This window comes from Gossypium hirsutum, chromosome A03, assembly GCF_007990345.1.
Source record: "Gossypium hirsutum isolate 1008001.06 chromosome A03, Gossypium_hirsutum_v2.1, whole genome shotgun sequence".
Classification (NCBI taxonomy): Eukaryota; Viridiplantae; Streptophyta; class Magnoliopsida; order Malvales; family Malvaceae; genus Gossypium; species Gossypium hirsutum.
The window spans coordinates 82,982,142-83,054,230 of NC_053426.1; the positions used below are offsets into that span (position 1 = coordinate 82,982,142).

General features: G+C 34.5%; 1 protein-coding gene across 2 annotated transcripts; it reads right to left on the bottom strand.

The window, feature by feature from the left end:
* Positions 1-27,126: 27,126 nt before the first annotated feature.
* On the bottom strand, positions 27,127-31,058 carry LOC107886329 (protein indeterminate-domain 5, chloroplastic). Of its 2 annotated transcripts, none has more exons than XM_016810229.2 (4): positions 30,803-31,058; positions 30,243-30,495; positions 29,480-29,876; positions 27,127-28,493 (listed from the first exon to the last, which is right to left on the bottom strand). In XM_016810229.2, exons 2-4 carry the CDS (start codon positions 30,397-30,399, stop codon positions 27,308-27,310), a joined length of 1,740 nt encoding a protein of 579 aa, XP_016665718.2. In that variant the 5' UTR covers positions 30,400-30,495; positions 30,803-31,058; the 3' UTR covers positions 27,127-27,307. The 2 variants fall into 2 exon arrangements, with proteins under 2 accessions (XP_016665718.2, XP_016665719.2); XM_016810230.2 differs by having other exon boundaries at positions 30,631-30,975.
* Positions 31,059-72,089: the final 41,031 nt, after the last annotated feature.

A 72,089-nucleotide genomic window follows, 5' to 3' on the forward strand; every position in this document is an offset into this window, starting at 1 on the left:
TGTGCGAACTACTATATCCAGGCTAAGTCCCGAAGGCATTTGAGCGAGTAGCTATATTCGGTTAAATCCCGAAGGTACTTGGTTTGGGAATGAGCGATCTTCCTGTAATAATTTCAATTAATATGCTCGTAAAATCCCAACGATGAGGTATGTTTCGTATATGCATTGGATTAGTTGATTCCTTTTAAATAGTATTCGCTCAGTCGATTAATGAGCTTCCGGCTTTTGGTTAAGTTGATCTCTTATGTATGAGTATAAGGGTTGGTAATGTGAAGTAGGTATGATTTTGAGAATGTGTGTATATGAAATTATCCGTTTAGTCATATGAATGCTATAGTTCAATTGTGCCTAATTTCATTGCTCAAAACTCACTAAGTATTAAATGCTTATTCCGTTTCTTTGATTCTCTGTTTTATAGATTTTGGTTCGTCAGCTATCGGACTCGGGATTGTCAAAGTCGAAGTCGTCCATAATATCAAAGCCCTTTTGGTACTCTTTTAGTTGAACTCTGTTAATGGCATGTATAGGACTGCCCTTTTGTTATTAGTCAAGTACTTTGGTGTTGTATATATTTGGATAGCCATGCGAAAATGGCTTATATATTTTGAGGATAGTGATATAATCATTTTGTATGTATATGGTTATTGAGAGGTGTGGATATGCTTGGCAATGATTGGCCATTGGAATGGTTAATCATGATCATTTTTTGTGCTATATATGCTAAAGGGCTAGTTGAATCATGGAAACTATGAAATAGGTAAAGTCTACCTTAAAGGCAGATGCTGATAGTAGCAGTGATGTAAATTTGAAAAATCACTAAAAATAGTATGAATGGAATTAAATAGTTAATAAATTATGTAATATAACCTTGATGAATCTACTTTCATATGGAAGAAACGAAACGATCATATGAGTCGTATTTTAAGAGATATTTAAGTTTTAGTGGCACAGGGCCAGAGTGATTTCTAGATCCCCTGATCTGACTTTGGAAATTCACTATAAATTAACCAGAGATAATTAGAAGTAATTCCATATATGTATAGATTCCTTTTTGAGTCTAGTTTCGTTAGAAACAAACAACATAAGTATTGAAGCCCTGTACAGGGAGATATATAAGTCGTAATGCATGAAGGGCAGAGCAGTCGAACCCTGAAACAGGGGAGAATTTAACTAATAAATTGTACTAATTGGCCCAATCAAAAATTCTAGAAAAAAATTTTTAGATGGATATATGAGTCTAGTTTCAGGGAAATTTTACAGAATCAGTTTTCGAGCTTTAGAACTCAAGATATGATTTTTAAAGTGACTGTGATGCAGTTAGCTAGCTTGTCTGGAAAAAAAATGAACTGTGTAAGTCAATGAAATAAGTCCGTAAATACCTCGTGTTCGACTCCAGCAATGGTCTCGGGTACGGGGTGTTACATAGACCGTGATGTGAAAGTTTTGATGAGGAAGTTGATTTCACTGGTTAAGGTACTATCGTGTAATCAAGCTCTGAGGAAGCCAGGTAGGAACTCGAGGAGGCGGTGCGACAACAATACCCTCATTTGTTTTGACCAGGTAAATTTCGAGGCTAAATTTTTCTTTTAGGGGGTAGAGTTGTAACTCCCCAAAATATAGGTTCTCGATTTCTGTATGTTATGTAACATAAATGCATGCTTGTCTTAATTGTTAGTATCCTGGGAAGTGCCTGAGAAGTCCTGAGTTCAAGCCTGGGCAGTTGCAAAACTTTGGTTTTTTTTTAAGAATGACCCTTGCCTTTAGTTAGTAGTCTTTTAAATTATTGTGGGTAAAATTTATCATAAAGAGCCTGTTAGTCTAGGGGTAAGTGGCGTGTTGGGATACCTAAGGGTCTCGAGTTCTAGCCCTCCTATGCGCAAAAGTGTTCTATTTTGTTGCATAAGTCGTGTGGGTAGCAGAGTTTGGCCAAAACACTGCTAAGTGGAGTGGAGTTTAAATTGGTCATGGAGGGAGTTGAGGAGAGATATGAGGAGAGTTTTTAGAAGAGAATCAAGGGATTTTGAAGTTGTGGGGAGTTGATGCCGAAAGGGGACTCTAGGCACTCAAGAATTCGACCTAGAGGTCATGCTTCTCATTTTGTCGATTTTGTGTACACATTTTGCCCTTTTGCGTTTTGGGGTGCTTTTTACTCACTTGCTTGGTAGTCGATTTCTGCTAGGGGTTTTGGGGGTAGTTTTCTTTGAGACCATTCGAGCATTTTTTTAGGGTCTTCCTATTTTGTTTTTGCTCTCCACAACAGTGCTTTATTGATCGTCTGTCTCCTCTCCCTCTCCTTCATTAATTTCAAGCTATTGGTTCTTGACCTTTGACCAATGGTTTCCTTTTTCTTCTCTCCTCAATAAGCTTTGACTTGGACGAATCTTTGCACCCCACTCCTTCACTCAAGAAGTAGCCGAATACCCTTTTCTTTTCTTCTTTCTTCTTAACATCCCTTCATTTTAATACCTTGACTATTTACTACATCTCTCTCTACCTCAATTGTGTTTCAGTTTTTGAAGTGGTTCTTTGAACAATCAGTTAGAGGTCAAGTGCAAGGTTCCTTCTTCCTTTCCATCACTTTATTTCTTTTCTTCCCTCTTCCCTCTTTTGTATTGGCTGAAATAACCTTTGTTTATGACGTTTTCTACTAGAGAGCAAGATTGTTTAATCTCGTGCCTTGGAACTAAGGGGTGCTTTTTGTGTTGGCCGAGTACTGCTTTCCCTCACTCCTATTCTACACTTTTGGTAAGTTACTATACACTTGGGTTACTGGATTGTGTGTATGGTAAAAGTTTATAAGTGGTGTGCGGGTTGCAGGTAGTCTCTAAAGATTGGAAACGATTGCTTGCAACGGTTCTTGGATCGATTAAGATGAGGGATAGGTAATTAAACAAATGAGTGTTTCTATTCAGATTGCTTTAATTCGATTTTAGGCTATTAACCGAAACTTTTGTTTGAAATAGATTGGAATACTCGTTGGCCAGTAGTGCATTTTCGCAATCAGGTGTGTAACCACTACCTAAGTCATAAATCGGCAAAAGCTGGAAACTATTACCATTGATGCTACACGGGCGTGCGTTTGCTCGTGTGGTCATCCGAATGCATAAGCACGAGCATTTGATCGTAGAGGCCACCACGAGTGATTTCGTGGGCTTAGGTTACTTTGGGCCATGTTGGGCCGAAATGTGCCTCGTGGCCCCAAGGGCTCGTGGGCCCCAAACGGGTAAATCGCACAGACGGGTGGAGATTATTAGGCCAGGCTGTGTAGTTCACACAGCCAAGGTTATTTTTGGGCTTTATGGGCCACACGGACGTGTTGACCCACATGGGCCATATAATGGGCTTGGGCCCATTTTCACTGTTTGGTTGTTAAGGTTGAACGGGTCGCCTAAGACGACAATGGAGCTACTGTTGGGTTAGTAAGTACACTTAGACCCCGTACTGATGAAATGACCATTATACCCTTACGAGATAAAATGACTGAAATACCCCCATATTATGTATGATTGTATTTGAGCATGACATTTCTGCATACACGTATGATATTATGACATGACATGTTGCATTGGGATGGGTTTGATATATTTAGAGGAAGTGTTCTGAATATACTATTTGGTGTCGCAACTGGTACTATATTTTGGAGTGTAGGGATGTGTGGGTTGATTTAATCCCCATATGGAGTGTAGGGTTGGACGGAGTTGAGTGTGAAGGATGGATGGGTAGGACTTCTGATTGCATTTCTGTTTACTGTTACTGTAAAGGACTAAGGCCCACACTGCTACTGTTACTGTATTGGGTTAAGGCCTTCACCGTTACTGAAATGTTACTAAAACGGGCTTAGGCCCAGACTGCTTTTGCCTATGGCGTGACTGACTGTTTTTTAATAAGGGATTACACACTGAGTTTTCATAAACTCACCCTTCTGCTTCCCTGTACAGGTAATCCTTAGGTGGGTCGGTGCTGCGAGGGATTCGATTGAGGCCACACAATTGCTTTTGCTTCTGTTTAAAATTATTAATTTTTATGCTATTTGATTTGGGGTATCTGCTTTGTAATAAGGCCTCTCTAAATTTTTACTTTATTTTGGGTTTTACTTACTTTGATTTATATCTACTAGGTGTAAGTCACGATTTTCAATAAAAACATATGTTTTCAAAACATCACGCAATCGCACCATATTTTAAGAAAAAAACTTTTGCAAACAAACATTGTTTCTAAAAGCGCAATAATAACTTAATATGATTAACCATTTGCTAAACTAACTTGAGTTTTAATAACGTGCAATATGTTTTAAATTTTCATAAAGATAATCTATGAGATTTCAACAAAGAACGGATCCTTCAAACTAGTTTTCATAACTCACTTCAATGTGCATCATAGATTCGGCCATAACGTCTAGGCCGGGATTGTGGTGATACAATCATTCAGGAAAAGCAAATGTTGTTGCTGATGCTTTAAGCTAGAAATCCTTGTTTCTTTGCATGCATTGAATACTCAGTTAGCTTTGTCTGATGATGGCTCAATTATAGCTGAGTTGAAAGCGAGACCGTTGTTTATACAACAGATTTTCGAAGCTCGGAAAGTTGATAATGATTTGTTAGTAAAACGGGCTCAATGTGATTTGAATCTTGATTCAGAATTTTAGATTGATGCTGATGATTGTTTAAGACTTAGAGGCTGAATTTGAGTTCCGAGAAATTCAAAATTGATTTAAATGATTTTGAATGAAGCGCATAGTAGTTGTTTATCTGTGCATCCGGGAGGCACGAAAATGTATAATGATTTGAAATGGCTTTATTGGTGGCATGGCATGAAACTTGATATTTTAGAATTTATTTCGAAATGTTTGATTTTTCAGCAAGTTAAAGCTGAACATTAAGTGTTATCAGGTTTATTACAGCCTATTATGATTCCTAAGTGGAAATGGGATAGAGTGACTATGGATTTTGTATCGGGATTGCCCTTATCTCCGAGTAAGAAAGATGCAATTTGGGTTGTTGTTGATCAACTAACAAAGTCGGCTCATTTCATTGTGAGGTTAAACGAAGTACCTATTTCAATTGTTTAAAAATAGAGATCCGAGATTTACATCGCGGTTTTGGAAGAAACTACAAGATGCATTAGGTACAAAGCTACATTTCAGTACTGTATTTCATCCGCAAACGGATGGTCAATCCAAACGAGTTATTCAAATACTCAAGGATATGTTGAGATGTTGCATACTTTAGTTCGAAAGTACATGGGAAAAGTATTTGCCATTGATTGAATTTGCGTATAATAATAGTTTTCAATCAAGCATTAAAAGGGTACCATATGAAGCTTTATATGGTCGAAAATGTAGTACACCATTGTACTGGACCGAGCTTAGCGAGAATAAGATCCACGGGTTGATCTGATTAGAGAGGCTGAAGAAATTGTGAAAGTGATTCGTGATAGTTTGAAAGCGGCGTCAGATCAACAGAAATCATATACAGATTTAAAATGGAAAGATATTGAGATTCAGATCAGGGATAAAGTGTTTTTGAAAGTATCTCCATGGGAAAAAATACTTCAATTTGGTCGTAAAGGTAAATTGAGTCCGAGGTTTATCAGACCATATGAGGTTATCGAGCAAGTGGGACCAATGGCTTATCGGCTAGCATTTCCGTTTGAGTTAGAAAAGATACATAATGTATTTCACATATCGATGCTCTGACGATGCAGATCCGATCCCTCACATGTGATTTATCTGATTGAGATAGAGATTTAGTCTGATATGACATATGAAGAAGAGCCAATCCGTATTTTAGCTCGCGAGATTAAAGAATTGAGAAAAAGAAAATTGCATTAGTTAAAGTATTGTGGCATCAGCATGGGGTAGAAGAAGCTACGTGGGAACCCGAGGATGCTATGAGAAAGCAATATCCAAACCTATTCACTAGTAAGATTTTCGGGGACGAAAATCCTTAAGGGGGAGAGTTGTAACAGCCCGGTTTAGACCCTAGTTAGAATAGTGGTTTTGGGACCACGAATCTGAGGTTGAAAATTATTTTAATATTATTTTCTGTGTTTACAGCATGGTATGTGATATGTGTGAAAGTTTCATGGGCTAATTTTACCGTTTGTGTGCTTAAATTTGCAAAAAGGACTTAATCGCATAAAATCCGAAAATGGCATTCCATAAGTTAAATGTGTTTATTTGCTCTGGCTTGTTAAATGTGAAGTCATTATGTTGTAATTAGACCATAACTTTAGTAAATGGACGTGGATGGACATATGTTAGTGGATTTTAAATGTATTAATAAAGGTTAAAATGGTAATTAGATTATTAATGATATATTAGATAAAAAATGAAATTATCATCATTTTTAGTTCATCCTAGCCGAAAATAAGAAGAAGAAGATAGCCATTTAGGGCTTTTGATATTCGGCACACACTTGGCTTGATTGAGGTATGTATTTTGCTCGGTTTTTATGATTTCTATGTTTTTGTGATCGTTTATGTGTTCTAGCTAGCCCATGCTTAAATTTATGAAATTGCTGATGATTTGATGAGATTCCATTGATGAATTCATCAGTTTTGTGATGTTAAATCGTGAAATATGAAAGCTTGGTGATAGATATTCATGTTTTATAAAGTGATTTTTGACAAAAATATCAATTAGGGATTAATTTGTGAAAATGTGAAAATCTAGGGTTAAATATGTGAATAAATGAAAAATATAGGCTATTAGGGGCACTATGGTAATTCGGCCAAGCATGGGTTAATTGAATTTGGTGAATTTTGTGTATTTGTGAAATAGGGACAAAATTGAATACATGTGTAACTTTAAGGGCTAAAGTTCAAAAATGCCCAAATATGTGATTGTGGATGAAATTGAATGTGTTGGTGATTAAATGGGTTAATTTTGTATACATATAGATCAAGAAAAGGGGAATTCAGATTTAGATCGAAAAAAATAAAAAATTATTGAGTAATCAATCCCGTTCATCAATTCCAAGTACAAGATAAGTTCGTATGTGTAATTTCATTATAAATGCATGTAAATGCTTTGAAATAGCATAAACTGTGATTATAATATTTCGAATAAAGTTTAAATGATGATTCTGACACTACGGAGGTGTTCGATGATGAAATCAACTAGTGAAACTTATTGGTTGAACATTAGATAGATAATTGAATAGTTGTGAAATGTTAAGTTGATATATCGATTTGGCTTTGGGCCATGCATGTTGAATGAGTTGGCTTCGGGCCATGATATTGGCACTTCGAGTGTGAATGATACCTTGATTTGGCTACGGGCCATGATATAGGTTCTCCGGGATAAGTTACCTTGATTTGGCTACGAGCCATGGTATAGGTACTTATCAATAGAGATCTTGAGTATTCAACTTTTATTTTGAATGGTTCAACAGGTAAAGAATTACGTAATTGAGAAAGAGGTTAGTACGAGGTGGTATAGGTACATACAGAACCTATCCACGTATTACATTGAGAAAGATCATTGAGATGGCATTTAATCATGTTTTGAGACATGATAAAGGTATGTGGTTAATGTGATTTTGATTTGGTAATATGAAATTGGTTGAAATCATGCTTATGTGATGAATTGAGTAATTCACTTACGAACTTACTAAGCTATGAAGCTTACTGTGTGTTATTTGTCTATTTTATAGATCATCGAAGCTAGTTCAGACTCGGGGATCGTCAGGAAGCGTCATCACACTATCGATCAACTTGTTGGTACTTTTAAAGCTTTGTATATATGGTATATGGAATGTATAAGCTAGTGTCATCTTAGTATGTTTTGAATTGTGATTATAGCCATGAGATTTGGCTTGTAAATATTGGTATGTATGGCTTTTTAAGTTGACCTAAATGATATGATTGATAAGTAAGTTATATGATGTATATAATGCTTATGTGATGGTTTGATTATGGAGTGTTGAAATGGTAAGTTTTGTGGTATGAAATAGGTGATAAAATAATGAGTTTATGCATTTGGAACCTATGTAAGTTGTGCTGATTTTGGCATATTATTTGGTATGCTTTGGTTCTGGAATTGAGTAGTGAATTGGATGGAATTTAAATGGCATAGAATATGTATGAATTGGCTGATTTTGGTTGCTTATAAATGTCTTGAAATTGTACCATTAAAGTTGAGTTTTGTGCATGAGAAGAGAGTGGAAAAATGGCTTTGCAAATGGCCTATTTTTGTCTACAGGGTAGAGACACGGGCGTATGTCTCAGCCGTGCACGACATACGACTATGTCACACGACCATGTATCCCCTGGGGTAGTCTTACAAATTTAAGTCAGTTTTGAGCACGGGCTAGACACATGTTCGTGTGGTCGGCCATGTGGCCAAGTCAGTAACCTCCCTAATTTTCACACGGCCTGGCACACGGGCGTGTCTTGTGGCCATGTGAAGAAGTCAGTATGTATGCCCTATTTTTCCATGGCCTAGACACACGGGCGTGTCTGATTCCGTGTTAGGCACACGGTCTGTTCACACGGGTGTGTGACCTTGAAATGTTTGAAAATTTTCTATCTTTCTCAATGTTTATGAATGTTATTGGTTTAGTCCGAACCTCTTTTAAGCTTGTTTTAAGGTCTCATAGACTTATATAAGGGACAATGTGTTTATGAAAGAATCAGATATGATGATATATGTGATAAATGTATGAAAGTTGTATGTACAATTGTGTTGTAAGTCCGGTAATGCCTCGTAACCCTATTTCAGTGTCGGACACGGGTTAGGGGTGTTACACATGCAAACTTAGTCCCTAAACATCATGCTTTATTCACCCAGTCACATAAGCACCAAAATTTCTAAACAATAAATCAAACACCATCTCCAAGTTCTCAAGCTTCCAAACTTACAAAATATGCAAATAATCCCAAATATGTCTTAACAAAACTGATAAAAATGTCCACCACATTCCTTAGAGCTAGAATAAGCAAAAATACCTACTGTAATGAGTAAAGGATGGCTTGGATCAATCCCTTAAAGGCCACATCGCTCACGCTGGGAATGCAACTACTCTGCAAAGGATAAAATAGAGTATGTGAGTTTAACAAGCTCAGTGAATGCATAGAACAACCACTACGCAAACAAGTCATCACGCATCAATCAAATAACTTACAACATATTCCCAAAACATCATTAACTAAGTGTCATAATTCACATATTTAGTCATATTCCATGAATTCTTTACACCTTATCTATACGAACGTTTAGGCATACATATAGCAATATTCTGACACATATCAATCACATATAAGCACATATAATTACATAATATCGCATTTAGTCGTAGTGTATAATAATTTGGCTTTTGAGTTTATGAAACATAAAGTGGATCCTATCACCACTCGTCGGATACACGAATCTCCAACACACCACATATAGACTCGTAGAGTCAAACATTTCCCATAAGCGAAGGATATACCTAAGGCTCCTCAACACACCAAACATATATATCCCAGTGAATGGAGCTTGGCTCACATGCCATTGTCTCTCCAAAACTGTCCCTGGACCTCAGCGCCCTATATATCACAACACAAATAAATGAGTACTCACAATCTTTTGCATACCAACTATATCCAACAGTTTCATCAACTCACAAGGCCAAAATATCTATAATGTCATCAAATATTACTTACCGATTATCCACACGTATTCACCGCATAATCATATCGTTAGCACCTTATACACACTATCACATGGCATGAATAACATACCCTCATATTTATCGTTACAACAGTCATCACAACATGTTCATATTTCATCACATCGTAATTCTATTTTGATGCTTCGTTGAGAGTACCAAAAATATCCTAATCCCTGTAAAATAGTAAAAATAACAGTAAAGGGGAAATAGGGTCGAATCCTCAGGGACCGGATTGTACAAATGCTCGTTTCTTGAAATCCTGGACAATTTCTTGGCCAAGAAAACTCGCGTTCCTAAAAAATAAAAATAAAAACATAATTTAAGAATTTCGATTTGGAAAAATAAAAATAGAATTTTAAGTTGAATCAAAATTGCGATATTAAATAAATTACGAAAATTAAAATGAAGAATAAAAATAAACAGAGTTTGGGAAAAGAGAAAGTTTCTTATGTGGCGAGATTCCAGCCTCCAGTTAAGTTTCTTATGTGGCGAGATTCCAGCCTCCAGTTGTCTCGTTCCACCTTTGGTTCAATCCTTGGCTTTAAGTAACCCTTCTTGAGCAGGATAAGCCAGTTATAGTGGAAGAGGACGCCTACGACCACCAGCTCCAAGGATTTAGACTTAAAATTTGGCGGAACCTGACTCTAGCCAATAATTGCTTTTGTGGGACTATCTTCTGCTAGATCATCACTTCCCAACGGTGAATACCATGCCATTTTGTCTCTTAGATTCGCCAACCTCTGAAGCAGAAAGCCAACGAACCGACTGTACAATCTTCGCAAAATGTACAAAGCGGTCGTTCCTTGTACAAGTTGAAAAGATCACCTATTAAGGGACATGGACGGAAGCGTCAGCCCCGTAATGTGGAGAAGTGATGAATACCTTGTTGAGAAGGCTAAGTGCAGGTTCTAAGCCTCATGAACCTTTTTGGGGAACTTTGAAAACCTTCGGCTAGATGGGTTTAGTGGCTCATGATTTTTGGGAAAGAAATAAATAAAATAAAAATGAGATTTTTATTGAAGAAAATATGGAGAGAACAAAAGACAGAGTTTTTGGGAGAGGGAGTGTTTACAGAAAAAAGATATATCAAATATGTGCCACCCCATCCCCTATTTATAGTACTAGAAAACCTAGTCTATTCCTAATGAAATTCTAAAAGATAAATACAAATAAATAAAGATAATTAAAAATAAATAAAGATAAATGAAAATAAATCCTAAAATTAAATCTGAATAAAAATCCTTAATAATTATCCTAATATAATTGAAATTAAAATAGAGTCTTTTGCTATAAAATCTCTTCTTCTGCATTTTAGTCCTTGGGTCTTCCATGTTTCCATTTTTGGCACCACTTCTCTCTTTCTTTGCATGTTGGCCCATTATATATTCAAATTCGTACTTTTTGCCTTTAAATTTTCTCTCGTCTCCAATTTAGTCCCTAAAAGATAAAAGACCACAAAATAATCCAAATTAGTAGGATCATAGTCAAAATAATCATGCAATTAGCACATAAAATATGTCGTTCTAGAGTATTATCAAATTCCCCCTACTTAGCCCATGCTTGCCCTAAAGTATGGTTCGTGTCCACTGTGAAAATTAAATCCTGCCATGAAAGAAATACTACTCCAAAGTTTTATAAAAATTAGTCAAAATGCATATGAAAATAAAGAGAACCCTTAGCTTGCTTTTAAGTAAAATTTGAAAAAAGTATTCCAATTAACACACACATAAATTAAGATCGACTTGGATTATTTCATGAAAATTAGGTAATTTACCAAACCTCTCAAGACACCTTATTTATTTCTCCTTTAGTTCCCAAATTTTATTAATACCTCCTTCTTTTTTTCTTTTTTTCTTTTTTCATTTTTTTAATTTTATTTATTTATTTTTACTTAGGAATATATTGAACCTTTTGACGCGAAGAGAGATGACAGCCAAGCACCCCACCCTAGTTACTCAGCCCAACACATTCCTAATTTTTATTTTTCTTAAGAACATTTCGAACCTTTTGACGCGAAGAGAGATGACAGCCAAGCACCTCACCCCGGTTACTCAGTCTAACACATTCTTAAAAATTAATTATGGTTAGCGGAGTTTTACCTAACATGTCACACAACCTTTTGACGTGAAATAGGATGACAACCCAAGCTCCCTACCTCAATTACTCAGCTAGTCACGTTTTAAGCTGCACTCATAACCACGGAAACATTATTACTATTAAATGAAATTTTAATTTTGGAGGACTTAGGAGCAACAATAAAGTGTCAAAAATAAGTTTCAGCAACCACCTTAATAATCATGAACATATTTTAAGCATGCAATTGTATTAAGTGTCCATTTTTCATTTAGACTTAATCAAATTTACTAAAAGCAAATTAGGGTTAACTCTATTAATCATAATTATTCAGCCTAAAAGAATTAAAACAATTGAGACGCAATCAAACAGGCAAAATCATAACTAACTCAGTAGACAAAAATCATGCATGTGGGTCAAACAGTGGGTAAGTCGTGGTCAAAATCCCAGGCATGAAAAGAGGTAGAATATTCTTTAAAAAAATATTATATATGGATAGCAACGACCAAAATGGTAGCAACAACAGAAAAAACAGCATCTAAAATGACAGAAATAATGATGAATGCCTCCCCCCTACTTAAAACACATAGTCCTCAATGTGGAATAAATAAATAAATAGGTAGAAGAAAAGTTTAGAAGAACTCCTTGTGTAATTACTGTCGTTCGCGCATTATGGTAATGAGTTCTCCCTATTGTTGCTTCAGTTTACCTAGACAAAAGAAGAGAATTTTATCAACATCCAAAAAAATAAAATAAAATAAAATATTAAATATTAAAATAAAGTAAAATTAAATTAAATTAAATTAATAAAAATAAAAAATTGGGTTGCCTCCTAATAAGCGCTTGTTTAACGTCGCTAGCTTGACGCCTCAACTAGTATTGGGGCTGTTCCAGCTGAATTCTTTCGTTTGTATGGATTTGAAAATTCTCTTTTTTTATCACATCCACCATATTTGGGTTTAATCGTCCTTGCGCCTCTTTCATTGGTTTCATATTTTCCTCCGAGGGGTTGATCCCTTTTAAGTCGGCAATGGTCTCATCATTCTTCAAAAATGTGAATTTGAGATGCTCGAAAAGTGGTTTTAATTTCGGATCTGATGCCTGCACAACAAAAGGTAGAAGTTTAGTATCCATAGGAGCCAATAATTTATTAACAGATTCAAAATCATTAAACATCATTTTAGATTTATCTCCATAAGATGACTCAAAAGTTTTTTCTACTGATGAGTTAATTATGTCGACAAGGTTTATGTCCAAGACTTCACTTGGGTGACTAATAATGCCATAAATGTTAAACTTCAAGATCTTCCCGTCAAACTCCATCGTTAGGGTTCCGCTTCGTAAATCAATCTTAGTATTTGCAATTCTAAGGAAAGGTCGCCCCAACAAGATGTCTAAAGACCCAGGACCATTATCCTCCTCCATTTTTATCACATAGAAATCTCCAGGGAAGATAAGCCCATTGACTTTGACTAATACGTCCTCGAGGACTCTTTTGGGGCACACAACAGACCTGTTTGCCAACTGAATGATAACACTTATCTTTATAAAAAAAACCTGCTTTAAGTGATTCATAAATAGAGAAAGGCATGACATTTATAGAGGTCCCTAAATCACACATAGCCTTCTTAATTCCTAAATGGCCTATTTTGTATGGTATTACAAAAATGCCCCTATCTTTACATTTCGCTAGCATTTTCTACTGTAACACTACAGATAGATTCTCACCAACACTTACCTTTTCATTACCTGTTAATTTTCATTTTTTGGTGCAAAGCTCTTTGAGGAACTTGGCATATCGCGAAATTTGTCCGATGGCATCCAACAGTGGTAAATTGATCTCAACATTCCTGAATGTTTCGAGGATTTCCTTATCTTCTTTACTTTTTCGACACTGATTTAATCATCTTGGGAATGGAGGTTGGATTTTCGGCAATGGGGGTTTCTCTTGGACTTGTTTGTCACTTTCAGGATTTTCATGGGTGATTTCTTGGCCAAGATTCCTATCAGGAATTGGTTCCAATACCATTCCACTTTGCAACGTCACTACATTTGCGTGTTGTCATGGATTAGGTTCTGTTTGTGACGGCAGCATCCCTTGAGAGTTCAATTTCTCAATTGATATGGTCAATTCTCTTATAGATGCCTCGATTTTCTATTGAAAATCAAGAATATTAGTTGCAAATTTATTGACCAAAGTTTCTAGAGAATTACCTGAATCTTGTGGCTACTGTGGAACCCGATTTTGGTGTGGCTGGTTACATCGTGGATTGGCCCCATAACTTAAGTTAGGGTGGTCCCTCCATCCTAGGTTGTAGGTGTTAGCGTAAGGGTCATATCACCTTTGTGGTGGCCCAGGGAAATTTCCCGCAGCATCTAAATGAGCCATAGTATCATCGTTCAAACTAGGACATGCATCAGTTGTATGTTCAGGGGTAGCACATATTCCGCATACTCGGGCTGGTCTAGCTTTTTCTGCAACAAGAGAGCTTATAATATTAGTAAGTCTATCAATTTTATCTTCTAAGGTTGAATTACTTAGCTGATGAACCCTTCTAGGGGGTTCAGGATTGGCTCGAAATTGCTGAGAAATTGCAGTCATCGTAGAGATTAAGTCTCTTGCTTGCTGTGGAGTCATGTTGACCAATGCTCTTCCACTAGCGGCGTCTACCATATTCATCTCTATGGGTTTTAGGCCTTCATAAAAGTACTGGAGCAAAGACTGTTTCGTTATACTGTGTTGTGGGCAACTTGCACACAACTTTTTAAATCACTCCCAATAGTCATACAAAGACTCTGAATCTTTTTGCCTTATTCCAACGATCTCCCTTCTTAACTCAGCTGCACGTAACGCTAGAAAAAACCTATTGAGAAACAAACGATAAAGATCAGCCAAGTCGTTACAGATCCAGGAGGTAAATAAAATAACCATTCCCTAGCAGAATCTGCTAGGGAAAAAGGGAAAGAACACAATTTATTTTGATCCTTAGTTACCCCCTGAGGTTTCATACTCAGGCAAACCATATGAAATTCTTTCAAATGCTTCTGAGGATTTTCGTTCTGTAACCCCCGAAAAGTTGGCAGTAGCTGGATCAAACCTGACTTTAATTCAAAATTAGTATCCATAGTAGGATACGCGATGCATAATGGCGGTTGTTCTATCGGAGCTTTGGCCAGTTGCTGAATTTTCTGAGCCATAGGTTAAGGTGCTAAATTAGGGTTTTCCTCAACCCTAGCGTTAAGTACTTCTTCTGGGGAATCGACTTCTACTTTTTCACCTTCAAAAGTTTGAGTAGGGTTTTTGTTAACCCTAGACTCTGCTTCGTCATCGATTCTGATTTCTGGCGGTGGATTACTTTGAGTCCCAACCACCGCTGACTGCTTTTTCCTTAGCTTTGTTTCCTTGCGATTAGCTCTCGCAGTCTTTTCAATCTCTGAATCAAAAGCAAGAGTTCCTAGAGCAGATCTGATCATAAGAAACAAAAAAACAAGATTAGTACGCTAGCAATCCCTGGCAATGGCGCCAAAATTTGATGCGTCGTTGAAAGCACCAAAAATATCTAATCCTTGTAAAATAGTAAAAATAACAGTAAAAGGGAAGTAGGGTCAAATCCTCAGGGACCAGATTGTACAAATACTTTTTTCTTGAAATCCTGGATAATTTCTTGGCCAAGAAAACTCGTGTTCCTAAAAAATAAAAAAAATAGAATTTAAGAATTTCGATCTGGAAAAATAAAAATAGAATTTTAAGTTGAATCAAAATTGCGAAATTAAATAAATTACGAAAATTAAAATGAAGAATAAAAATAAACAGAGTTTGGGAAAAGAGAAAGTTGCTTATGTGGCAAGATTCCAGACTCCGGTTGTCTCGTTCCACCTTGGGTTCAATCCTTGGCCTTAAGTAACCCTTCTCGAGCAGGATAAGCCAGTTATAGTGGAAGAGGACGCCTACGACCACCAGCTCCAAGGATTTAGACTTAAAATTTGGCGGAACCTGACTCTAGCCAATAATGCTTTTTTGGGACTATCTTCTGCTAGATCATCACGTCCGAACGGCAAATACCACACCGTTTTGTCTCTTGGATTCGCCAACCTCTGACGCAGAAATCCAACGAACCGATTGTGCAATCTTCCAAAACATACAAAGCGGTCGTTCCTTACACAAGTTGAAAAGATCACCTATTAAGGGACATGGATGGAAGCGTCGGCCCTGTGATGCGGAAAAGTGATGAATACCTTGTTGAGAAGGCTAAGCGCAGGTTCTAAGCCTCATGAACCTTTTTGGGGAACTTTGACAACCTTGGGCTAGATGGATTTAGTGGCTCATGATTTTTGGGAAAGAAATAAATATAATAAAAATGAGATTTTTATAGAAGAAAATATGAGGAGAACAAAAGACAGAGTTTTTGGGAGAAGGAGTGTTTACAGAAAAAAGATATATTAAATATGTGCCACTCCATCCCCTATTTATAGTACTAGAAAACTTAGTCTATTCCTAATGAAATTCTAAAAGATAAATACAAATAAATAAAGATAATTAAAGATAAATAAAGATAAATGAAAATAAATCCTAAAATTAAATCTAAATAAAAATCCTTAATAATTATCCTAATATAATTGAAATTAAAATAGAGTCTTGTATTATAAAATCTCTTCTTTTGCATTTTAGTCCTTGGGTCTTCCATGTTTGCATTTTTTACACCACTTCTCTCTTTCTTTGCATGTTGGCCTATTATATCTTCACATTCGCACTTTTTGCCTTTAAATTTCCTCTTACCTCCAATTTAGTCTTTAAAAGATGAAAGACCACAAAATAATCCAAATTAGTAGGATCATACTCAAAATAATCATGCAATTAGCACATAAAATATGTCGTTCTAGAGTATTATCATCTTTATCACAATTCACAAACATATTTATCACATATTTAGCATAGGTAAAAGAACACTTACACTCAGAATTTAGAGAAGGGGTTTAGGCTACCTCTAAATTCCCAAATACACAACAAATCATTTACGAGCAACGATTCTATAATAGTTACCGAAATGTTTTCTTTTGTCAAAAAACGGAAAGCTTAGAAAAGCTTCCCTTTGCTTACTCTACTCAATGAAGGTGCTATTGACTCCAACACTGTTACACCCTAAACTCGACCTAGGCGGAAAGACCAAGTCTTGGATGTCAAGTGAACTTACCAGAAAATAGATGTACTTAAAGCCAATTTAATCGTTACATAGATAAGTCTTAAAACCACCAACATAATTCAATCTTAAAACTTAAAGTCAAAAAACAAATAACACTGTTAAACACACACACATATATATTTAAAATAGAATCATCAGGTGACCTGCCGACTGCTTAGATCTGGGAGGTTCTTGAAATGCATTCAGTCTAATTAGTAAGTTGCAACCTAATGTAAAAATATAAATACTCAACGTACATAAAATAACTCAGATAATATTGAGAATTCAGACAACACACTCAGTCTTATGTAATTAGATTAATAATTCACAATAGTTTCGGATTTAGAGTAGCTCAGATACATAACAAATCAGATACAAAAATAGATTCATATGTAATTACAAATGAAAAAATAATTATCCTACCCCCATCCACTACACACCATCTCTGACCAACCCAACATACCAGTAGGTATATAATACCCGTCCAGCCCTACAGACCTCATAGTGTCAATATGACATGTTGCAATGTTTACAGTTTCACTGCCAATTCAGATATAAGTACAGGTTGTTTGACCACCAGATCAATACAAAACACTTCCTTAAAATCATAATTCCTACCCCATGCAAATGAAGTGAACAGATGACCAATATATATATATGCTTATGTAGATATAATCATACAATTCTAGTATAACAGAGGGTTGAAATTCTTATGAATTGTCTTATACAGGTATGTAGAACCAATTTATAATCACAAAATAGTTGAGTTTAGTTCATACATATCTTACAGACGGCTTACGCTCACTTTGTACAACGATTATGGAGTTAGCAAAAATTTTGCGATTCAGGCTTACATGTTTGTGTAGGTGCTCATGTGACTCCACACGGCCGTGTGGTTGCCCGCGTGCCCCTATACACCAAGTCAGAGAGTCACACAGTCTGAGTACATGCCTGTGTACCTCACACGGTCTAGCACACGCCCGTGTCCCCTGTCCATCTATTCCTGATACAAAAATGATGAGTCACGCGTCTAGACACATGCCCATGTGCCATCCTGTGTGATTAATGCACCTTAATATCTCACTCACGGCCTACCACATACTTGTGTAGCTTGTCCGTGTGTCTCAAATCCAAAGTCAGTTAGTTACACGGTCCACCACACGGCTTTCCATATGGTCATGTGACAACCTGTGTGCCGTCAACTATCCCGTTTTCAACGAAAAAATGCAGAAGAAAAGGGTTTTGATACCATACCTAAAAATCACGATGACCTTGAAACAAGCTAGGACTCCCAAAGCCTAAAAGCAAAATCCAACTACTCAATTAATAGAAATTCAAGAGATACGCTATAATAACCAACACCAAAACCTTTAACGTACAAACCCAAAATGAACAAAACTTACTTACTGGAAGTTCAACAGCACACGCTTGCATTCTAGATGATGACAAAAGCGTTAGGCGTCTCTTAAACTTCCCCTAAGCTTTCGTAACCACGAGCAAACAAAGCAAAATAAAACTGATCAAATCATCACCTCGATATTTTGAGAAATTTGAAATTCATACATAAAAACTGAAATTACTACAATTAAATCTTACCTCTAGGCACATAGACAACCAACAATACGATACGATTCAACGATTAACCCAACAGAACATTATACGAAGCAAAAACTCAAGAACAATGCCAAAAGAAAAAAGAAAAGGAAAAATAAAAATAAACAGTGTAGGAGAGTAGTTAACGTATAAGAACATTCATTTCAAATCATAAAATCAGTATTTATAGATAAGTGAAAAAACATTGATCTTTATTGTAAACGTAAAGATTCGAACATAGGACCACTGACACAAACATATGCTTAACCATTGAACAAACAGACTCATTCTTGGAACCTCAATGCACAAAATCTAACTTAAGGATACATGCAAGTCTAAAAGTTCAATTAAAGAATACGCAAAACTTCAAAAGATGTGACTTGAACCTCAAACCTTCAGTGAGCAACGAAAGCACATTACTGCCGAAATACCCACATTTCCATTAACATAACCTAAAAAGAAAACTCACAAATTTTGGGGTGTTACAGACACTTTAACATGACAAACCATACATATATCCAATCAACAATCAGTCAATAACTTACCTCAAACAACCACAACCACAAGCCTAAGCTACATTCTTTTTTAACCAAAACCTTTAGCACAACAAACTTAAAATTCGAATAACTCAGTCTACGCTTAATCTTTTCGCATGAAACAAATTTCATTCATCTACATATTTATCTACAGCTAATTCCACACCTTTAAACTTTACAAAGTTACACGTTTTAAGGTATCAAAAGTTTTTAACAAGTTTTGGCCATTACAACGAAAATTCATTAAAACCCGAGAAATCCTTAACAAAACTTCAAAGTTATTTAGAAAGCTTCTAATTAGGTTAAAACTAATTGTAAAACACTTTAAAACCAAGTTTTCATCCACAAACTCAAAAATCATCATTAAAGACCCGATTTTTGGCTTTTAATCAAAACATGTGACTTAACAACTAAAAATTCAGTTTAAAAGACCTAGTAACATTAAAAACTAATAAGAATGAAAATGGTTACCTTTAATGAGAGGAATAATGAGTTTTCAATGCAAATCTGGGAAACCCACAAGTGGAGAAGATTATGAAATTTGAAAGATTTTTGGGTAATTTCTTGAAGATTTAGAGAGGTTTAATGCTTGGAATGATAGAAATTCAAAGTTTTATAGTTTGGGAGTCAAAAATCAGTTGGGAGAGAAAGGAATAGCAAGGGATGACTATGTTAAGGAGATGGGAAGCAACATTCATGAAAATAATTGGGAATGGGGGTTTATTAGGTTGATTTTGAAAATTTGGTTTAATTACTTTATAAAGATTCACAGCTTTGACCCTTTTATAAGTCAGTCCCTTTTCTAAAATTAAAGACATCTAAAACTCATTTCCAAAAATTAACTTAACTTTATGAAAACCATTGTCGAAAATAGTATCGAGTACCAACCTTATGAAATTCTAAGCTCATATAGGCCAAAATTCCTAAAATACCCATAAAGCTCCTAGGCCCTATTTTGGGGTGTGACATCTCTCCCCCACTAAAATGAATTCCATCCTCAAAATTTACCCGAGCTAAAAAAATACAGATATTAACATCTCATCGCTTCCTCGATTTCCTGAGTAGCCTCTTCCATTTTGTGGTTGCGCCACAAAACTTTAACCAATAAGAATCACTTGTTTCACAACACTTTCACTTCATGGTCTACAATCTCTATTAGTTCCTCACCAAAAATGAGATTAGGTCGAACCTCAATCTCCGATACTGACACAATATGCTACGGATCTGAGTGATACCTCCAAAGCCTAGACACATAGAAAACATCATGGATTACTCAAGTTTTGGTGGTAACTTGAGTTGATACACTATCAGTCAACCCTCCCGACAACCTTATATAGACCAACATACCTTGGATTCAACTTACCCGTCTTACCAAATCTCAAAACCTTTTTCTATGGGGAAACTTTCAAGAGCACCTTATCGCCAACTTGAAACTTTATATCTCGAAGTTTCAAATCTACATAAGATTTCTGCCTATCTATTGCTACTTTCAACCTTTCACATATCAACTTTACTTTCTCTTTAGTCTTACGAACTAGATCTGTAACAACCAGGTTTTAACTTAAATCGAAATAGTGGTTTTCAAACCACAAAATCTGAGATAAAAAACTTATTTTAATATTATTTTTGGTGTTTATAACATGTGATTATATATGTGTGAAACTTCCATGAAATAATTTTAGCATTTGAGTGCTTAATTTGACGAAAGGACTAAATCCCATAAAATGCAAAAGTAGCATGCTATAATTAAGAGTGTCAATTTTCTATGGTTGATTAAATGTGAAGTCCTTATTTGTGAATAGACCATTGATAGTGGGAACGGACATAAATGGGCATGTATTAGGTGATTTCATAATGGTTTCATTAAGGGTAAATTAGTAAAAATACAAAATAACATATAATAACTAAAACAAAAGCCATATCATCTTTATTTCTTCATCTATGGTAGAATATTTAGGGGAAAAATAAAGCTTCCATGTTCATCAAGGGTTCGGCCCTTTGAATGTTTGATTGAGGTATGTTTCGAGCTTGGTTTTTTATGATTTTTACATTTTTGTGATCATTGCTTCATATTCTAGCTAGCCCGTACTGTAACAGCCCAATTTAGGGCCTAGTCAGAATAGTGGTCTCGGGACCACAAATCTAAAGTCAAAAAGATTATTTTATTATTATTTTGATGTTCTAGCGTGAATACATTAGTGCATGAAAAATTTGGTAAGTTAATTTTAACGTTTGTGAGCCCAATTGCGAAAAAGGACTAAATCGCATAAATTGTAAAAGTCCTAAATTGATAGCTAAATGTGTTAAATTTCCATGGAACTAAAATTGGAGGTCTTTAAAAAGGAAAATAGACCCTTGAGTATAGGCATAGCGGGCCATGGAGTTTTAGGGGAGACAAAATTGTCAAAATTAGGTGAAGTTTGGTCACCAATTTTGACTAGCTTTATTTTATTAAAACAAAAAAGGTTTTATCTCTTCATTCTCTCTTCTTCCTAGCCGAAATTAACAAAAAATATTTGGGGTTTAAGAGTTTGAAATTTTAGCAATTTTAAGCACTCACAAGTAAGTGATTTCCATGTCCTTTGTTGATGATTTTTGTATTTTTGAGACCCTAGAAGCATAAGCTTTCAAATGAAGGGTCTATTTTGCAAATGATTAAGAGTTTAGGGTTTTTACATGAATGGATTAGTGATATTTGCAGAGTTTTTATGGAAGAATATGAGTCCAAATGGTGTTATAAACAACCTTTGTGAGAGGTGTTAGTATGAAAACACCTAAAGGGGCTATTTTGCATAAGTTGCAAAATAGATGATAAGTGTGTGAAATAGTGGGATTTTGGAGTTTCCATGCGAGCAAAAAGAGTTTAGCTAGGCTTGAGATATGAAGAAATTTGATAAAAATTGATTTTGAGCATAGGGGTAAAATGGTCATTTTGTCAAGGTCTAGGGGCAAAATGGTCATTTTACCTAAGATGTGAATTTTGGATTTCCTAATTTTATTTAGTGACTAAATGAGTGTATTTTTCTAATATAGATCAAGAATTTCCAAATTCGAACCTAGATCGGGGAAAGCCAAGCAAATCGACTAAACCAAGTAGTCACGTACATTTTGTAATCCAAGGTAAGTTGTATATAAATAATACAACTAAATTGCTACTATATGTGTTTGAATTGTTATTGAATTGATAAAGCATAAATTGGTTGATTGTGAATTGAGAATGCATAATAATAATTGTGATAGTAGAAATCCCATTTAACCCTAGAAAATAAACCGAATATTCATGTCGTGACATTTAGGTCATTTGTGTGAGCTAGTGTAAGATATGTCTGGGACATGCATCGACCACATTATGGGAGCCAGTGTAAGACCATGTCTGGGACATGGCATTGGCATTGAGACGAGTGCTAGTGTAAGACATGTCCGGGACATGTATCGGCCTCGGGATGTAAGCCAGTGTAAGACATGTCTGGGACATGCATCGGCTACGAGATGTGTCAGTGTAAGACCATGTTTGAGACATGGAATCAGCATGGATATGAGAGAGCTAGTGTAAGACCTTGTCTGGCACATGGCATCGGCCTCGATGATGATCATCAGTGTAAGACCATGTTTGGGACATGGCATTGACACCTCACCTACGTTTGAGGCTTCATGGATATCCGATAGTGTTCCAAATGGTTCAACAATGAATGTTATGTTTTTAAGCTAATGAGAAAAGTATAAGCGTGTTGTGAATGGTATAGGTACCTAATTGGTACGTATGAGATATGAGCTCAATATATATAATATGTGACTTGTATGGATGGAAATGAGTAAGTTACACCTATGCCTACTTTGGTGTTATAAGTATGTTGATTTTGAATAAATGTTGTGGTATATTTAATTATATGCAACTTACTAAGCTTTATGCTTACTCCCTTTCCTTTCCATTTCCTTTCAATGTCGCCTAACTAGCTCAAAGATCGCCGGAAGTCAGAGATATCAATCACACTATCAGCCGAAACATTCGGTATAGTTGGATTTATATTTTTAAATATGGCATGTATAGGGCTAGATCTTATTATTTTGTCTTTGAGAATTGGCCAAATGTGTTGGTTTGGGATAGATCCCACACTTCGTATTAAGCCTTGAATGATTGCTAACATTCATTTTGAGTTTATAAAAAATGCATCTTCATGGTTGAATGAATGCCTAATGTGGCTGATTTGGTCGTATGGATTGTACTTATTTTTTTATTGGTTGATATTTGTATGGAACTAGGTATGTAAAGGCAGTAATGAGGATTGGTAAATAGCCTTATATTGTCCACACGGGTATACACACAAGCGTGTGTGTCTAGGCCGTGTGCGACACACGGTCAGCCCCATGGGCTTGTGGTCCGGACATGTGACCCTTGCCGTAAAAATTTCAAGTCAGTATGCATGGTATTAAACACACGGACAGAGACACGGTCGTGTGTCTTAGTCGTGTGAAGGACATGACCTAGTACACGGGCATGTGCCATGACCGTGTGACATTCTGGGGATGTTGATGTTAGAAATAGAATGCCCAAGTTTTTGCACACAGGCGTGTCGTGGCCGTGTGAGGGATATAGGCCATTGACACGGGCGTTGTCTGGTCGTGTGAAAACCCCTGTAGGTGTGAATTAGAATTAATTTCCACACGGGTGTGAGACAAGGGCATGTTACCCTTCCACACGAGCATGTGCCCTGTTTTAAAGGTAAAGTGGTTTAAGGACTCAGAATGGCCCCGATAAATTTTCAATGGTCGATTTGGGGCTCGAGGATCATAAATGGAAGTTTAAGGTGGAAATTGAAAAAGTTTTAATTCGGACCGAGTCTCGATGGCTTGAGGTTATTCGAATGCATGGGATCAAGTTAGGTAATGCTTCATACTTCACCCCAACGTGGGTTACAAGGGGTGTTACATGTACCCCAATTTTTGAATTGGTTGATGAATTTGTGAGTTACCATTGATGATAGATTGATGTTTTTTGAATGTTGATTATGGAAAATGAATAATTGTTGATAGATTTTAATGTTTTGTAAAGTGATTTTTGACAAAAAATGTCAGATAAGGATTAAATTACGAAAAATGTAAATTGAGGGGTGGAAATGTGACATAAATGAAAAATATTGGCTGCTAAGGGCACTATAAATGTATGTGATAATTTCATTATAAATGTATGTTAAATGATTTGATATTGTATAAACTGGAATTATGAGATTACGAATAATGTTGAATAGTGAAAATGACTTTACGGATGCACTCGATGATAGAAATGAATGGTGTGAAAGCTCGGTTGAATCTTAGGAATAGAATTGGATACTTGTGAAATGTTATAAGTTGATATACCGATTTGGCTTCGGGCCATGATATCGGCACTTTGGGTGCGAATGATACCTTGATTCGGCACTTCATCTATCCTGTCAATTATTTCCCCACGTTTTAATAATGTGATATATGCATTTCACTTACATACCAACGTAGAATACGCTACAACTTTAAACATGCTATGTATATTGCACTACTTTGGCGAATACCCATACATCAAGCAAATTTCATGCAGACTTCTCATACACAGCCAACAGAGTTCATTTATCATCACCGCACTTATCACAGATTAAAGATAATTGCTAATCATTTTAGGAATGGAGTACAGAAACTCACCTTGCTTTTCTGGCCTCGACAACTTAGCTTGTCCAACGCTAGAGCTTCTTTCGTTCTGACAGCTAAACTTGTCAACCATTCATCGATTAATCTAATGATGGTCAATCTTTAGAAACCAAAATCCTTAAATTATACGGACACTTTGAGAGTCTTACTTTACTCCTTTCTTTAATGCATAAACACAAAGAGAGAAAAAGAAGCATACTAGTTCCTCAATTTCTCCACCACCACACTTAGATTCACACCCTGACTGTGACATGCAAAACTTTCTTCATCTGCCTCCCTTTTTTCTTTAGAACGACTGAAGAAGATAATGCTACGGGGAGGAAAAGATTTATAAACAAAATTGAGAAAATTTTATCTCCACTCACGCCCTTATATATACTCCTTAGGCATAGTCCTCACTTGCCCTTCCCACCATCCATTCCTAATCATTTTGTCTCACTTTGGAATTAGCCAGTTCCAATCTAACTAAAGTGGAATCAAATTCCAGCTATTTATAATTCTGCTGCTAAAATTTTCTAGTCTCCCATTTAAGTCCTACAATTTAATGGTCCTTTCAATTTAATCCTAGCTTTCCCAACTTTCAGGCTAATTAGGGTAACCGGGTGTTACACACACTCACTGCACCAATTGTTGATACAAAGTATAACAAATGAGGAAGACAAGGTGGAACAAGGAGGAGATTAAGGTGATATAGTGGAGGCTAGTTCATCTGTAGAGATCAAGAGCCAGAACAAAGACAAGAGGACAGACTGATTGAAAAGGTAAATGTTTAGACTAACTCTAGGGTTTAAAAATGGTCGATCCCTTGCCTATCATTTTTCAGGGTATTTATAGGAAAAAGTCTCCTTGTCTATTGGTACGATATTGGCTAGACAAGTATTTAATCCCATTAAACGCGTAATGAATAATCATGGGCACATATTTTGAGATTCTATCAGTATGAGGTAATTAAGCCTAAATAGACTCAGTATTGTCTTAGAAGTGTGTTCACATTAGGCTAACATTCTCCTATGAACACGAATAGTAAATTCCATTTGAAGTGGGTCGAATGTTTATACTCTCAGAAAATCAATGCAGAGTCAACAATACCTTTAAAGTTCTACACATGGCTAAAGAAATAGAAAGATAAAAAGCATGCATGTTATCAAATGTTACTATAATAATAAGTCAATCGAATTAACATAATAGGAATATAATTTTTTTAAGAGAAATGATATATATATATACGCACAAAATACAAAATAAAATGCTTTTTGTTTTGAAAACGAAGGAAATGTCATTATAAAACAGTTATATGCATATATTTAGGTGATTGTGTACATATAAGATAATCACCTATTTTTGCTTACATACATTACAAGTTAGCCTTCAGAAAAAAAACAAAGTAATTCAAAAGAAAATAATTGAGAAAGTGTTTTTTTTTCTCTCAGCATAAAAATTAAATAGAAATGGAAAATGACCACAGGAAACAGTGGAAACTCAAAGATGATAAAGCAGTTCACTCCAAAACAAAAATCACCCATCGATTAATTAAAAATTTGTTTTTGGTGTTTTATTAATTAGTCCTGAATATTAGTCCTGTGGTTAGGTATTAGGTAGCCAAACGAATGATCTCTAGATCGAAATTCTATAGAAATTAAAGGAATAAAATAAATGATAAAATAATCATTCACTTGTCGAATGTGTTGGAATGTAGTCAACATGTCAATATTCTTCAAGTCATCAACTCTCCAATAAATTATTGTGATTTGGTAATAACACTTTTATCATTAAAAAAAATCTGATTAAACAAAAATAAAATAATTAGTGAAACTAAATATTGAATTTGGTGAGCTTAATTCAATTATAAAATTTGATATCCAAATATACTATTTGTAATACAATTTTTTTCTGTTCAATTAATCTACTTTATATGTGACATCGATCTTTTATCTGAAGATGATCATAGCTTTAGAAAAAGATTATTAAGTGATTGCTTCAACTAACTAGATTAATATAAGCATATATTCATATATATTACTATCTGGCTAAAAAAATAAATAGATAATAAAATGGCCAATATCTAAGCATGAATTCGAACGGAAAAATATAAATAAATCTATCGCTTCAAAGTTCAAACGTGGTAATATGATGAGACCTTTGTTGTGTTGGTAAGCAGAGGCTTTAGAATTTTGGTCGTTCAAGTTCAATTCCCTTTATATATTCACGTGTAAGTTCTTCTCCAATTTTAACCTTATCTTTTTGTAGTAAAAGTTAAAATTTGAACTTCCTAACTATTAAAAATTACAAACAGTAAAAGTAAATCTGAAGCTTTTGGGCAAAACTGAAAAGACGAGGAAATTTCCATGTAATGGTAGGGAAAGAGAGGGAGATTCTTGAAATCTCTGTTGATGGCGGAAATCAACGACGAGATCATGCAAAAGAAATAACTTTATTAATCTTAGCTAGAGTAAGCATTAAAACAGTTTATGAATGAAACCCTAGTTCATGCCATAAAATAAAAAGAAATAAAAAAGCAAGAAAAGAGTTGTTTTCCTTTTTAATTCCCTACATATTAAACCCTACAGAGCTACGCTTGCCTAGGCGCTTTGACAAGTTATGCACGACCAAAGTGTTCAGTATTTGGTTGAGCTGATGATTTCATGTCAGGTTCCAAGGAGCTAATGTTGATCCCTTGTTGTTCTCTCTGCGAAAAACCACCACTAATGTTTCCAATCATTCCTCCAACGCCTAGAAAATCCAAGGTCAATTTATCAGTCCCGCCTATGCCTGCGGCGAGATTTTGATGCAACTTTGCCTCGTTAACGTTGCAAAAGTTAGCATTACTGCTTTGCGATTCTAGTGTCAACCCACTTCCATTGAACCCTCCGAAGTTGTTATCTTGCCCATGGCTTGGGCCGCCGTCGAAAATGGAAGAGTTACCATTTGCTGCAAGTGAGTTCATTAATCCTTGCAGATTGCTATCATCCTCCATATTTGATCGTAGGGTTTCACTTCCATTGCCACCCTCGAAATTACTGCCGAAGTTAGGGGAGAAAACAGGTCTGTCGGATTTAGTCGCACCTGATAATGAGCTTCCTAATCCCCTTAGCAAAGTGGAAGTAGTGTTGTTGCTTGTAGTTGAACCTATTTGAGCAGCTTTTTGAAGCAATGCAGTGGCCGACATATGTGGAGAGATGTTTTCATGTTGCATTGAAGTGGTATAAAGGGAGGACATTCCTGAACCAACCTGATCTCCCATGTTAGAAGGGAACAATGCGGGCCCTTGACCGCCACCTATTTCACTGGTACTTATGCTGCTTGTAGCACTGGTATTGGAAAAGAAGCCTAAATTGAAAAAATTGGCTGAAGTGGGGGAATTGTTAGTACTTCCTTGAAGGTCAGGAAGTTGCATAAGCCCATGCAATGGTTTGTTGGGATATGATCCGTGCCCATGGTGAGATTGATGGTCTTGATGAAAGCCTTGGTTTGCAGCCTCAGCCATGAAGAACATAGACGATGGCATGTTCTGTAATGAAAAATGGTTTGATGGAGATATAAGGTGATCGAACTTTACCGCTCCAGATGTACTTCCCAACCTCAACAGATTACTCGACGGTTGAACTTGATTCTGGTCTTGCAGTGGCGGAATTTGAGAACGAACATGGGATAACCCTAAACTCATGTGATGATTATCTCCAAAGAGGTGATGACTGCCCATTGTGCTTAAGTTGGTAGGGTGTCTAGCACTCTCTTGAGCCAGTGCATCGCAAAAGGCCCGGTGAGTAATAAAACTATCACGTCTGCAGTAATAATAAAGATAGAAGATAATTTTTAGTTAGCTTTGATCAATAAGGCCCAAAGTTAAAAGGGGATTAATGTCTAGCCATTTGAGAAACGAAACTAGCCTCATTGTAGCTAACAAATGCTTGGGGATGGGGGACCTTTACATTGAAGATCATGTGTGACCATTTGCACTAACTTCCAATATTTTAATTGAAAACAGAGAGAGAGAGAGAGAGAGAGAGAGAGAGAGAGAGAGAGAGAGAGAGAAGGATATGGCGGGTACCTAGAAACAAGAAATCACAAGAAAAATAAATAATACGACAATATATAGACTTCCATTTTATTGAAGTAATGGTGCTGTTTAAGGTGGAAAATAAAGCTGAACAAGTAAAACAAAATGCGAGGTGAATTCATGAAGAGAAAATTTAAGTTTCCTAAGAAAAATAAGAAGGGACAAAAGTTCTTGGTTTAACCTGAAAATGATGAATGAATTCAAAGTTGAATTTCCATATTGAGGAATGGGTGTTTAATAAATGAAGTGGGGGAATCATTTCCTGGTTGATAAAAATCCAGATATCTCATAGAAACCTATTAATTCCTGGGACTGATGTCTGCCATAAGTGGAAGAAAACCCTGAACAGTAGTCAATCATTCATGCAATTAAAAGAATATTTTTCCATAACCGTGAAAAGCTTTTAATGTAAATGACAAAAACGTTTTCAGTACCCTAATGCTAGCTAGCTTAATCGATGTTGACTTTCAAAATGACTGGTAAAATAAAGCACACACATTCAAATCGATCCATGAGCTGCTCAGTAAGGGAGAGAAGAGAAGAGACCCACAGGCCAAAAACCTAATATCTTTGTAAGTATTTTTTTTACGGTGGGCAAAAACCAAGGACTTAGCAGCAAAGGGCAAAGGGGAAGATCAAAACCAAGGCGGTAAACATACGTACAGAAAACTCACATGAGCTTCCTTCCTGATAACGTTAATGATTAATTACCTTGAGAAAAGAGTGCCACAATCACATCTGTACTCTCTAGTGCCGCAAGTCTTTGAATGAGCTTTCCAATCCGATTGCACGGCATACCTCTTGGAACACTTCTCACACTTCCATTTCTTCTCACCATGTTTTCTTGAGTAATGCTTTTTGATGCCAGTGAGGTCGCCAAGTGCCTTAGAAGGGTCATGGTGAACGCATGTGGGTTCTGGGCAAAGATAAACTTTCCTCTTCACTTCTTTTGTTGTCTTTTGTCTTAGCTTCCAAGGCAGATTGTGTCCTCTTCTGTGGAGCTGTAAATTTTGCTCCCTTTGGAACCCTTTGTTGCATACCTCACAAATGAACCTGTTTGTTGCCATTAGAGTCTTGGGAGATAGTGCTATCACTTCCGCATCTGGATCTATTGAGAAATGACAAACAACAAATCATTAGAAAATAGGGGATGAAAAACAATATATATATTCAAGGCTTAATCGAGGTAGTGAAAGAATAATCATCTGAGAACTGTCAAGATTGAATCATGATGAAAACTGACAAATTTTTAGATTAGGGTTCATTGAGAGGTAATATTCATTTTTTTGAATAAAAAACGAAAGAAAGGAGTGAACAAGGACAACAACATAAACGCTCTTTCTCTATTGACTTGACTCATTGGATACATGAGCTAAAATGCATTAGGGAAAAAGAAAACAAACAAACAAACCATAACATTTTTTTTCTGCTCAGCAAACAGACCATAATCAGATGTATGTAAAGAGATACTTGCATGATGTTCCAGGGTGATTTCTCTTTCTCTTCTGAGGTGCAGTGGTTGGAGCAGTTGACGAAGTGGGTGTAGCGATGGATGATTGTTCTTGCATCATCTGGTTTTGATTTTCTTCCCTGGTTCCAAAAAAAGGTTTGGACGATGAGGCGGCGGCCATCTTCAAAGCTTATTAATTTTATTAGCTTGCTTGCTATCGTTTCTAGTTTCTTGTGGTTAGCCAAGCTGCTATTTCTTTCAGTTCTTCTTCTGGGTCCTTCAATACCAGCAAAACCAGAATTCAGAAATCACGCAAAATTACCATAAACATAAAAGATCTCAGCTTTTTCTCCTATGGTTTAACCAAAGCAAAACTAAAATATAGGGCTTCTTGCTCCCTATAGAGTTTTACCTCCCTTAACTTCTTTGAAAATCTTTTCAATCCAATAAGAAACAACAAGGCAAAAAAAAAAAAAAGAAAAGAAAAACTTAGAGTAAAAACCCAACAAAATACCAAGAAGAAAGTATATAAGGAGAAAGAGAAAGAATCAAAAGCTATCCCATATGCATAAACAAATACATACATAAGGTCATCCCATATGAATAGTAAAAGTAGGATCTCTCTTTCTCGATACTTTGTGGTCTAGTTCGTAGTAGTAGTATCAAGTTTCCTTTTTTTAACCTCCAAAATAATCTTTTCAAGTAGAAAAAGAAATGAGAGTAAATTGAGGGGATCGATCGAAAAGGTGGGTTATTTGTGTCACTGTTGAAGCAGCTAAAATTTATGTCGTGATTCGTGATGCGGGGCGATACGTTGGGGGGCCACCGATCGAGCTGTAAGCCTTACCTTTTGAGCGCCCATCTCTCCTTCTCTTATTTCGTATCTTCTTACATAGCATCAAGACAAGCCGCCCTTTCGTCATTCCTTCCCTTCTCTTACATGTTCTCTCAATATCTTTTTATTTTTTAAAATTATTTTCACCCTTTTTTATGTATATTTTGTGTACCCTTTTCAATAATTTTCTTTTCTATATTTTTTTTTGGACGGTGAAAAGTGTTTACTTTGTTATTGTGTCAATTTTGTTCTAGTTTTAAATTTTCTATGTTTTCTTTTAAAAATTATTTTAAACTCATTCATGCCACATGAGTCTAAATATTAATGAAGATTATCATATGGTATCCGAATAAATTTGTTACATTATATATTTCGCATTTTATCCAAAAGAGTATTTTGTATTGCCTTGCTAATGAATTTCAAATAAATTCATGAATTAGTTCTTGATATATTAGTAAATGTTTTTTAAAAAAAAATTATGAGCAGTTAAAAAATTATCATATGTTATATTTATTTAAATATTTATTCTTTATTTTCTATTATACTTTATAACTTTTTTTATTATGAGTTTACTTTTAATTTAATTAGTGTGACAAATATTTTTATTTAAATTTAATAAATAATAAATTAAGAAATTCAATTTAACTTTTTAAAGGAGCGTACACTATAAATACAATTGCAAATAACATATATCTAAATAATTATAATTAAATAAAATAAGCACAAAATACTACAACAAATTAAGCTTTTAGCGGTGTTTTTAGTGGTGTTTAGATCGAAAGCGCAGCAAATGTCAAACTTTTAACGGTGATTGTATTGAAAAACACCACAAATATATACCATTAGTGGCACTAACCGAAAAACACCACAATAAGTCATTATACAGTGGCGTTTGTGGAAATAGCGCTGCAAATAGTACATATTTAGCGGCATTTTATACTACACGCTGCAAAGGTACACCAAATGAGAGCAGCGTTACCGGTCTTTTTCCATAAACGCTATAAAAGGTAAAGCAATAGCGATGTTTTTACATAAACACCGCGAAAAATTAAAAACGATAGCAGCGTTTATGAGAAAAACGCCGCTAAAGGTAAAACAATAGCGGCGTTTTGCCCATAAACGCCGCGAATATATTTTAATTTTTATTGAAACGACACTGCTTTGATGGCTGACTCCCCAACCCTTATTCCCCCAAATCCCAAACTTAATTTTTTCCCCAATTCCCTAACTTAATTTTTTCTTTTGTCCAGTGATTTGTCTGCTGCATCACCATTAACAGTGCATTTTCAATTGATCTCCGTCTTCTTCGTCAACATTGCTCTGTCCACTGCAAAAGGATTTTCGATCCAAACTTGCTTAAAAAGAAAGTACATTCTACTTTTCTGTATTTTTTTATAGGAGAAAATTCTCCTCAGAAAATGTTTGGATTGTAATTCTCATGGCATTCATTTTTTATGTAGCTAAATGATAAGGAGCTTGCAAAAAAGTTGTATAAGAAGTATAGTGCGGTAGCTGATACTTTTCTCTTCATTCTCTTCAAGTTTCTAATTCTATGTTTCAGATTGGTCGGAATGCTTATTATCTGTCCTATCATATTTCAACAGATCCATGGGCGAATCCATGAGTGAAAAATACGTTCTTGGCAAATGATATGTGTTTTGTCATAATTTGTTGATGATGATATAGTTGGAGAAGTCACACAGTGCTTGCAAATAGCTGTTTATGTAAGTAACTGTTGCTTCTTTTAGAAAATCTAATAGTTCTTTCTTAACTTATTGTAGTTCGCTTAAGTTTCATAATATGGTAAGTTTGATAAGTTGTTTAGGAGAGAATAACAAGTAATTTTTTGGTTTTGATAGAAATTTCATGAAAACCTATCTCAAATGTTTTTCCTTTTCCTAAATGCCTACTCTATGTTCGTGTATGTAATGTTTAGTTTACTTTATACTTCCAAAACACTGAATGCTTATATTTGGTGTCGACAGAGGTTATTTTTAGGTGGTTCCATAAATCAGGTAGTGTTAGCATAGTAATTTTCTTATTTTGTTGCATATCCCTGGTAAATGTAATTGTTGTATGGTGCACTTTGTAGATTAATTCATTCGTTGCCATTGCTAGTTAGTAGAAACTGATAATATTGAATGGTCTTTAATTAATTATTTTGACTTTGGATTGTGTAACATATCTCCACTAATTTTTGGTCATATCTCTTTTGCAGAAAAATAACTTACCTTCTGTTCGCCAATATTTGGAAACATTTGCAATTAATATTTACATGAAGTTTCCCTCTTTGGTAATGCACCGTCTTAAATTTATTTAGTAAATAAAGCTTAACATTCATGCATGAGATGTGTGAAGAAACACACATATTCCAACAGTCTACATGCATGAATTGTTAAATATGGATTTCAAGTGAGTGAAAGGAGCCCTGTCCAGAGCCCAGACACCAATAAAAAAGAGGCCTCTTTAGAAGTTCATTTCGCTTATGCATGGCATCATTTGCTAAAAGGAAAAGGAAAACATGGTGATCTTATCAATCTCCACGACTGGTATCAATCATTCAAATCAATAGTTCTCTACCCAAATAGTAAAAGGAAACCAAGGTAGTCCCCATTACCAAAGAAAAGAAAAGGCATAAAAGAAGCAGAAAGCCAGAGTGAAGCTTCTCTGCAGTATCCTTTGCTGTACCATTCTTCTATATTTATTTTCAGTAAGTTGGTCTAGTATATTTCCTTTGCCATGCATTGCAGCTGGTTGAGAGATGCAGAGTTGCACTCTTGACTGATAAAAAAATTGCATTCAGTCATATTTAGGATATGTTTGATTGAATGGGGAAGTGGAAAGATGGAAAGAGTAGAGTGGAAAGATGGAAAGGTAATAAATTTTAAGCATGCATGATAAGAGAGAAAAGGATGAAGAAAATATGAAAGATGACTATTTTTAATGCATATATCTTTCTAAATTGGAATTATAAGAGAGAAAATTAGATAGATAAAAACTAAGTGTGCATATTTTATTTTTTGGAATTTTCATTTTCTTTAATATCTTTTTTTCAACTTTACTAAGCAATAGATGAAAAGAAAATTAGATAAATAAAATACGCACCTTATCAACCATGCAATGTTTGTAGCAAGGCTCTTTTACTGCCAGATGTATGTTGGACCATAATCTCTACTTATGAACTGTAATTTATGAAGTGTTTACTTGAAAGTTTGCATCTTTGTTTAGATCTATCCTTACTGCCTCTATTTATGTTTATGTATGTATTAGCAAGCGTTCTTCGTGTGTACATCTTTAAATTCCAACGCATGGTTATCTTCCACGGTCATTTTTGTCTTCTAGCCGTATTGATGTCCTACGACTCTTGGCCTTTGATTGACATGCTTGATCATAGGACCAGTTTTATTTGCCTTTGATGGTCTAGACAGCCTGTTATATCCCAACTCAAGCAGGTTTATTCATGGTGTTCCTGTTGGACCTGTAAGTGATCAGTTTGGAGGGTTGATTTTTAACTTTATCTATGTGTAAGGTATGAAGTTGCTTTGCGGCAGAGAGTTAGTGCTATAAGATATATATTTTGTTTAAATTTCTTTAGTGTTGGTTGATTCAAATTAGGAGACTGCTGCGTTTTGGGCTTGGTTCTATCTTTTAATCTCCTTCCAAACCCTAATAGGAATGGGTGATGATGAGCTGTTTGCATTTGGATGTCACACTGTACATCATAATTTTTATTTTCTTTATTTAGCTACGTGTTCTTTGTTGTTAACTACTGATTTTCAATTAATTTGTAATTTAGCTTCTAATTTGAAATCATTATCATTTTAATTTATGCATTACAGGATAAATCGGTCACTGTACATATACTAGACATAATATAATTTTTGATACATAATATTTGTCTATGGAAATAATATAATTTTAAGAAAAAAAAGGCTTTCAAGTTAATAAAAAATTAATAAATGTTTTTTATCCCAAATATATATAACAAAATTTAAAAGATAGTCACTGTACATATATTAGGGTACGAGTTTTTTTATTTTACAATTAGGATTAGAAAAATTATTTGCGGCCTTTAACTTGAAATTTTTGAGAGAGAAATTGTATATAAGTTTGTTGCACAAAGGCACTAAAGGTATCATTGTCTTAAATTTAAGTCAAACAATGATCGAACTTGAAATAAAACAATGTAGTAAAAGTGAATTTTGAATTCTTAAATTTAAGTCTTATTGGGGTTTATTCAAATTTTGTTCAATGATTGAACTTGAAATCAATATCAATTAAGAACTTGATTATTATTATTTAAAGTATTTTCTCCGTCTTTATTAGTTCAGTTAAAGTATTTTCTCTGAACCTGGTCTTATGTAGATTCTAAAGTTGAAATATTTTTAAATTTAGCCACTTGGTATGCATGGATCAACTTTATACAATAGTATATTATCTTTATCAAAACTTGTTTTATGCAATTGATTTTATTTTGGAGATGATGTTGACTATGCATCCCAAGTTAATAGTTGAGAAGCGTTCCGATCTGAGTGCGACATCTCAGGTACATATGCAAGACTTAATTTCATTATGCCTTTACCAATTTGCAATTTTGCATATGCATCTAACTGTTTGGGATTCAATAAATTTAAATAACAAGAATTAATATATATTAATGTCAATTTATCTTATCATTTATTTATTATGTTTTCTTATTGAAATAGTGAATTGGATCCCTACAAAAGAAGTATTCGATAGGCTCATTTGAATTGTCTAAACAAACAACTCCATTTTAAGCTCTCTTTAATTGCATTTGTAAGTATCTCTTATTACTTACATGTTTTAATTTAATTGAATTAAAATTTGAAATTGCTTGTTTATTTCATTTGGTTGTGGTAAATTTATTACTTATATGTTTTAATTAGAAATAGAGAATTAGAAAACAACCGAATTAGATACTTGATATATATTATCTATTTTAGTACAATGACATGATTTAAATCTATTTAGAACACCTAAGTAACAGTAATTTATTGTCAAAGAACATGATCTTTTGCGGTGACTCTAGCTACAAATGCCACAACATACTCGACTCTCTTGCGACATTTGTAAAACAAAAACGTCGCTAAAGATCATGTTCAATAAAAAACACCGCAATTTTAGCAGCACTATCTATAGTGGCGTTTTTTGCTCTTATCACTATTTTAGCGGCATTTATAAGCATCGCTATAGGAAAAAAAAGCCACTAAAAACCTGTTTTGTTGTAGTGAAAGTATAATTAAATTTAACATTTAAATATATTTGAGCCTAATTCATAATAAATTTGAATTTGATTTACACAATATAAAATTAAAATATAAAATCGAAAGATAACCCAAAATAATTAACATGTAGTATTTTTTAAAATAAAATAAAATAAAATATTGAACTATATTTCATTAATTCAATTCAATCCAATTCCTTATTTTTTTAAATTTTTAGAAACTTATATTTTCTATATATATATTGTTCAATTTAAATAATTATTAAAATTAGTGAAAAATAAAATTGAATAGGTTTAACTATTTTTTAATTAAAATCAAACTGAATTAAATTGTAACTAATAATATATAAAAATATATAAAAATATATATATATATATATATATATATATAAAAGGAAGACCAAAAGGGCTTCTTTTGTTAAGACGGGCTCACAAGCCCCCCCCCCCCCCCGCCTCTCTTATTACATAAAAATATCAAATATATTTTCATTCATTTTACTATACTTAAATTTGATATTAATTTTTAAATTTGATCTTTAATATTTATATTTTAATTTTTAATATATCCTTATATTTTTATAATATTATTAGTTAATCAAAATAATTACTATTATTAACTATTTCAATTAATTCTTCACATGGATATTTTAAAAAAAAGATACTATTCTAACAAAAAAATTTATTTTAACATCACGAGTTGGAATAAGTGATATTTAAAGAATCCTAGTTAGTTACCAAAATTATTAAGAGTGCTAATTATTTGGATTAACTAATGACACATCTCTTCCTTCCCCCTTTTTTAAGTGATTATAAGATATGATAAAACTAAAATTTTGGTCCTTATGCTCAAATTTAAAATTTAATCTTTATATGTTAACAACCATTTTAGTGTATTTCGACCTATTTCGATCAAAGCTAAATTGTACCGGTTGGTAAAATTTTTTTATATTTTAAACCAACTTTTAATTTTTTATCTTAACCATTTAAATTTTCTATAATTGCATTTAAAATTAATAGTTATTAAAATAAATTATAAAACCTAATTAATAATTTTAAAACTTATATTTACAAATAAATATATTTATGTGATTGTAATTGTAATTGAGATATATCTACATGCATATATACTATATAATTTATTTTTTGACCAAAAAAATATATAATTTATTACGAGACTAAAATTTGGACTGTAAATAATAAATATATATGTGAAATATATTTAAATGTATATATAATTTATCAAGAAACTAAAACTTAGAGTGTAAATATATATGAAAAATATTTAAAAATATTGATACACCTGAAATGGTACTCCAAAACATGTCGATATTGGAATGCACCAGTACCAAGACAAAAATGGTATGTCCACTAGTACAGTTGTGTCTGCCTTGATTTCAACTCATAACCAGCCCTTTCTTTTGTTAAATTCATAATAATAACTATTGAATTAATAGAACCAATAGCTAATTTATGTTGAACTATTATTCGCTATATTGATTTTTTTACTCTATAAACAAGGTTAATAGTCTATTTATTTTGTGCAAAATGACTTTCGAAAAGTATTTTTCTTATTTTCTATGTTTGTGTTCGAGCTATTCTGGTTGCATGTAGTACAATAGTTACAATTGTGCCTATAACTGCTTGGGAACCATAACTTGCCATATTTATTGTTGACAATATTTTGAACCAAAATAGTTGGGTCATGATTAAATTGATCTCGTGGAAGTGTGTTTGTCCATCTATAAAGATTGGTTTTAGGGAGTAATAAATAAAAGAAGATTGGATTCAACCAAATCATACAAATCGAATACATAAGTGAATATCGAACTACATAGCTAATCATTTTGTGTTTTTATTTAGTTGTTATATGCCTCAGTTATAACTGCTCCTATATCACTTGCAAAAATCAAATGTATCTTCAATTTAGGATTAAAGCCTAACACTTAATGTAGTTAGTGGTGTTCATAGTGGTTTTTTTTCTAGTAATTTAAGGTTCATCTGTTTCACGTTTCCAAATGTTGGATAGATCCAACAACGTGTACTAGAAGGCAAGGATGAAGGCCTTTATTAAGTTTATGAATGAATAGGCCTAGCGTATAGTTCTTACTAGATGAGAGCCATCTGCAATGAATGAATTTATTATTATTATTATTTGCATGTTTATATAATAGTATCCTTGAATAATTTTATTCTGAATGTCCCTAATCGGTCGTTGTTGTGGGAACCACAATGAATTAAGAGTAGTATGGAATATGATAGATATTCATGTGATGAATATGTGTTTGAGAAACAAATCATATTCATATGTATTTGTTGAGAACGAATATTGGACCGACCCATTTTGAGATTAATACATGGATCAAAGTCATAAATTAAATTTCTAAATAGTTGTTTCATTAAATCATTAGATCGAAAATCATTATAGTTCTCAACATGAGGAATTTTATGTTTTGACATAATCAAACATTGTCTGTAACAATCCAGTTTAGACCTTAGTAGTAATAGTGGTTTTGGGACCACAAATTCGAGTCAGAAAAATATTTTAAATATATTTTTCGTGTTTATAATATGTGAATTTACATGTGTGAAAGTTTTGTATGAAAATTCGATCAATTGTGTGCTTAACTTGTGAAAAGGACCTAATTGCATAAAATGTAAAAGTGGCATTCTATTTGTTAAAGTGATTGTTTGATATGTCTTTGTAAATAAAAGGTCCTTATGTTGATATTTGACCATTGTAAGCTTGAGTGGACATTAATGGCCTTGATATTATTAATGTTTTAAATGTTTATAATGTAAGGGTAAATTGGTAATTCATGTATTAAAGTATATTAAATAAAACAAAACATAATTTTAGTAATATTATCATCCATTTTACTGAATTCACAAAGAAAGAAGAAGCCATATTCTTGTTTTAGGGTTTCAGCACTTTGAGTTTGAAATTAGGTATGTGTTTTGATCCGTTTTTGATAATTTCTACGTTTTTGTGATCGTTGCTTGATATTCTATAAAGCCCATGTCTTAATTTCTGATTTTGTTGATGATTTTGAGTTATTCCATTGTTGATAATTTGAGCTTTATGAAGTTTGATGATAGTAGATTAAAGATATATGTTAGATTACTAAGTTTTGTCTTTGAATTTTTGATGAATTTGAGTAAATTGGACTAAATTGTAAAAAAGGAGATTTTTAAGGTCTAAAATGTGAAATAAATGAAACATATGGTCTTATATGAATACTATGAGAATTCGGCCTAACATCGATATATGCAAATTTTGTGTATTTTGAGATTTTTGTGATTAGGGACTAAATTGTCAAAATGTGAAAATATGAGAGTTAATTTGTAAAATGACCTAAACATGCTTTTTTGGATTGATCTGAATGATTTGGTGAATAAAATAGTTAAATTTTAATTTATATAGATAAAAAATTAAAGAAAACGAAATTAGATCGGGAAAAGTTAAAAGTTGTTGAGTAGCTGATTCCGTCTATTCGAATTCGTACGAGGTAAGTCAATATCCAAATAAATGTGTTTGAGATGGTTTATTTATGCTTATAAGCTATTGAAAAATGATGAATGGCTATGTGTATTGATTATGAGATATCTGAGAAAGTATCGACAAGTTCCGACGTCCGAAAAGCCCCGTACGAAACTTAGTAATAGTTAGGATACATATGTCATGACATAGGATTTCTGATATGTGATATCGTGTAAGACCACGTCTAGGACGTTGACATCAATTTGGTATTTACGTGTAAGACCATGTCTGAGACGTTGGCATCGTATTTGATTTTGTGTAAGACCCTGTTGGGACAGTGGCATCGATATTTGATTACATGTAAGACCACGTCTAGGACATTGGCATTGTACGAGCTTTCCGAGCTATCCGCATATCCTTATGATTCTGAATGGTTCAACAAGAATTTCGAGAAAAGAATGATTATAAAAATTGTGTATTTGATTCAGGTACATTTGAAATGTATACTATATTTGAGAATAAAAGGTAAGTACAAGTGAAATTGTTGATATGTGATATAAGTATGAGAAAATATGATATATGTACAAATGAATTGGAAATATGAGAAATTTATATGAACTATGTGATTTGTGATAGTATTTGGCTAGGGAACATATGTATTTTATGTTGTTTATATGTTTTAGATGATAAGTTTATTTGTATATGGCTTACTAAGCTTTTGAAAGCTTACTTTGTGTGTGTTTGCATTGTTTTATAGATATTGTAGCTATCAGGAGCTTGGGGACTATCGAGGACCATCATCACACTATCGAACTCTATTTTGGTACCTCTTGAAAATGTATATATTAAAGTATGGCATGTATAGGCTAGAGGATTTTGGTTATATTTTGTGATGTGTAAATCTAGCCATGTGATATGGCTTGGTTATGGATGGGATTATGAATGAATTTAATATATGCTTAAATTGTATGTTTTGGTGTGCTTCAATGACCAAATGAAATGGTCAATTTTGTTAAGTTTTCATATGAGCAAATTGTGAAATTGGTAAATTTATAGCATGTGATTAAATGAAAATAAAATGAGGTTATGAAACAAATGTTTAGATATGATTTTGTCTTATGTTTTGGCATAATTTGGTATGACTATTAAGCGTGAAATTGGTTGATAAGGTTATGGCATGAATTATGTAAGTTTTGGTATTGAAATTAGCTGAAATTATAGTGCAAATGTGCTTGGTTTGGTGCTTGTAGGTTTGACCCAAATTGGGTGGCAAATTGGCTTTTCAAATGACCTATTTTTGTCCACACGGGTAGAGACAGGGGCATGTGTCTCAGCCGTGTGTGACACACGGTCATGTTGCATGGCCGTGTGTCCCCTGGGGTACCCTACGGTTTTAAGTCAGTCTTGAGCATGGCCAACGCACACGGGCGTGTGGCTAGCCGTGTGACACAAGTCAGTTTCGACCACGAGCATGTCTTGTGGCCGTGTGATTAAGTCAATATGTATGCCCTATTTTGACACGGCTTAGACACACGGGCGTGTCTAAAGTCGTGATGAGGCACATGGCCTGTTCACACGGGCGTGTGACCTATATTGTAACACCCCTAACCTGTATCCATCGCCGGAATGGGGTTACGAGGTATTACCAAACAAAACACCATATCCGAACAATTATATATGTACACATAAACAAGATTATTAAATCAGCCAAAATTTAATTCATAAACTATCACAACTATTTTATCTCAAATAATATCATATCGTATATATTTATAGTCACATAATTCATATGCAAAATAAATATGAAATATGTCATATTATACATAAAAGCATATACTGATTTTAACAAAAAATGAGCTGTAGACCTAAATGAATATCCAACCAATTATAATACATAAGTATACATTTACTTTTATAATAACAAATGAAATTAATATTTATGATATATGCGCATATATGCATATCTATATACTTAACATCTAATTCTTCAACATAGAAAATTTTCCTTTATAAAATTACCATTTCATTTAAAACATTTTAAAATGCAAATATCAATTAAGTTCATACTTAATATCACACGTCAATACACCAAACAAATATCTATATATATATATAGAGTAACTAATTAATATAGTACCGAATATCTATATCAAACAACCACATAAGTCACATAATAAAGCCAAACACTTACTTATACTAATACCATGTAATAGTCCACTTATGAAACTAACCATTTATGACTTAAATGAATGTTTTGTCATTACAACCGAACACATGTAACCAAATGCAATTGTCTCATACTCATCAATGAACATAAACTTCAACCAAGCTCTTAATCATTTTATTCCAATCAACTCGTCTTACAAACATATAATTCAACTAAAATATATATATTCAACCAATTCATCATAAGTATATTCATAAGTACCGAGTCATGAGTAATTCATAAATATTTTCCAAATCTATTTCATCGCTTAATCGAAACAAAAAGACCAATTCACATTCGAATATACATATATATTTATAGCAAAAACACATCCACCAACTTGAGCATTACTCAAACCAATTCATATAATCAAGCACACCACGCACATATACCATGAATATAATTTCCAACTTTAGCTAAATACATAATCAATTACACACCATAAGTAACATCATTACTAAACCATTTCCAAAGCATATAACACCTATCACAAATACCATTCCTTCACAACATATAGCATTATAATGGATTAACCATAATCATACATAACCAAATTCAAACATAGAAGTTAAGCCATTTTCGCATCGCTTGAGTTATACACATACTTCAAACTTAACCAAAAACAACCTAGCTTATACATGCCATAATATCAAGTTCAAACTTATAATATACCAAAAACGGTAGATAGTGTTATAGACTTTGTTGACGATCTTCAAGCTTGTAACTTGAATCCAAGAACTATAAAAGAGAGGTAAACAAGAATACACACAGTAAGCTATTTAAGCTTAGTAAGTCATAAGCAAATAAACAACTCAATGGTATAATCGAATCATTTGAATTACACCAAATTATAACACCATTATCACATTTAGTCTCAAACATATATTTCATATACATATAAAATATACTATCATATATAAATGTTACCTTGGCCGAATGTTCATATAAAAATTATGAACAAAATATCATTCAACTCACAGAACCAAACTGTCATTATATAACTAAGTATACTTACACTCATGTACACAAACTCACAAATCAGGATATAACATCATGTACATACACTTAGTTTATGGCCGAATATACTATACCATGCTCATATGTTTACTTAAGTATCTTGTAACACCCCTCACCCATATCCAGCGTCGGGATAGGGTTCGAAGTGCTGCCAGACATAAACTTAACAAACTATATAAAACTGGACCGTAAAATTTTGATCAATTTAAAACTTTTCATTTCACATACATTTTGTCCCTTAAACGGGCTCACGAGGCCCAAAACATGCATTAGAGGTGGTTCGGGACTAAACTGAGAACTTAAGAAAAACTTCAAAAATTTCATGCTTTAAGGCTCTACACGCCCGTGTGAATATAGACCGTGTAGTCACACACGCCCGTGTGGCTTAGGACACGCCCGTGCCCTTAGCTCGTGTGCAACATTGACATTAAAACATGGCCATGGCACATGCCCATGGGAGTAGACCGTGTGTGACACACGGTCTAGACACACGCCCGTATGTCTACCCGTGTACACAATTACAAGGCTATTTTCCTAGCCATTTGTCACCCTTACAACATATGCACACATACTTATTCAATAACATACAATATGGCATAAATGAGCTCTTAAACACCTACAAACATGTTATGCGCATGACAATTTCTTATGCAATAAATATCATAGAATTTACTCACATCATTACCACATACTTGTCATAAGTATCATTACGTCACAAACCTAATGTCCATCACTAGGCATGCATAATCATATCCATAAACCATTCATAAGGCATTACCAATCACTTAATCTTGCATCAGTTACTAACTCATCAATGAATCTTAATTTAATCTCTAGGCATACACGTTGTAAGCCACATCACAAGAGATAGTAACATACATGCATAAGAATAATCATATAGGCCCATAACGTCATTAGTCGACATAGGCCAATTTACATGACTACATACTACCTTAATAACAAGCCAATGCCTTTGGATAAATCATAATATCACATACTCAACATTAAAACCCTATACATGCCATAGACTCAAAACACTAGGATTTACTTACGCCGATAGCGTTAACTCGACAATGTGATAATATCTCTAACGGCCTCCAACTTTAGCTAACCTGGAAACCCTAGGGAACATGGGAAAGAAAGGGGGGTAAGCTTTACTCTTAGTAAGTTCATATGAAGACAATAAGCAATTCATTAACATGTTTTATCAATGTTTACAACATATTCTCAAATTCACGAGAAGCTATCTTCCTGAGCAACAGTCACTAAATTATTTATATCTGGACCTACGAAACTCCAAATTAATTTCCGTTAATTTTTCTTGACACTAGACTCATGTACCTTTCTACCATAAAATTTAAAGAATTTTTAGTTTGTCCAATTAGTATAGTTTATTCCTCAAAATTACCCCTGATTCACTGTCTGACAGTTCAGACCCTTTTGTACTAAATTTCAATTATCTCATAGCACAAGACTTGAATAATGTTCTCGTCTATTTCTCTTGAAACTAGACTCATTAAGGATTCTAAGAATATAAATAATAATGTATAAACATTTTTTTACAATTTATAATGATTTTCTCAAATCAGAACAGGGGATTTGGAAGTCATTCTGACTTTGTCCCACGTAACTTCAAATATCTCATTATAGGAAATTCTTTTGCTTACAAGGTTTCTTTTATAAGAAACTAGAATAAATAAGCTTTATTTCCATATTTTATTCAGCTTCTAACTCATTTTCCAATATTTTTATTGTATTTTCCAAGTTAAACTACTGTAGTAACTCAAATCTGTCAAGGCTAAGTTACTCATTCATGATCATTGTTCACAAATTTAATACAACATCATTTCATCCATCATGGTAAGAACGCATATTTATGCATCATAGATAATCACATACCAAGGCATTCTCATAGGCTTAGTGTACATACCTGCACAACTCGTAACATAACTCAAGTGCATACTCACCAATGACTTTGTAACACCCCTATAAGCCGTATGCGTCGCCGGAGTGGGTTATGAAGAGTTACCAATCCAAAACACTACATTTGTACATTTACATTTACATAAGTTCATTAGCAATTATATGCATAGCTAAACAAAATCAAAGATCGAATTTCAGACTTATACCGACTTTCAAAAGTTACCATATTCACATGTCTTATATACAACAACATCTCAAAATAACATTCACTTAAGTCTATTCTATACATGCCATACGAATTCCAAAACATAATAGTACCAAAACGATAGATAGTGTGACGAGTTGCTGACGATTCCCGAGCAAGTGGCTGGAGTCAACGATCTAAAAAAATAGAGAAACATAACAAACGGAGTAAACTTCTATAAGCTTAGTAAGTTTTAAGCAATGCAAACAATTAAATTCAATTATAAATCGATCAATCAAATACTCAAGTGACATTTCTTAGGTATATTGCCATTTGGCCGAATATATATACAAACATTTAAAGTATATTTAGCATATTAACTTCACTTGAATTTGAATTCATATAACATAAGGAAATCAAATATTTTCACATAACTTCACATTTTGGCCGAATGTATCAGGATCATATACATATAATCTTAATACTTATTCACATATATATCATATTACATACTTGGGATTCAATCCCAATCAAGCTCATATAAGTACAAGATACATACCTGGCCAACTTAAGGTATTATACGATTTCAATTGTCGTTTTATCACGAAGTCTCAAAATCTTAGATTTATATCAAATCACCGGCAATTAGCCTGCTAGGTTTAAAACCCGAATTCATCACCCGCACGAAGCCTGCTAGACTTTAAGTCTGAACTCATTCACCGGCATTACGCCTGCTAGGCTCGAAGCCCGATATTAACTCACCGACATTATAGCCTGCTAGCCTCGAAGGCCCGAATAGTACCGTACGATAATCAAATCAACAAGTTCCATATAACATAATCATATCAATTAGGTACTAGCATCATTTGAACATATATAATTATACATCTCAAACACTTTTCTATCATCTCATTTTCACACTTAGCATTCAATAGCTTATGCATAACATTTCGCTCACCTTCATTTCAAACTTATCATTCGATTAAAAAAGCACATTGCATATTTACGAACATGTTGTACTTGCCATTAGGCCATATAAGCATGATACAATACACCATCATTTCATCTTTAACATCCGGCTAAATCCATACCTTACAAGGAATACCTAATTCACATAATATATCAAATTATAATCAATTGTTATTTACATTTGATTACTTAAAACTTACCTCGAATGTTGTTGAATGATTACAATGGCTATTCAATTACTTTCTCCTTTCCCCTATCCAACTTTGGTCCTCTAAGCTCTTGAGTTAAATCAAAGAAATTTACTTCATGATACATTCAGCCTTGGCATAATTTCATTAAAAATCCCTATTAGCCACTTCACAAATCAATTATATCATCTACTTAATATTTCATAACTTATCATGCTAGCCGAATATTATTTATTCAAGTTCTTATTCAGCCATAGCACACACAACATGTTAGCCGATTTTCCTACTTAACATTTAATGCACATATATGCTCGTTTGTCTAGCTCAACTTCACCTATCTACCGTTATTCGTAAAAAGAACATGAAACAACAACCATTTCCTTCAATTCAATTCATGACCGAATGCTCACAACACATCAATTTTCAAAATTTAAACATGGGTTAACTAAGCAATGCTTTGACCATGCTAATTTCGCAAGAATATCAAGAAAATACATGGAACATACCTTTGAATCATGTTAAGTAAATGACCGAATGTGCTTGAGGTTTTTTTTTTCTTCTCTTTTTCTCTTAATTTCGGCTATGAAGAACAAAGATGAACAAGCTTTGTCCTTTTCATCATTTTGTTATTTTATTTATCTTTATTTTATAATATAAAGCCATTAAATATTATAATGCTAATTTAAAATGCATATATTGTTTATCATCATCATTATGGCCGGCCACTACAAATTAAAGTGGGAAATTTGACATGCAAGTCCACCTATTTTAAACCATAAAATTTTTGGCCACTATAAATTAACCTATCACATTTTCAAAATTTCTCACATAAGTCCTATTTAATAATTTCACATACAAATGACAAAATCAAAGCATTAAATTTTCACACCTGCACTTTCACATATAATAAGCATAAAATATAACATTTAATTATTTTTGTGACTCGGTTTTGTGGTCCCGAAACCACTTTTCGACTAGGGTCAAATTAGGGCTGTCACAACTCTCCCCCCTTAGGAATTTTCATCCCCGAAAATCTTACCAGTGAATAAATTAGGGTATCGTTCTTTCATGGAGTCTTCAAGCTCCCAAGTTGCTTCTTCAACCCTGTGTTTGACCCACAACACTTTCACTAACGAAATTGTCTTATTCCGCAATTCTTTCACCTCGTGAGCCAAAATACGAACCGGTTCCTCTTCATAACTCAAATAAGACCGAATTTCTATCTCTGATGGACTAATCACATGAGAAGGATCGGATCTGTACCGACGGAGCATCGAAACATGAAAAACATCGTAAATCTTTTCATGTTCAGGTGGCAAAAGTAGTCTATAAGCAACCGGCCCAATCTGTTCTGTAATTTCGTATGGTCCGATAAATCTTGGGCTCAATTTGCCTTTACGGCCAAATCTGAGTACCTTTTTCCACGGTGAAACTTTAAGGAACACTTTGTCTCCGACTTGATACTCTATATATCTTTCCATTTCAAGTCCGTATATGATTTCTGACGATCTGATACTGCTTTCAGACTTTCACGGATCACTTTTACTTTCTGTTCGGCCTCTTTAATCAAATCAATTCCGTAAATCTTATTCTCACTGAGTTCGGTCTAAAACAAAGGTGTACGACATTTACGACTGGACAAAGCCTCGTAAGGTGCCATCTTGATGCTCGATTGAAAACTATTGTTATATGCGAATTCAACCAAAGGCAAGTATCGTTCCCACGAGGCACTAAACTCAAGGATTCAACATCTCAACATATCCTCCAGTATCTAAATAATTCGCTCGGATTGACCATCGATCTGGGGATGAAAAGCGGTGCTAAAATGCAACTTAGTACCCAATGCTTCTTGCAATTTCTTCCAAAACCGCGATGTGAATCTCGAATCTCAATCTGACACAATAGAAGTAGGTACCCCGTGTAACCTTACAATCTGAGAAACATACAGTTCGGCTAACTTATCAAGTGAATAATCCGTACGTACGAGAATAAAATGAGCCGACTTTGTCAATCTATCAACAACAACCTAGATCGCATTTTTCTTGCTCAGAGACAATGGCAACCCAGATACAAAATCCATCGTGACTCGATCCCACTTCCACTCGGGTATCATGATTGGCTAAATTAATCCCGAAGGCACTTGATGTTCCGCTTTCACTTATTGGCATATCAAACACTTCGAAACAAAGTCAGAAATGTCTTGTTTCATATCGTGCCACCAATACTGACGTTTCAGATCATTATACATTTTCGTACTACCCGGGTGAACTGACATTCAGCTGCTATGAGCCTCGTTCAAAATCATCAGAATAAGTTTTGAATTTCTCAGACCACATAATCGATTTCTGAACCTCAAACAATCATTTCTATCAATCAAAAACTCTGAATTCTCTTTTGAAACACATAGTGCTCGTTTTGCAATTAAATCATCATCACCTTTTTGAGCTTCACGGATTTGTTGCATCAATAACAGTTTTTCTTTTAACTCTACTACTAACACATCATCAGCGGACACAGACAGGCGCACATTCATTGCTCGCAAAGCAAATAGTGATTTACGGCTTAAAGCGCCTTTTCCGGATGGTAATCAATGACAAGCTCATAATCTTTCAATAATTCTAGCCAACGTCTTTGTCTCAAATTCAAATCTCTTTGAGTCATCAAGTATTTGAGGCTTTTGTGATCGGAATACACATGGAATTTTTCCCCGAACAAGTAGTGGTGCCAAATTTTCAAAGCTAAAACAGTAGCAGCTAACTCGAGATCATGAGTCGGATAGTTTTTCTCATGTGGCTTCAATTGTCTCGAAGCGTACGCTACAACTCTACCCTCTTGCATCAATACATAGCCCAAACCATTCAGAGACGCATCACTGTAGATCACAAATTCTTTACCGGATTCTGGCTGAACTAACATTGGAGCTTCGGTCAAAAGAGTTTTCAATTGATCAAACTTTTCTGGCACTTTTCTGACCACTCAAATTTGATGTCTTTCTGAAGCAACTTTGTCATCGGTGTTGCTATCATCGAGAAACCTTTCACAAATCGTCTGTAGTACCCGGAAAGTCCCAAAAAACTTCAAACTTCTGAAACATTTCTCGGAGGCTTCCAATCGAGTATAGCTAAAATTGTACTCGGATCAACTCGGATACCCGATGCGGATACAACATGCCCCAAAAAGCTAACTTCTCTCAACTAGAATTCACATTTACTAAACTTCGCATATAATTGCTTGTCTTGCAAAATTTGCAATACTAACTTCAAGTGTTCAGCATGTTCAGTTTCATCGCGTGAATAGATCAAAATGTCATCTATAAACACGACTACAAACCGATTCAAATACTGTCTGAAAATCTGATTCATTAGATCCATAAAAATTGCAGGGGCATTAGTAAGCCTAAACGGCATCACTAAGAACTCGTAGTGTCCGTACCTCATTCTGAAAGCAGATTTAGGCATATAAGAGTCTCTAACTCGCAACTGATAATAACCCGATCTCAAGTCTATCTTCGAAAATACTGAGGCTCTTTTCAGTTGATCAAACAAATCATCGATTCGTGGCAACGAATATTTATTCTTTATCATTACTTTATTAAGTTGACGATAATCAATACACATTCTTATTGTTCCGTCTTTCTTTTTCACAAACAATACTGGTGCACCCCAGGGAGAAAAACTCGGTCGAGCAAAACCTCTATCTGTCAACTCTTGTAACTGAGATTTCAATTCTTCTAGTTCGGTTGGTGCCATACGATATGGAGCTATCGAAATCGTTGTAGTCCTTAGTACAAGTTCATACCAAACTCTACCTCCCGAAAGGGGGTAATCCAGGTAATTCCTCGGGGAACACATCCGGATATTCACAAACTATGGGCACAGTCTCAAGTTTCTTTTATGATTCTTTACTATCCAATACGTACGCAAGATATGCTTCACACCCCTTTTTCACATATTTCTGAGCCAACATCGAGGATATCATTGTCGGTAATCCATTCAAATCGGTAGACTCAACTCAAATTATCCCATTATTTGTACATCTCAAATCAATTTTCTTTCGCTTGCAATCTACTGCTGCATCATGCACAGTTAACCAATCCATACCGATAATGATATCAAACTTGTCAAACGGTAATAACATTAAATCAGCCGGAAAGCAAGAATCTTGGATCATCAGGGGACATTTCTTACATACTTTGCCAACTAGCATATAACGGCCCAAAGGATTCGACACCCGAATCACAAACTCAGTAGACTCAACAGGTAGAGTCTTACTAGATGCCAAAGTTTCACATACATATGAATGAGTAGAACCGGGGTCGATCAAAGCAATCACATCAGTATCAAAAAGAGTAAAAGTACCGGTAATAACATCTGGCGAATAAGCATCCTCGCGCGCTCGTATAGCATAGAAGGAGCACGAGCCTCAGAACGTGCAGCAGTATCTTTGGTCCCTCTTTGATTTCCACAGCATTACCCGCATGTCTAGGTGGTCTACCTCGTGTTGTAGTGTTACTAGGTCTCCCACTTGGATCAGTATTCTGTTCAGCTAATTTCAAACAGTCTCTGATAAAGTGATCAATTGATCCACACTTGAAACAAGAGTGGTGATGAAATCTACAGCTTCCTGAATGCCATTTACCACAATGTTTGCACTCAGATCTGTCCTGACGATCATTGCTGACACTGGCAACAGAGGTGGCTCACATACTCACAGGGGGTCAATCACGGTCCCGTCTGGAAAAACCCGAAGTATTCTTAGATCGGCCTGAGTCATCTCTAAATTTCTTCCATGACTGATGAAAGGACTTTCCCGAAGATCTTTTACAGAACTCTCTAACTCTATCATCAGCTTTTCTCTTCTCTTTACCAAGCTCTTCGACTGTACAAGCTCGCTCGACAAGCACTACAAACTCTTTGATTTCCAAAATTCCCACCAACAGTTTGATATCTTCATTCAACCCGTCCTCGAAGCATTTACACATGATAGCCTCAGATGAAACACATTCCCGAGCATATCTACTAAGTCTGACAAACTTTCGCTCGTAATCGGTAACTGTCATAGAGCCCTGTTTGAGCTTGAGAAATTCCTTCCGTTTCTGATCGATGAATCTTTGACTGATATATTTCTTGTGGAACTCGATTTGAAAGAATTCCCAAGTAACCCATTCTCTCGGCACAATTGAAATCAAGGTATTCCATCAATAGTAGGCAGAATCACATAACAGAGATATAGCACATTTTAACCACTCATCGGGTGTGCACGATAATTCATCAAGCATGCAAATGGTATTATCGAGCCAAAACTCAGCCTGCTTGGCATCATCACTGTCAGTAGCCTTGAACTCAGTAGCCCCGTGCTTTCGAATTCTATCAACCGGGGGCTTGCTTAACCTTAACGGGCCAACTATAGGAGGTACCACAGGTGCAGGGGTTATATTAGCCGGGGGTGGGGGATGTGAAACAGCCGGATTAGCTCGAACATATTGGGTAAACCAATCGTTCATCATAGCATAGAAGGGTTGCTTAACTTCATCATTCTGATTACTAGCATTTGGTTGGGAGTCCAACGGCGCTGTCCCGTGCGCGGGAGCAGACGCTACGCTCTCTACATCATCAGCTACCGCTCGATCGGGATTGGAATTCATTACTATACGAAAAACACATTTCAACCGTCAGAAATCATCATACTATCGTATTAACACTTCATGGCATGTATAGCTAGACTTACACGCGCTACATTAGTCCTAGAATTGACTAAACTGTAGCTCTGATACCAATAAAATGTAACACCCCTATAACCCGTATCCATCGCTGGAGTGGGTTATGAAGAGTTACCAATCAAAACACTACATTTGTACATTCACATTTACATAAGTTCATTAGCAATGCATAGCCAAACAAAATCAAAGATTGAAATTCAGACTTATACCGACATTCAAAAGTTACAATATTCACATGGCTTATATACAACAACATCTCAAAATATCATTCACTTAAGCCTATTCTATACATGCCATACAAATTCCAAAACATAATAGTACCAAAATGATAGATAGTGTGATAAGTTGCTGACGATCCCCGAGCAAGTGGCTGGAGTCAACGATCTAAAAAAACAGAGAAACGTAACAAACGGAGTAAGCTTCCATAAGCTTAGTATGTTTTAAGCAATGCAAACAATTAAATTCAATTATAAATCGATCAATCAAATTCTCAAGTGACATTTCTTAGGTATATTACCATTTGGCCGAATATATATACAAACATTTAAAGTATATTTAGCATATTAACTTCACTTGAATCTGAATCCATATAACATAAGTAAATCAAATATTTTCACATAACTTCACATTTTGGCCGAATGTATCAGGATTATATACATATAGTCTTAATACTTATTCACATATATATCATATTACATACTTGGGATTCAATCCCAATCAAGCTCATATAAGTACAAGATACATACCTGGCCAACTTAAGGTATTATACGATTTCAATTGTCATTTTGTCACGAAGTCTCAAAATCTTAGATTTATATCAAATCATTGGAAATTAGCCTGCTAGGTTTAAAACCCGAATTCATCACCTGCACGAAGCCTGCTAGACTTTAAGTCTGAACTCATTCACCGGCATTACGCCTGCTAAGCTCGAAGCCCGATATTAACTCACCGGCATTATAGCCTGCTAGCCTCGAAGGCCCGAATAGTACCGTATGATAATCAAATCAACAAGTTCCATATAACATAATCATATAAATTAGGTACTAGCATCATTTGAACATATATAATTATACATTTCAAACACTTTTCTTCCATCTCATTTTCACACTTAGCATTCGATAGCTTATGCATAACATTTCGCTCACCTTTATTTCAAACTTATCATTTGATTATAAAAGCACATTGCATATTTACGAACATGTTGTACTTACCATTAGGCCATATAAGCATGATACAATACACCATCATTTCATCTTTAACATTCGGTTAAATCCATACCTTATAAGGAATACCTAATTCACATAATATATCAAATTATAATCGATTGTTATATACATTTGATTACTTAAAACTTACCTCGGATGTTGTCGAATGATTACAATGACTATTCGATTACTTTCTCCTTTCCCTTATCCAACTTTGGTCCTCTAAGCTCTTGAGCTAAATCAAACAATTTTATTTCATGATACATTCGGCCTTGGCATAATTTCATTAAAAATCCCTATTAACCACTTCACAAATCAATTATATCATCTACTTAATATTTCATAACTTATCATGCTAGCCGAATATTATTTATTCAAGTTCTCATTCGGCCATAGCACACACAACATGTTAGCCGATTTTCCCACTTAACATCTAATGCGCATATATGCTCATTTGTCTAGCTCAACTTCACCTAGCTACCATTACTCATAAAAAGAACATGAAACAACCACCATTTCCTTCAATTTAATTCATGACCGAATGCTCACAACACATCAATTTTCAAAATTTAAACATGGGTTAACTAAGTAATGCTTTGACCATGCTAATTTCGCAAGAATATCAAGAAAATACATGGAACATACCTTTGAATCATGCTAAGTAAATGACCGAATGTGCTTGAGCTTTATTTTCCCTCTCTTTTTCTCTTAATTTCGGCTATGAAGAACAAAGATGAACAAGCTTTGTCCTTTTCATCTTTTTTTTATTTTATTTATCTTTATTTTATAATATAAAGCCATTAAATATTATAATGCTAATTTAAAATGCATATATTGTTTATCATCATCATTATGGCTTGCCACGACAAATTAAAGTGGGAAATTTGACATGCAAGTCCACCTATTTTAAAACCATAAAATTTTTGGCCACTACAAATTAACCTATCACATTTTCAAAATTTCTCACATAAGTCATCTTTAATAATTTCACATACAAATGACAAAATCAAAGCATGAAATTTTCACACATGCACTTTCACATATAATAAGCATAGAATATAACATTTATTTATTTTTGTGACTCATTTTTGTGGTCTCGAAACCACTTTCCAACTAGGGTCAAATTAGGGCTGTCATAGACTTACCTCATTGGGACCATCATCAACTCTTTCCTCGAATTACCGTTGAACACTTGGAATACTAATTGGATACTCGGAAAAACCTATGCACGTAAGTGCCTCAACTGTAGCTAAAGCTACCTTATATCTCATGACATTTAAATGCTCACTCTCGAGCTAGTCATCGAGACTCATAATTCCTAGTGACAAGTCACTCATATCCTATTTTATTCCTAAGGTTCAAACGGGATTTTTCCTCGCTTATCAAGGCTTTGTCTCATCATATTTATATTAATCACATACACATTAATATTTGTACAATTCATGTGATGATAACATTTAAATACATGTATATCATGGTATTATTTACGTACGAACTTACCTCGATACCACAAAGGTAAAAAAAGACGTAATCGTCCATAAATTGATTTTCCCCGTTCTAGGCCGAAATCGCATTTTTTAACATCTAAAACATCACATTTAGCTAATTAAAACAATGTACTAATAAAATTAGTACATCAAATTAGTCCATTGACACACTTGGGTAATTTTTACAATTTTGCCCCTAAATTTTGCCAAAATTACTAAATTACCCCTAGGCTCAACAAATGATTTTTATTCAATTTCTTTACTCTTTAAGACTGGATGAACCATTTTCATAACTATAGCAACTCACAATATCAACTATTTCATACACTTACACTTATTATATTACTTTGCAAAATATCCTCTTTTTAGGAGTTCTCATACATTCTTCCTTCACAAAAAGTGTTTATAACACTACCAAGACTCATTTTCTTCCATAAATACCCAGCAAACAACACATATGCTTTCATGGAAAAACCCTAGACTCTTAATCATTTTGCAAAATAGTCCCCTCTTATGAAAGCTCATGCTTTAGGGGTTCTAAAAATGTAAAAATCTTCAAGAAAAAGCATTAAAATCACTTACTTTCAAGGGAGTTTCTTTGATAAAAGTTCAAAGCTTCAAAACCATTTTCTTTTCTGGTATTTTTGGTCAAAGAAGAAGGAAGAAAATGAAAATTTTGAAGCTAAGTCCTTAGGGTACCATTTTATCACTTAATATGACATCACCTTACTAAATACATTGACCATTTGAAATTTCTTGTCCCATGGCCGGCCAAGCCATATTTAAGGGGTATAATTTCACTTTAAAGGCCCCAAATTTTAATACTCTAGCTATTAGACACATTTGAGTACTAAAATACAACTTTTACCTTTTACGCGATTTAGTCCTTTTTCGAAATTGGACTAGAAATCGCTAAAATTAATATACCAAAATTTTCATGAACTTTTATAAACATGTTATATCACATAAAATAATATCAAAATAATTTTCTTCGGCCTCAGTATAGTGGTTCTGAAACCACTGTTCCAACTAGGCCCAAAATCAGGCTGTTACAATTCTCCCCCTTAGCGATTTTTGTCCCCGAAAATCTTACCAGAAGAAGTTGCTTTCAACTTTCACAAGTTATTACCACTCTTTTTCAAGATTACAAATCAAATCAGTCTCATACTTAGGATTTCTTGTAGCCTTTCTATAGTTGCGGTATAAACCTCAAGTTAATTCGAAACACTGGAGGCTGACATTCTAGGAACTATAAACTCAAAAACATACGATTCAGTTACATATATCGAATAACATATTTGTACATACCATAACCATGTGGAATTTCATCATCAATCTATCACAATTCAACTTGCATCCCTCCTTTTTCTCGAGGATGATAGATATCCCGATACGAAATTCATAATAACCCTTTTTCATTTTTTTCCACTGTCATCACTGACAGTAATAATCTCGAATACATTCAATATTTGGTTTTACTCGGTAGACAATTCAATATCCTTTGGAAAAATAGATAAGATACTGCTGTGAACTCTGTACTCAATTCTTTGCATAACCTGGAGTTTCTCGGTACTCATATCTTACTCGAAAATAATAATAACAGAAACCAAAAATCAGATCCTCTCTGAAATTATAAATTGAAAGTCGAATCATGCTGTACTAGTTTAATTTACCACTTATAGCCACATTTCTATACTCTGGTCATCAACTGTTTAGAAACTTTACTAACATGAATCAAATGATTTCAACTTCATAGATGTAGTCTCTTTATTAATCAGGACAACTATACTTATAACCACATCACTTGAATAAGAAAAATCCAACTAATATATTTCCATATCATACTTTCAAGAATACAATTCCTTCATTTCCGACTACACATTTACTTACCAATAAATGTGCAACATTATTCCCGGGCTAGAGAATAAACTTAGATGCACATAACTTAATTTACCTTTGCTGATAATAATCCTTTACATGAAGATTAGAGAAATCGAAATATTAGAATCCCTACACTTCCATAGTCGAACTACAATCATAATCACAATAGATACCATTATTGCAAGTCAAAGAATACGCTTAAGGATAAGCCAGGTTTGGAAATTCTCAAAATAAGAGCGATAGAAAACCAAGATAAAGAATTCCAGATATAACACCATACTAGAAATCCAAGAATATAACTCTAAAGAAAATAATGAGGAAAAATCGGGAAAATCCCTTAGAGAAAACCAGAAAGAAACTACCATCCATACGCTCTGGAATTCCATCATAACAGGGAGAATATATTTCCATATATATATATAAAATCATAATCAATAGAAATATCAGAATGGTCTCACATAGATTTTTACTATCAACTTCATTCCAATTTATCAGAATAGAAATCTGAAGAGATAGAGAAATGTTGATCATAACTAACTGGACCAATAGAGCTTTTCATCTAATATCACAGCCACTAGCATCCTTATACGATAGAATTCCCACTCGAAAGGGATAACCATACGTATTCCCCAAAATAGAGTAAAACATAAAATACTCAAAAGAGAAAGATAGCCATTACTTTTATTTAATTGAATCCGTCATACTCAGACATCTGTGCAAGTCAGACATTATTCCTCTAACTAATTCTGTCTTCATTAATCACATACTATTCCATTATTATACTCTTTAGTTTCACTTTTGCAAGGTTATGCAGCATATCTCTTGAGAATCTCATCGTATAACTCTATTCTGGTAAGGGGGCGAAGATTGTAAAGCCTCTAAACTTTTGACTCTCAAGCAAATACATATTCAATAACACCATAGCATTACGCATGTTGATTCAAACATTTCAAATTTCCAACTTGTTATGAACACATTTTCACATATCTCAATAAGACATGAAATTTTATTTCATGTGAATATTAGCTAAACATAAGTGAATTTATCACAATTCAAACTTTCATTTCTTCTACCCAATTTACCATTAATGTCTTATCAAGTTCCTACATTTAGTCTTAATCACTTGCCAATATTTATCAAATTGGAGAACGTCTTACGATTTTGAGTACATCAGTTACTTGATGCCATAGTCCAACTATGGTCTTATACTAGCTCTCGTCCATCTATGTCGATGCCGTGTCCCAGACAGGTCTTACACTGATAGATGTAATAGTGCCAATGCATGTCCCAGACATGTCTTACACTAGCACATCTCGTAGCCGACGCATGTCCTAGACATGTCTGACATTGGCTAACATCTCGAGGCTGATATATATCCCAGACATGTCTTACACTAGCACTCGTCTTAATACCGATGCCATGTCCCAGACATGGTCTTACACTGACTCTCATTATGTGGCCGATACATGTCCTAGACATGTCTAACACTGGCGCACATATCTCATGTATTGCCATGGTCCAACCATGGTCTTTTCCGTCAATTCATTAGTGAACGATCGTACTCATTCCCTTCGTTCCACCCAATTTGATCTTTCATTACAACTTTCATGCTATTGTGACATTTATGATTCTGTAAATGAGATTATAAAGAATAACATTACAGCATCTTGACTTCATCAATCTAGACATAAATGTCAACCTCATGTATATACTGATTACTAATCATGCAATAAAAGCATTCATATATACATTCTGTCATTCAAGAATTTCTTTTTCTCATAAACACTTGGCCAATCAAGTTGGACATTTAACATCGTATGACTACTAACATGCATAAAAGAGCTTTTTCACAACTTAACTTTGTTTTATTCCACTATTTCACATTCTTTAACTCAAGAGTATCACATAATGAATAATAGTTCATGTAAAAATCATGAATTTCTTTTCATACCTTTCCCATCAGCATATCACAAGCATGATCTAATAATCTCAACTTTACTCTTATCTCTATCAAGATTTGTTCGGTTGGAATTCATTCCTGTCATAACCAACAATTTTGTTAAGGCCGGGAGATATCACACTATCACGAGTAATACTATAGCATGTATAGCTAGACTATCTTATGCTAGGTTAGTTCGAGAATCGACTAAACCATGCTCTGATACCACTAAATGTAACACCCCTCACCTGTATCCAACGCCGGGACAGGGTTCAAACTACTACCGGACTTAAACTTAACCAACTATATAAAACCAAGTAGTAAAATTTTGATCAATTTAAAACTTTTCATTTCACATACATTTTGTCCCTTAAACGGGCTCACGAGGCCTAAAACATGCATTAGAGGCGGTTCGAGACTAAACCGAGAACTTAAGAAAAACTTGAAAAATTTTATGCTTTAAGGCTCCACACGCCCGTGTGGATATAGACTGTGTAGTCACACACGCCCGTGTGGCTAGGGACACGCCCGTGTGGCTAGGGACACGCTCGGTGCCCTTAGCTCATGTGCAACACTGACATTAAAATACGGCCATGGCACACGCCCATGGGAGTAGACCGTGTGTCACATACAGTCTAGAGACACGCCCGTGCCTCTACCCGTGTACACAATTACAAGGCTATTTTCGAAGCCATTTGTCACCCTTACAACATATGCACACATACTTATTCAATAACATAAATATGACATAAATGAGCTCTAAAACATCTACAAACATGTTATGCTCATGACAATTTCTTATGCAATAAATATCATAGAATTTACTCACATCATTACCAGATACTTGTCATAAGTATCATTTTAATGCCCCCGTACCCGAGACCATCGCCAGAGTCGAGTACGAGGTGTTACTAAACTTAATTCATTAATTAAACAGCTTAAACAATTTATTTTAGAATTTCCAGACAACTTGGCTAACTGCGTCACAGTCGCTTAAAAATTCATATCTTGAGTTCTGAAAAGAAAAATTAAGATCCGTAAATTTTTCCTGAAACTAGACTCATATATCTATCTACTAAGATTTTTCTAGAATTTTTGGTCGAGCTATTTAGTATAGTTTATTGATTAAATTCTCCCCTATTTCAGGGTTTGACTACTCTGACCCCTATGTATTACAAATCAGATATCTCCCTGTACAGAGTTTCAATAATTATTCCGTTTATTTCTCATAAAACTAGACTCAATAAGGAATCTATACATATAAAAAATTACTTCTAATTAGTTTTTTTTACAATTTATGGTGAATTTTTAAATTCAGAACAGGAGATTCAGAGACCACTCTAACTCTGTTCCACCAAAATGTAAATATCTCATAAAATATAACTCATTTACTTGTTTTGTTCCATCCATATGAAAATACACTCATCAAGCTTTGATTTCATAACTTATTTATCCTTTAATTACATTTCTACTATTTTTAGTGATTTTTCAAATTCATGTCATTGCTGCTATCTGATTCTGTTTTGTGGCCAATTTTACCTTTCCAAGGATTTTCATGGTTTAATTAAGACATAAAGCATACATGTTATCATATATAAACTTGATTAGCCATTCCAATAGCTAATCATTTACAAACCCTTTTCTTACCAAACCATAACCATATCATATGATCATTTACACAAAGTGAGTATATTGCTATACATGCCACACTCAAAATATACAAGCCATTTTACCAATTTAGGTCTTCGAATAGTGTGAGCGAGCCTTCGACCTGTCCCAATTCTCAAGCCGGCTTGTCAAAAATACAATGAAGGAAAAGGAGGGAGTAAGCATAAATGCTTAGTAAGTTCACATGCAAATAAAAAGTAACATAATCATGCCATTCAACATAAATTTGCATAAATAACACCAAGACATTCATGTTACATTTGCATTTAATATCTTACTACAATTTCATCATACTAAGTTCTCAAACTGAGGGTTTAAACACATACCTGTCAAATTTTCTTATTCACCACACTTACCAACATGTCACCTTCATATTAGGCATTCTCCTTATTCTATTAGAGATCTCCCATTGAACACATCGGAATATGATTTCGGATACACGGATAATGTGCACATAAGTGCTATACTCATAGCTAAACAAGCCTAATAGCTTTTCAAATCTATGTAGCCAAGCTACCATGTAACCCGCCCATAAATGAACTCGGACTCAACTCAACGAGCTCGGGCGTTCGCATCCATAAGTGAACTCGGACTCAACTCACCGAGTTCGGATGCCTAGTTACATCTCACGAACTCGGGCTCAACTCAACGAGTTTAGAACTCAACCATCCCAGTGACATGTCAATTGTACCCTAATCTATTCTTAAGGTTCAAATGGGATTCTTTTCAATTACACATTTTGATCGCCTTCTTCAAAATGTAGAAACCGATACTTGCTAACATCTCATACTTATAAAGTTGTTCACATAATTTGCATATCACCAAATAATAATTCACAAAACATCATATTTCATGATAATAAGTATCATGTCATATAAATAACATTAAATCACTTAAAATAAAAATTATGTTACCTTATTTACACATGAACTTACCTCGATACAAAATATTAGCAATCGAGCCTATTCCTTGTAAACTTTATTTTTCCTTTGATTGTGACTTGAATCTCATTTATCTTGATCTATAATGCCAAATTAATTTATTTAATACATTCATTCATCAAAACAGCCCGTAATACGAACTTTGGCAAAATTACCATTTTGCCCCTAAACTTTCACATATTTGCACTTTTTCCCCAAGGCTCGTAAATTAAACCCCATCCTATCTTCTTATGTTTTATGACATGCTGATCATTTTTCCTTTCTATGGCAACATCAAATTCACACTCTAACATGTACTTATGAATATTAGGTATTTTTACCGATTAAGCCATTTTACTCGTTTTCACTTAAACCGAGTAGCACAAGTTGTCTAGCATAATTTAAAACCTCATATTCTATCATAAAACACCAAAATACAAAAATTTCACCTATGGGTATTTTTCCAAATATGAACCCTAGGTTAAATTATTGCTAGCATAAGCTAAATCGAGCTACTGGGATTTTAAAAACATAAAAAATCATTAAAAACGGGCATAGAAATCACTTACAATCAAGGATTAAAAGTATTGAAACCCTAGCTATGGTGGAGAGCAAAATTTGGCAGCAACTTATGGAGAAGATGACCATTTTTGTGTTATTTTTCCCATTTTATTTCATTTAATATCCAAATGACCAAAATGCCTTTCCTTACTAAACTTTCAAAAATTCCATCCATGTCCAATTTTTGTCCATAAACTTAGAAATTGGTCAAATTTCTATTTAAGACCTCCTCATTAATATTCCAAAGCAATTTCATGCTAAAAACTTATAGAATGCAAGTTTTGCAAATTATTCGATTTAGTCCCTAATTTCAACTTAAGCACTTTATGCATAGAATTTCGTCAATAAATTTTCACACAATCATGCAATCATATCATAAACCTCAAAATAATTATAAAATAATCATTTCTATCTCGAATTTGTGGTCACTAAACCATTATTCCGATTAGGCCCTAATTTGGGATATTACAACTCTCTTCCCTTTAAGGATTTTCGTCCTCGAAAATCTTACCGGTAAACAGGTGTGGGTATTGATTTCTCATTGTTTCCTCAGGTTCCCATGTAGTCTCTTCTATCCCATGTTTTTGCCACAATACTTTCACGAGAGCGACACTTTTATTTCTTAGTTGCTTGACCTCTCGAGCTAAAATCTTAATCGGTTCTTCTTCATAAGTCATATTCGGTCGTAGTTCAATTTCTGTCGGTGAAATTATATGTGAAGGATCCGAACGATGCCGACGTAGCATAGATACGTGGAACATATCATGCATCTTTTGTAATTCAGATGGCAATGCTAACCGATAAGCTACTGGTCCAACTTTTTCAATTATTTCATACAGTCCAATAAAACGCAGACTTAACTTGCCCTTCCGTCCAAATCTAAGAACTTTCTTCCAAGGAGATACTTTTAAAAATACCTTATCACCAACTTGAAACTCGATTTCCTTTCATTTCAAATCCGCGTAAGATTTCTATCTATCCGAAGCAGCTTTCAAACAATCTCGAATCACTTTCAATTTTTCTTCAGTTTCTTTTATTAGATCAACTCCATAAATCTGATTTTCCTTGAGTTTAATCCAATACAATGGCATCCGGCATTTACGACCATACAATGCTTCATAAGGTGCCATCTTCAAACTTGTCTGATAACTATTATTACAAGCAAATTCTATCAACAGTAAGTATCTTTCCCAACTACCTTGAAATTCCAATACACAACATCTGAGCATGTCTTCAAGAATCTGAATCACTCTCTCTGACTGCCCATCAGTTTGTGGATGAAAGGCAGTGCTGAAATTTAACTTCATACCTAATGCCTCTTGCAACTTTTGCCAAAACCGTGAAGTAAATCTCGGATCTTTATTTGAAATGATTGACAAAGCTATTCCGTGAAGTCTAACAATCTCACTGATATACAATTCAGCCAACTTATTAAGAGAATAATCTGTACATACGATTTAGTCAATCTGTCAACTATTACCCAGATGGCATTTTTCTTCCCTGTAGTTAACGGCAACCCTGACACAAAATCCATAGTAATCCGATCCCATTTCCATTCAGGAACCATGATAGGCTGGAGTAGTCCCGAAGGTACTTGGTGTTCAGCATTCACTTGTTGACAAATTAAGCACTTTGATACAAACTCAGAGATATCTCTTTTCATTCCACTCCACCAATACATTTTCTTCAAGTCATTATACATTTTTGTACTGCCCGGGTGAACCGCCAAACACCCATTATGTGCTTCATGCAAAATCTTTTGAATCAACTCATCATTTTTTGGTACACATATCCGGTTTTTAAACATCAAGCAACCATCAGAACCGATTTTAAAATCTGACCTCGTATCAACCTCACATTTTTTTCTTTTGGATTGCAAATCTTTATCGCTATTCTGAGCTTTACAAATCTCTTGTAAAAACATCGGTCTTGCTCTTAACTCTGCTAAAATCGAACCATCAGCTGATACCTTTAACTGAGTATTCATAGCTCTCAAAGCAAATAGCAACTTTCTACTCAAAGCATCGGCAACCACATTTGCTTTTCCGGGATGATAGTTAATAACAAGCTCGTAATCTTTTAATAACTCCAACCATCTTCGATGTCTCAAATTCAAGTCTTTTTGTGACATCAAGTACTTAAGACTTTCGTGGTCGGTATATACTCGGCACTTTTCACCATACAGATAATGTCGCCAAATCTTCAAAGCAAACACTATAGCAGCCAATTCCAAATCATGAGTCAGATAATTCCTTTCGTGAGATTTTAACTGCCTCGAAGCATAAGCCACCACTTTTCGTTCTTGCATAAGTACACATCCTAAGCCATTTCGAGAAGCATCACTATACACCACAAATTCTTTACCTGATTCGGGTTGTACCAACACTGGTGCTTCAGTTAATAACTTTTTCAATTCTTCAAAACTCTGTTGACATTCTTCCGTCCACTCAAATTTAACATCCTTTCGGAGTAGTCTAGTCATAGGAGCAGCAATTATAGAAAATCCATTTACAAACCGCTGATAATACCCAGCTAGCCCCAAGAAACTTCTAACTTCGGTTACATTTTTCGGTGGTTTCCAATCAACAATGGCTGAAATTTTACTAGGATCAACCCGTATACCATCACCTGAAATAATGTGACCTAAAAATCCAACTTCCCGAAGCCAAAATTCACTTTTACTAAACTTGGCATATAACTGCTTATTTCTCAAAATTTGCAAAACTATCTTCAAGTGCTCGGCATGCGCTGTCTCATCTTTTGAATAAATTAAGATGTCATCTATAAATACCACAACAAATTTGTCCAGGTATGGCCGAAATATGCGATTCATCAAATCCATAAACACAGAAGGAGCATTTGTTAACCCGAATGGTATAACTAAAAATTCATAATGATCGTACCTTGTTCTAAAAGTAGTTTTACGCACATCCGACTCTTTTACTCGCAGCTGGTAGTACGCAGATCTCAAGTCAATCTTTGGAAACCATGTCGCTCCTTTCAGCTGATCAAACAAATCATCAATTCTTGGCAACGGATACTTGTTCTTGATTGTCACCTTGTTTAATTGCCAATAGTCAACACACAATCTCATAGAACCATCCTTCTTTTTCACAAATAACACGGGAGCACCCCAAGGTGAAAAACTCGGTCTCACAAAGCCTTTTTCACTCAACTCTTGCAATTGCGACTTTAATTCTTTCAACTCTGCTGGTGCCATTCTGTACGAGATCAGAGCTGTTCCCAGTATCAACTCAATACCAAATTCTACTTCCCTGACTGGAGGCAAACCCGGCAATCTTCTAGAAATACATCCGCGAATTCACACACAATTGGCATTGATTCAACTTTCTTTTCAATTTCTTTTGTATTAATTACATATGCCAAATAAGATTCATAACCCTTCCTCAAATATCTCTGAGCCGACATTGAAGAAATCACACTAGATAATGCTTCTGATTTGCCTGATTCAACCCACAAAATTTTACCACTTTCACACTTTAATTCTATAACCTTTTCTTTGTAATTTACTATAGCATGATGCAATGTCAACCAATCCATACCCAAAATAACATCAAATTCATCAAACGGAAACAACATCAAGTCAGCCAGAAAGTAATGACCCCGAATCATTAAAGGACATTTCTTGCAAACTTTATCAACTATCACACATTTGCCTAATGGATTCGACACTCTAATCATAAATTATGTGTATTCAATAAGTATATTCATACTAGACACCAATTTCATGCACACATATGAATGAGTAGAACCAGGATCAACCAAAGCAATAACATTAACATCATAAAGAAAAAATATACCAGTAATCACGTCGGGTGATGAAACATCTTCAGGTGCTTTTATGGCATAAGTTCTAGCTGGAGCCCTTGCTTTAGGTTTAGCTGCTGAATCTCTGACTACATTCTTTCTACTTGCTTTATTTCTAGCTTTTCTCGAATATCTTCCCCTCGAGTCTGCACCACTTACTTTTACACTCTGAAATTTTTCTTTCCCAACTCTCTCTGGCCAGTCTCTAATAAAATGATCCAGAGAACCACACCGAAAACATTCATTCGCTCTACATGGGCCAAAATTATTTCTACCACGCCGCTGGAACTTGGGCTTAGCAAATCTCGAATTCCCCACACTAGCCACGGAAGTAGTCTGAGATTTAAGACTCACATTTTGCTTCTTAGAATTTCCATATGATTGTCCGGCCGAAACCTGAGAACGAGGATTCATATTTATAGATTTTCTAGATTACTATGAGAATAAACTGCTCATCCATCTTTTCTTCCAATTTCTAGTCTCAGCCTCTACTTTTTTCTTCTCTTTGAGTAGTTTTTCAGCCTTGCAAGCTCGATCAACAAGTACTACCATTTCTTTTAATTCGAGAATCCCAACAAATACTTTAATGTCTCCATTGAGTCCGTCTTCAAATCGTCTACACATTTTAGCCTCTGTAGGAATATATTCTGTAGCATACTTACTCAACCTGACGAACTCCCTTTCGTATTCAGTAACTATCATGTTCCCCTGCTTCAATTTAAGAAACTCTTTACACTTTTGATCAACAAATCTTTCACTGATGTATTTCTTCCGAAATTCTTCTTGAAAGAACTCCCAAGTTACTTTCTCTTTCGGTACTACTGAAATCAATGTCTTCCACCAATGATAGGCTGAATCCTTCAACAATGATATAGCACATTTCAAGCATTCCTCAGGTGTACAAGACAATTCATCAAATATCCGAATAGAATTCTCAAGCCAAAACTCTGCTTTCTCGGCATCATCATTAACATTTGCCCTGAATTTTTCGGCCCCTTGCTTACAGATTCTGTCAACTGGAGTTTTGTGAAATTTCATCAGATCTACACCTTGAGGCATCAGGGGTACAGGTTGAGGAATCGGGGGAGGCGGGGGAGGTTGTGCATTCGGGTTCGTACGAACGAACTCAGTATACCAGGCATTCATCATCTAGAGAAAGGCTTCCCGAGCCCCTTCTCCTCCTCCTTGACCAATAGTAGGAGGTGGATTTTCAGTTGGCACCGCCCCTTCAGCCAGAGCTAGTGCATTACTCTCTACATCATCAGCCGCAGCTGGATTAGGATCCATTTACTATAAAAAAAATCATTTAAAAGGTCAGAAGTCGTCACACTATCACAATATATATATATATGACATGTATAGCAAAACCCGTACATACAACACGTTAGTCCGAGAACCGACTAAACCTGCTCTAGTACCACCAAATGTAACGCCCCATACCCGAGACCGTCGCCGGAGTCGAGTACGAGGTGTTACTAAACTTAATTCATTAGTTAAATAGCTTAAACAATTTATTTTAGAATTTCTAGACAAGCTGGCTAACTGCGTCACAGTCGCTTAAAAATTCATATCTCGAGTTATAAAACTAAAAATTAAGATCTGTGAATTTTACCTAAAACTAGACTCATATATCTATCTACTAAGTTTTTTCTAGAATTTTTGGTTGAGCTAATTAGTACAGTTTATTGATTAAAGTCTCCCCTATTTCAGGGTTTGACTACTCTGACCCCTGTGTATTTCGAATCAGATATCTCCCTATACAGAGTTTCAATGATTATTCCATTTATTTCTCATAAAACTAGACTCAATAAGGAATCTATACATATAAAAATTACTTCTAATTAGTTTTTTTACAATTATGGTGAATTTTTAAATTCAGAACAGGGGATTCAGAGACCACTCTATCTCTATTCCACCAAAACTTAAATATCTCATAAAATATAACTCATTTACCTGTTTTGTTCCATCCATATGAAAATAGACTCATCAAGATTTGATTTCATAACTTATTAATACTTTAATTCCATTTATACTATTTTTAGTGATTTTTCAAATTCAAGTCACTGCTACTGTCTGATTCTGTTTTGTGGCCAATTTTACCTTTCCAAGGATTTTCATGGTTTAGTTAAGACATAAAGCATACATGTTATCATATATAAACTTGATTAGCCATTCCAATAGCTAATCATTTACAAACCCTTTTCTTACCAAACCATAACCATATCATATGATCATTTACACAAAGTGAGTATATTGCTATATATGCCACACTCAAAATATACAAGCCATTTTACCAATTTAGGTCTTCGGATAGTGTGAGCGAGCCTTCGACCTATCCCGATTCTCAAGCCTTCTTGTCAAAACTACAACGAAGGAAAATGAGGGAGTAAGCATAAATGCTTAGTAAGTTCACATGTAAATAAAAAGTAACATAATCATGCTATTCAACATAAACATTATTTGCATAAACAACACCAAGACATTCATGTTACATTTGCAGTTAATATCTTACTACGATTTCATCATACTAAGTTCTCAACCCGAGGGTTTAAACACATACCTGTCAAATTTTCTTATTCGCCACACTTACCAACATGTCACCTTCGTATTAGGCATTCTCCTTATTCTATTAGAGATCTCCCATTGAACACATCAGAATATGATTTCAGATACACGGATAATGTGCACATAAGTGCTATACTCATAGCTAAACAAGCTCAATAGGTTTTGAAATCTATGTATCCAAGCTACCATGTAACCCACCCATAAATGAACTTGGACTCAACTCAACGAGCTCGGGCATTTGCATCCATAAGTGAACTCGGACTCAACTCAACGAGTTTGGATGCCTAGTTACATCCACGAGCTCGGACTCAACTCAACGAGTTCGGAACTCAACCATCCTAGTGACATGTCAATTGTACCCTTATCTATTCCCAAGGTTCAAACGGGACTCTTTTCAATTACACATTTTGATCGCCTTCTTCGAAATGTAGAAACCGATACTTGCTAACATCTCATACTTATCAAGTTGTTCACGTAATTTGTATATCACCAAATAATAATTCACAAAACATCATATTTCATGATAATAAGTATCATGTCATATAAATAACATTAAATCACTTAAAATAAAAATTATGTTACCTTATTTACACATGAACTTACCTCGATACAAAATATTAGCAATCGAGCCTATTCCTCGTAAACTTTATTTTTCTCTCGATTGCGACTTGAATCTCGTTTCTCTTGATCTATAATGCCAAATTAATTTTTTAATACATTCATTCATCAAAACAGCCCCTAATACGAACTTTGGTAAAATTACCATTTTGCCCCTAAACTTTCACATATTTGCACTTTTTCCCCAAGGCTCGTAAATTAAACCTCATCCTATTTTCTTATGTTTTATAACATGCTGATCATTTTTCCCTTCTATGGCAACATCAAATTCACACTCTAACATGTACTTATGAATATTAGGTATTTTTACCGATTAAGCCCTTTTACTCGTTTTCACTTAAAACCGAGTAGCACAAGTTGTCTAGCATAATTTAAAACCTTATATTCTATCATAAAACACCAAAATACACAAATTTCACCTATGGGTATTTTTCGAAATATGAACCCTAGGTTGAATTATTGGTAGCATAAGCTAAATCGAGCTCCCGAGATTTCAAAAACATAAAAATCATTAAAAACAGGCATATAAATCACTTACAATCAAGGCTTAAAAGTGTTGAAACCCTAGCTATGGTGGAGAGAAAATTTGGCAGCAACTTATGGAGAAGATGATCATTTTTGTGTTATTTTTCCCATTTTATTTCATTTAATATCCAAATGACCAAAATGCCTTTCCTTACTAAACTTTATAAAATTCCATCCATGTCCAATTTTTGTCCATAAACTTAGAAATTGGTCAAATTGCTATTTAAGACCTCCTCATTAATATTCCAAAGCAATTTCATACTAAAAACTTCTAGGATGCAAGTTTTGCAAATTATTCGATTTAGTTCCTAATTTCAACTTAAGCACTTTATGCATAGAATTTCGTCACGAAATTTTCACACAATCATGCAATCATATCATAAACCTCAAAATAATTATAAAATAATTATTTCTATCTCGGATTTGTGGTCATGAAACCACTATTCCGATTAGGCCCTAAATCGGGATACTACAATCATTATGTCAAAAACCTCATGTCTATCACTAGGCATGCATAATCATATCCACTAACCATTCATGAGGCATTAACAATCACTTAATCTTGCATCAGTTACTAAATCATCAAAGAATCTCAATTTAATCTCTAGGCATACATGCTGTAAGCCACATCACAAGTGATTATAACATACATGCATAAGAATAATCATATAGGCCCATAACGTCATTAGCCGACATAAGCCAATTTACATGAATACATACTACCTTAATAACAAGCCAATGCCTTTGGCTAAATCATAATATCACATACTCAACATTAAAACCCTATAAATGCCATAGACTCAAAACCCGATAGCGTTAACTCGACAGTGTGATAATATCTCTGACGGCCTCCAACCTGAGCAAACCTGGCAACCTTAGGGAACATCGAAAAGAAAGGGGGGTAAGCTTTACGCTTAGTAAGTTCATATGAACACAATAAACAATTCATTAACATGTTTTATCAATGTTTACAAAATATTCTCAAATTCACGACAAGCTATCTTCCTGAACAATAGTCAGTAAATTATTTATATCTGGAGCTACGAAACTCCAAATTAAGTTCCATTAATTTTATTTGAAACTAGACTCAGTTAAATTTCTACCATAAAATTTCCAGAATTTTTGGTCTATCCAATTAGTACTGTTTATTCCTCAAAGTTACCCCTGATTCACTATCTGACTGTTCAGACCCTTCTTCACTAAAGTTCAATTACTCATAGCACAGGACTCGAATAATGTTCTCATCTATTTTTATTGAAACTAGACTCATTATTTATTCTAAGAATATAAAGTATAACTTATAACCATTTTTTTTACAATTTATAATGATTTTCTCAATTCAGAATAGCGGATTTCGAAGTCATTTTGACTCTGTCCCATGCAACTTCAAATATCTCATTATAGGAAATTCTTTTGCTTACACAGTTTCTTTTATAAGAAACTAGACTCAATAATATTTATTTCCATATTTTATTCAGCTTCCAACTCAATTTTCACTATTTTTAGTGTATTTTCAAAGTTACACTACTGCAGTAACTCAAATCTGTCAAGGCTATGTTGTTCATTCATGATCATTGTTCACAAATTTTATACAACATCATTTCATCCATCATGGTAAGAACACATATTTATGCATCATAGATCATCACATACCAAGGCATTCTCATAGGCTTAGTGTACATACCTGCACAACTCGTAACATAACTCAAGTGTATACTCACCAATGACTTACCTCATTGGGACCATCATCAACTCTTTCCTCTGATTACCCGTTGAACACTTGGAATACTAATTGGATACTCAGAAAAACCTTTGCACATAAGTGCCTCAACTGTAGCTAAAGCTGCCTCATATCTCATGACATTTAAATGCTCACTCTTGAGCTAGTCATCTAGACTCATAATTCCTAGTGACAAGTCACTCGTATCCTATTTTATTCCTTAGGTTCAAACGAGATTTTTCCTCGCTTATCAAGGCTTTGTCTCATCATATTTATATTAGTCACATACACATTAATATTTGTACAAGTCATGTGATGATAACATTTAAATACATGTATAGCATGGTATTATTTACATACGAACTTACCTCGATACCACAAAGATAGAAAAAGACGTAATCGTCCATAAATTGATTTTCCCCGTTCTAGGCCCAAATCGTATTTTTCAACATCTAAAACATCACATTTAGCTAATTAAAACAATTTACTAATCAAATTAGTCTATTGACATACTTGGGCAATTTTTACAATTTTGCCCCTATATTTTGCCAAAATTACCAAATTACCCCTAGGCTCAAAAAATGATTTTTATTCAATTTATTTACTCTTTAAGACTATATGAATCATTTTCATAACTATAGCAACTCACAGTATCTACTATTTCATACACTTACACTTATTATACTACTTTGCAAAATATCCCCTTTTTAGGAGTTTTCATGCAATCTTCCTTCACAAAAAGTGTTTATAACACTACCAAGACTCATTTTCTTCCATAAAAACTCAGAAAACAACACATATTATTTCATGGAAAAACCTTAGACTCTTAATCATTTTGCAAAATAGTCCCCTCTTATGAAAACTCATCTTTAGGGGTTCTAAAAATGTAAAAATCTTCAAGAAAAGCATTAAAATCACTTACTTTCAAGGAAGTTTCTTTGCTGAAATTTCAAAGATTCAAAACCCTTTTCTTTGCTGGTATTTTTGGTCAAAGAAGAAGGAAGAAAATGACAAAGTTGAAGCTAAGTCCTTAGGGTACCATTTTATCACCTAATATGACATCACCTTACCAAATATATTGACCATTTGAAATTTCTTGTCCCATGGCCGACCAAGCCATATTTAGGGGTCTAATTTCACTTTAAAGGCCCAATTTTTAATACTCTAGCTATTAGACACATTTGGGTACT

Excerpts from the sequence above, each read along its gene's own strand:
- LOC107886329 (XM_016810229.2), bottom strand. The coding sequence starts at position 30,399 with ATGGCCGCCGCCTCATCGTCCAAACCTTTTTTTGGAACCAGGGAAGAA. Across the intron at positions 29,877-30,242 it reads AAATCACCCTGGAACATCAT|ATCCAGATGCGGAAGTGATA; the intron begins GCAAGTATCTCT and ends ATTTCTCAATAG. Across the intron at positions 28,494-29,479 it reads TGTGGCACTCTTTTCTCAAG|ACGTGATAGTTTTATTACTC; the intron begins GTAATTAATCAT and ends TTATTACTGCAG.